Source organism: Leucopleurus acutus (assembly GCF_964270905.1).
Source record: "Leucopleurus acutus genome assembly, chromosome: 18".
Lineage (NCBI taxonomy): Eukaryota > Metazoa > Chordata > Mammalia > Artiodactyla > Delphinidae > Leucopleurus > Leucopleurus acutus.
The window spans coordinates 78,370,398-78,439,220 of NC_139160.1; the positions used below are offsets into that span (position 1 = coordinate 78,370,398).

At 59.7% G+C, this 68,823-nt stretch overlaps 2 protein-coding genes across 4 annotated transcripts in view; one reads left to right on the forward strand and one right to left on the reverse strand.

Annotated features, from left to right (window-relative positions):
* Positions 1-4,823: 4,823 nt before the first annotated feature.
* On the forward strand, positions 4,824-35,410 carry TMEM255B (transmembrane protein 255B; the record flags this gene model as incomplete). Of its 2 annotated transcripts, none has more annotated exons than XM_082859394.1 (9): positions 4,824-4,881; positions 11,077-11,219; positions 13,777-13,839; positions 20,446-20,535; positions 23,677-23,757; positions 25,464-25,549; positions 26,548-26,707; positions 29,789-29,932; positions 35,243-35,410. In XM_082859394.1, 9 exons carry the CDS (start codon positions 4,827-4,829, stop codon positions 35,408-35,410), a joined length of 990 nt encoding a protein of 329 aa, XP_082715520.1. The 2 variants fall into 2 exon arrangements, with proteins under 2 accessions (XP_082715520.1, XP_082715519.1); XM_082859393.1 differs by having other exon boundaries at positions 4,827-4,881; positions 11,080-11,219.
* An 11,618-nt stretch (positions 35,411-47,028) lies between these two features.
* GAS6 (growth arrest specific 6) overlaps positions 47,029-68,823 on the reverse strand; it is a 32,718-nt gene continuing 10,923 nt past the window's right edge. For both annotated transcript variants that reach the window (XM_082859584.1, XM_082859585.1), the window contains exons 3-15: positions 67,232-67,256; positions 65,796-65,858; positions 61,453-61,575; positions 60,586-60,708; positions 58,233-58,355; positions 57,560-57,681; positions 56,811-56,929; positions 56,347-56,536; positions 54,325-54,489; positions 53,151-53,319; positions 49,724-49,896; positions 48,337-48,565; positions 47,029-47,464 (exon numbers count right to left, since the gene is read on the reverse strand). In XM_082859584.1, coding sequence (XP_082715710.1) covers positions 47,313-47,464; positions 48,337-48,565; positions 49,724-49,896; positions 53,151-53,319; positions 54,325-54,489; positions 56,347-56,536; positions 56,811-56,929; positions 57,560-57,681; positions 58,233-58,355; positions 60,586-60,708; positions 61,453-61,575; positions 65,796-65,858; positions 67,232-67,256 — 1,776 coding nt within the window. In that variant the 3' untranslated portion in view covers positions 47,029-47,312. The remainder of the gene's footprint in view (positions 47,465-48,336; positions 48,566-49,723; positions 49,897-53,150; positions 53,320-54,324; positions 54,490-56,346; positions 56,537-56,810; positions 56,930-57,559; positions 57,682-58,232; positions 58,356-60,585; positions 60,709-61,452; positions 61,576-65,795; positions 65,859-67,231; positions 67,257-68,823) is intronic.

Sequence of the window (68,823 nt, forward strand, 5' to 3'; positions counted from 1 at the left end):
CTCCCTCTCCCCCGTTCCAGCTGGAGCCTGTGAGATTCATACTCGGAGGAGGGAGGCCGGGCAGGGTGGATGGGCGGAAATCCCTGGGGCACTTCCCATCTCTGCTTTCTCCGAAGCCTAAGCCAGGCAACTGGGAGGCAGCGACCGGAGGGTGAGGGGAGGTGGGCCGGCACCCGGCCAGCCTTGGCCGCCAGCCACCAAAGGCCATCTGAGCTTGGCGGGAGGCCCCCGGGGGCAGGCCGTAAGGACCGACGGCCAGACGTGCCCACACCCTCACCTGCCACTGTGACAGAGTGGAGCCCCGACGGGAGCAGGGGGCCAGCCAGGTGTGTGTGCACCTGTGCCGTGCGGGACCTGCGAGGACGTCAGGCTGATGGGGCCTGTGGGAAGATGAGTCCCTCTTCTCGCAGTGTGGGGCCGAGCCAGCCCCTCCCGTCAGCTCCTCCGTGCTGGACGGGTCTCCAGGGGCAGCTGGGGTCACGCTGGACCTCGTGCTGGGAAGGGTCCCTCCCTGCCCGGGCGTGAGGAGGATGCAGGGAGACCCCACAGCGCAGAATCCTCAGGTTCACGTGATTGCTTGCCCTCCCGCCAGCCCTGCTCCTGGGCCCCTGAAAGCCTGCCCCCCACTTAGCTACCCCCGCAGGCAGCCGGACACAACACCGTGCGCACCGCCCCCCCAGCATCCCCTCGGCCTGAAAGCCTGCTTCCCATTCCTGTTGCTCAGGGACCACCTGGGCACCTCAGACGTTCATTTCCCTCCAGAGGCCCTGGTTCGAGTGTCCAGGCCCCAGGATTATTAATGGCCCCTAGGGGGTCCCGATGCAAGGCAGGGTCACCGAGCAGGTCACCGGGGAGGCCTGGATCTCCGCAGGGGCCGCGTCACGTCCCTGGGATCCCTGCTCCTTCTCTAGCACGGTGACTGCTCTCACCGATGCTACTGTCACCATCTGCTTTATAACACAGTAGTATGTTTTATTTCTCCTGCTTCGCACTTTTAAAGCCCTTGAAGGGCAGGTCTGTATGACTTATCTTCACGGCTCTCCTCGTATCTTGCATATAGAGGAAATTCAACAGATGTTGACTGCACGGACGAGAGATTAAATTAAACGTCCATAGTGAAGTAAATACATGCTTTCCCACTTGGAGGATGCGATTACGCCTTGATATTGAACTGACCTGGTTCGTATCTTATCTCAGCCACTGACCAGCTACTTCAATTCAGAAAAATTATTTAAATTCTCAGTGCCTCAGTTTCCTCATCTGTGAAATGGGTAGAACATTGTACCGATTAACAAAGGCAGACATGAGCAGCGGTGATCACAGGGAGAGGCGTCTGATAGGTGTTCGACCAGTGTCAGCCCCGATCTCCACCTGCCCCGCCCATCTGAAGGGTGAATCCAGGTCAACTCAGGACCTCTGGGTGAGACCCTCTGAGGGGATGCAGCTGTTTCTGGGGGCAGTGGGGACTTGAGTTCAGGTGAGGGAAGTGGAGGCAGGGGACTTAGGATACTTCAAACATATTACACTGAGCAGGAAGGAACTTGGCACTAGGGTTCATAACTGTTTTAATCAATTATCTTCTTAACGTCAGTAATAATTGGTCCAGACCCTCTGCCTGTCCTCAGACCAATAGAAGACAGATTTCCTCATCGTCTCATAATTGCCTTTGCAAGAGCTAAATTACATTACGTTTTAAAAATACCCTGATCCCCGACTGTGGCTCCCTGCAGAGCTGGGCTGGATGCAGGCGTCCTCAGGCCTCCGCGGGGGGATCAGGTGTCAGTCGGTGTCATCAGCCTCAGAGCCAGTGCCTCCTACACTGTGGTTGTGCTGCTCGGTCTCCTGGCGGGGGTGCCTGGGGGTGAATCCTAAAAACGTCCGTGCCAGGTCCACATGCAGGCTTTGGAGGAGGCCCGGGTCTGCTCTAGTCACGTCGGGTAGCCTCCTGGGCCTGTTTCCTCACCTGGGCAGGGGGAGCTTGTGGGGGGGGCACACTAACGCCTGCCATGCTTTTCTCACGATCCCCTGCTCACGGAGCCCTGAAAGGATTCCCAAAAACCTGCCCAGCTCCAGTTGGCATCTAAAATCTCCTGCGGTAAACGTATTAGTTGGAAAAAGGTATCATTTCTAGCAACACATGCACATTTTTTAAGGATATTTTCAGCGCACCTTTGGAACGACACACAGGTCCAGCCCACCCAGCTGCCCTCGGGGTGCGGCCGCGAGCTCGGCCACGCACGGCCACGGCCGGTGACCCTGCTGAGCGGCCGGGCTGGCAGGGCCGAGTGTGGACAGAGCACTTGGACCCCATGGGGCTCCTTCCCAACACACACGGGGCTCTGGTCGGCAGAGTCGGGCCTGGTTTTCAAAGCAGCCAACCGAATCAGACTTGCTTGCTGTCAGATGTTATGAGCTACCCTTCACTTCCGGCAAGTGGGCGAACAGATGCCTCCACGTCAACCGCTCGCTGCGCGATTGTCGATTGTCGTCTACACCCTCCTGGGCGATGTGCGATGGGCGGGTCTCCTGTGAGCTCGCAGAGGTGTTTCCTACTGCTGCTGCTCTCCGGTCGTGGTTTCTGTCATCGCTTCTGTTTGGGCCCCGGAGGGTCATCCGCACTGGGAACTGCACCCCTGGGGGCCTCGTGGGGGAGGGGAGTGATGTTCCCTCCACCCTGAGTTCTCGGCTCAGACCCCAACACAGAAGGCAGAGTAACAAGAGGAAGGCAGCTTAGCACACAGCTTGGGGAGCGACTCCCGGAAAACGGCGGATTCAGACACACAGGGCAGGGGAGCAGGTGCGGCTTCCAAGGGCATCGGGTACGCGAGGGAAGGCACGGGGTGAGGCCCGCAGATGCCGCTGGGCCGTCTCTCGGCCGGTGAGAGTCGGTCTCGGTAAAGGAGAATTTATTTCCTGTTTTTAGGCAGAAGGGGGAACTTTTCCTGCTCCTTCAGAGCCTTCAGCTTCAAATAATTTTTATGTCAAAGACGCACGTACTTCGGGGCGACGTGTTCTGGTTTCCTTCAGCCTTTCCTGTTGAAGGTGGGCTGGGGAAGGAGATGCCGCAGCCCCGAGGCCTGTTCTCAGCGGAATCTGCTTATTCCCCCTCCCCGCAGCCCAGGTCCCTCCACCCCCGCCCCCCGGACGGAGGCTCTGGGTTAGAGCCCTTAAGCCTCACACGTACCACTGTGTATTGTGCTTAAAACAACACAACTTATTCTCGTGCAATTCTGGGGCCAGAAGTCCAAATCAGGCTCGCCGGGCTACAGTCAAGGTGTTTAGGGGGCACCCGCTGTGTGTCTGCACGGTATGGGGTTGGCGTGACCACGTCTCACCGCCCGCTCTACACCACGGTCACTTCTCCCTGGACCCTAACCGCCTTTCTGGCCTCCTGGCTCCCATCCTGCTGCGCTACAACCCCTCTCAGTGACCCTTCTGACGTGGGCTCCCCTGGGGCCCTGGCGCCGCAGGTAAGACCTCCTGCCGCCCACTGCATGCCAGGCCCGCCCCTGCTCTGCCCAGGGGCTCCTTCCCAGACGGCCGAGCGGCCCCACCACACGCCCTCTGGGTGGGCGGGACGTCTCCTCTGATGACAGTGACCCGAGCCCTCCTCTCCGAGTTGCACTCTCCCTCCTGCCGCAGCAGGTGTGGCCGTCTCAGGCCCCCCGACCTCCTGCATTTTCCTCGGTGATTGTATTTATTGGCCACTGTCTCGTCTCCGAAGGGTGCCCGCTGCACCGGGACCTCTGTCCATCGGCCCTTCCCGAGTGCGGGGCACGGTGTCTAGCATGTGGGGTGGGTGCCCAGTGCAGCCCGCGGAGGGGCCGCTGTGAGCGAACGGTACCGCTTTCCACGCCTGAAACCTGTACACAGGTGGTGTTATACTCACCTCGACACCACGAACCGCGGTTTTGCTCCACGCTGTGTTTGAGTTTTTCCTGCTGGTGCGGGAAGCCTCACCACGTAGTGAACCACTGGATACGTAAATCTATCCCTCGTCCTGGTGCTCGTTGTTTGCCGTTACACACAGAGCTGTGTAGCATATTTTGTGTGCAAACCTCACACGCCAGGCTTTTCCTGCCTTCAGAATTTCCCTTCAGAATGACTGGGGCTCCTAACAATTACTTCACTGCCAGACATTCTGATTGGACCCGTCTGGGTTGGCTCAGGACTGCAGTAACTTTTATTTATTTATTTATTTATTTATTTATTTTTCTTTGCGGTACGCGGGCCTCTCACTGTTGTGGCCTCTCCCGTTGCGGAGCACAGGCTCCGGACGCGCAGGCTCAGCGGCCATGGCTCACGGGCCCAGCCGCTCCGCGGCATGTGGGATCTTCCGGACCGGGGCAAGGGCAGCCTGGGCCTGGAACCACAGGTCTTGGGCTTGTCTTTAAGCAGGGAATTGCTGGCTTGTAGGGACCCATCTTTGACTTTCCTAAACACTGCTGTCAAAGTGGTCACAGCGGGCGTAACCCCACCAGCAGCGCACGCGGGTTCCTTTCCCCAGATTCTCAATACTATTACCGTCCCAGCTTTAAAGGTTTGCCTGTGCCAAGTCCGGGGCGGGGCGGGGGTGGTGGTGGTGGGTGGGAACTGGCTCTCAGTCCCCGGCCGCATCGCCTTCCCTTCCCTGGTGCTTTGCGCTCCGGGAAAACCGGGAGGGGGCAGGGGGCGGGGCGAGGGGCGGGGCGCAGGTGGGAGGCGAGCGGACAGACGCTGACCGGAGGGGCGGTGCTCGGGCATCTGGTCCTCGCGGCCACCGCGCCCCACGGTCGCTGTCGCAGCGGGAGAACAAGCAGCCCCTCCCCCCCGGAGCAGCCCCCGGGATGCAGCCGCTCCCGCCGCCGGTGCCCGGGCCCCTGGCCCTGCTGGACACGACAGGTGAGCGCACAGGTGAGCCAGGCTCCGGTCTTCCGGCGCCCGAGCTCCGCCGGGGCCCCTGGGCGCGGGCACAGGCCCTCTCCCTCTGCTTTTTCCTGAGTGTCCAGACTTTGCGCCTGTCTCTCCCCGTCTCGTTCTCCGCTGTCCTTTACTACGAACAATAGACGACGATCCGTATAAACCTTACAACGCACTCCTTTGCCATCTCTTCCACCCCATTTCAGGCTCCAAAAATTTCTAAGAAAAGGTCATTTCGTGGGGCCAGGTGGCTTCTTCCTGCTTGAAAGTGACCAAGGCCCTTAGGGCATTCTTGGCGCGTCTGTCCGCCTCATCCGCGCCCTCCCCAGGCTTCTCCCCCGTAAATTCACGGAATCTCGAATTCGCGGATTTCCCACCAAGCCCGATGCAGCCCAAGCCAGGCGGCGGGACACAGGAAGCCGGAGCCTTTGTCTCCCTACCGGGAAGTGGCCGGGAGGGGAGTAATGGGGGTGTTTTCCTGACGGGGAGGCCGGGAAGCCTTCAAGAAAAGAGGAGGTAGTTCCACGGCGAGCGGGGCTCTGACGGACGGGCGGAGGGGTGGTGATGCCTCGGGGTCCGGCTGCCGCTTCACAGGGGTCCAGTGGAGAGCGCAGGGGTGTACCTCCCAGCCCTGTGTGCAGTGGCTTTGCAAAGTCTCTTTTAAAAGACCAGATTAGTGACGTTGCTTGATTTTTAAATGATAATCAAGGCTTCTGGCTTCTTCCTAAAAGAAACAATTCTATACCCACCGCTCTCTAAAGCCAAATGCTCTGTGACGGACTGACCTACACGTGTTCCATCCTCCTGGAAAACAATTACTTACTATAATGACAACTAGTTGTTATGACTAGTTATTAACTACTTACAATTATTACCATTATTATATTAGAATGACTTGATTTCAAAAATAGCATTTTTGACTTAGAATTTTCTTCTGAGGAGGAACTTTAAATTTAAAAAATACTGAGAGTTGGTTTTTTATTTAAAAATACTAAACAGGAGTGTAGCTGGGATGGGATTATGGGTATTTTCTACCTTACATGTCTGCACTCATGCCCTTGGGGGATGTGTTCTGTGTAAAAGAAAAATAAAAGGGAAACTGTTGGCTGAGGGCACGTCCTTGTGCCTTTAGCTGTTTCCCTGGGACGGTTGCTTAGCCCCCATGGCTGCTGTCGAGATGAAATGATTAAATGAGCTCATTCTTCCTTCTGGGAGGCCCGGCCCTCCTGGCAAGGAGAGGGTGACGAGGTGACTGCCCCCACCCTGGTCTTTGTGACACCCTCTTCCCGGCTCCACTAAGTGGAGAAGGTGCGGAGGGGGACAGCCCCTAGGTCTGCTCCATCCTTGCACCTGGTCGTGGAGCCACAGAGGCTGGGAGGAGGCTGGGAGGGGAGGCTGGGAGGGGAGGCTGGGGGGAGGTTGGGAGGGGGCTGGGAGGAGGCTGGGAGGGGAGGCTGGGAGGAGGCTGGGAGGGGAGGCTGGGGGGAGCCTGGGAGGGGAGGCTGGGGGGAGGCTGGGAGGGGAGGCTGGGAGGAGGCTGGGAGGGGAGGCTGGGAGGAGGCTGGGGGGAGGCTAGGAGGGGAGGCTGGGAGGGGAGGCTGAGGGGAAGCTGGGGGGAGGTTGGGAAGAGGCTGGGAGGAGGCTGGAAGGGGAGGCTGGGAGGAGGCTGGGGGGAGGCTGGGAGGAGGCTGGGAGGGGAGGCTGGGAGGAGGCTGGGGGAAGGCTGGGGGGAGGTTGGGAAGAGGCTGGGAGGAGGCTGGGAGGGGAGGCTGGGGGGAAGCTGGGAGGGGAGGCTGGGAGGAGGCTGGGGGGAGGCTAGGAGGGGAGGCTGGGAGGGGAGGCGGCAGGTGCAGGGAGCTGGCGGGGCTCCTGGGGAGCGACATTCTGCACAGGCTGGAGTCAGGAGAACAGTGAGCAGGCAGGTGAGATGCAGGTTTGGCCTCAGCCCCACAGCCCCAGACGCCCCCCCTCCACTCCCAGGTGGAGAGCAGCGGGTAGGAGTAAGTGCTGATTCACCTTGACGTTAGCACCACCCACGACCACATGTCCATCATGCGCATAGACACGCATCTGGAATTTCACGGATGTTCCCTCACTGCATCCTTATCACAGTGAAGAGGCAGGCAGCCAGGGGGTTGTCATACCCCCACCCCCACCCCCCGCTTTGCAGATCAGGAAACCGCAGTTCCCTCATTCATTCAGCATGAGGAGATACAGGCTCGGGACCGGCATCAAGCAAGGTCCGCACGGCCCCTGCTCTCAGGGTCCTCCCTCTGCAGCGCTCGGAGAGGGCGGGGGGCCGTGCGCAATCACTCAGCAGGTCTGGCAGCCCCACAACAGCTCGGGCAGCGTTCGTGTAAGTTGCCACCAGTGCTATAAGCCTAACAGTAGAGATTTTAACTAGGAGTCAGGGCACCGCCTTAAGGATGCTTCAGTTGTAACAACACACACAGTAGGACTCCTGCTAATGGGACAGGAAGGTCGAGGGAACAATTCAGGGAATTCGGTTTTTTTCCTTCAGTGTGGACCCCCTTTTCTCCGAAACTTGACCTAAAAATGCATATATCTTATGGCGATTAGAAAGATACCCTACCTCCTTTTCTCGAGGTTATTTCTCGTTGTCTTATTTTTTATGCAAACCCCTCTATTTATAAAGACTGTGGAAGGTTGGGACTCTTCCTTTGTCATCCCTGTTGTACCTGGAATCAAAATATTCCAGTCTGTGTCATTGGGATGAGGTCGCTCAGAAGCATCCCTTTCCCACCTGCCTGTCTCTCCAGACCTCACGGTTAACTCGGAACCCGCAGTACGAATCGTGACAAGGAGGACAGCCTGCATCCTGTGATCTTTGTCACGGAGAAGTTTCAGAGGGAAAGTCATGCAGGGAAAGCCTGGTGAAGCCATACTGAAAGTGGCTCCTAGGAAGCTTTACACGGTCCCAAAGGAGATGTTTGACGTGACCTGTCAGAATGTCACTAACGGACTTGACAAGGTCCCAGCAAAGCTGTTTGCCTGGTGGGGCCCCTCAGGTCCCCACTCATCACGCGACCGCCCTAAAGGGACAAGTCAAAGCGGAGCCAAGAACCTTCGGAACCAGAATATCCCCGCAGGGGGTCTTCCAGACGGGCCCACAGGAGCTAAGAGACGAGGCCCAGGGGCCGGAACTGTGGCTTGAAGCAGGTGCTGAGGCCTCAGTTAGTCATTCTGAGCAGAAATAGACACGTAACGCATTCAATTAGGGAAAACAGCAAGACATCCTCTGAGGAGGAGGGCATTTGATAACTTTCTCAAATACTTAGTCCCAGAAAGTTTAGTTTCAAGAGGCTTCTTGTTCTTAAAAGACGTTTTACAGCAGAGATGGGGACGGAACCTCGGGAAGAACAGTTGAGGAGATCTGATGAGGAGGCGGTGCTGCCCTGGGTCCATCCGCAGGGGCTCGGGGGCTGGCGGGGCGGGTAGCGCACGGGAGGGGTGACGGCTAGGGCCGGGTGGGCGAGCGGAGGCTGCAGTGCCACCCCCCACGACTGCTGGGCGGCCCTGGCGTGAATGTCTCACCAACTTCCATGGTAGCAGCTTCACTAACTTCCAAAACATAGAAGAAGGTGGTTTTCAACTTTTGTGTCCATTTTTTCCCAACGTACCTGCCTTTCTAAAGTTAATCACCCAGAGCAGAATGTCGCCCGAGGGGAGCCTTCTTTTTTCCTCTCACGCACTCATTTTCCAAGTGGCTGTGCCGTTTCTGTCCTGTTTCCCTGCAGACACCCCAGATCGGCTGTAACCACTGATCTTTCTGACCCTGGGGCAAACCAACTTGTACTTATATCCTCGGTTTCAGGCTCTAGATACATGCAAGGAAAAATAAGTGACTGCTGTCTGCATGCACACGACTTGCAAGTAAGATGCCGTGAATAATAGTGAACAAGAGAAAAGCCCACCAAGGGGGCCCCAGGGCCGCTGGGTCCCAAAGGTGTAAGTCGTCTCCCAGCACTTGTGGCTGTGCTTCTGTAGACTCTCCCACAGATGGTTCACCCTCAACAGTTCTTACATATTTGCAGTAAAAAGTACGAGAAAACAGCAGTGAAAGAGCAGGTGAAGGGAGGTGAGGGCCTCGCAGGAAATGAAGTGACCTTCCTGAGACCTTCGCCCTCACCAGGCCAGTGGGTAGAAGTGGCGTTCCCGGGCTGGCCAAGTGATTCTGAGTGAGCACGTTGACCCAGAGTTGTGTGTAATCTATTTCTGAGTGCGTGACAATCCCTTTCTTGGGTGGCGTGACCTTGACCTGACATTAAACTTTGCTGACAAGACTGCGGACGGGCGTGCAAATCTTCAAAGGCACAGTCTGGGCCAGGGGCCTGGGGTCATCTGAGACAGTGGTTGAGGTCAGATGAGCAGCCGCTTCCCAACCAAACACACACACACACACACACACACACACACACACACACACACACACACGTCAATTTAAAAAACTTTGGTGTGGGAAGAAGCACCACGTTTTCCTTTCATCCTGTTTTGTTTTGGAGTCACAGGGATGAAGATGGTTAACCTTCCAACAAACGAAACACACCAGCATGGCTGTGTTCAGTGTGGAGTCTCGTCCTGCCCTCTGCCTGGCCTGTGTCTCTGCCTCCGTTGTGCGGTTGCTGATGACTACGTAGGAACAGGCGTATCTGAGATCGAATTGCTGTAATAATTATTACAATTACGGTTATTGTAAGTGAGGCTTCCCTGCCTTCCCTGAGACACACGAGAGGAAGAACGGTTCACACGAAATCCAGGAGTCAAGGCCTGAGGGAGGAAGGTGCCAGTGATGGAAGGTTTCCTTTCTGTGACAGTTAAAATTAGCTTTGGCTACAGATACCAGGACATCCACAATAGTGGTTTATGGTCCAGAGATTTAATTCTGTTACCTAATCAAAGTTTGGAGGTGGACAACCCAGGGCTGTCTTTCTGCTCTGCCTCTCTTTGTGTGTGACTTCTATTGTCAACGTTCCCTCATGGTGCAAAATGGCTGCAGGGGCTCCACCTTTATGTTCACATTCCAGGCCGTGGGAAGGATGAAGGGGAGAAAGGCAAAGGGACTGGCTCCTTTAAGAGATTTCCTGTAGGTCCCACCCAACATTCCTTGTTGAGATGGAGGTTATTTGCTGAGAATGTAATCACCCAGCTGGAGCAGAGGCTGGAAAATGCCATCTTTCAGCTGGCGTGTTTCCACCTCCAATAATTGGGGCCTGTTGACAAGGGGAGAGGGTAATGGACATGCAGGTGGGCAGCGGCAGGCCCTGCACAATTTTATACTTTCTTTCCACCCCTTCCCATTTGATCACTCACGTGTTTGGCGCTGAGCCAGGTGTAGGAGTGGAAGAACACAGGATGCCTGCCCCCCAGGGAACGGCTCGGTGTGGACACGGGGGCACACGTGCACCCATGGAGCAGCGTGGACGTGCTGGCCATCCCAGAGGGACGCACGCCCCCTCTCTGTGTGGGACCTGCTCGGCCTGGTCCAGGGCAGTGTGCAGAGGTCCTCTGCAGTCTTGGAGTAGGGCAGGGTCCAGGGTCACGGACTTGGCAAGGCCCAGGGGTGCCTGTTAATGCAGGTAAAGTGCTCAGTAAGACCAGGCGCGGAGCAGATGCGCCATAAGCGGCCGGCGTGACTGCTGCCATGTGGGGTGAAGCCGGGACGGAGGCCGTCGGGGGACTTGGAACCCGGGGAGGGCCCAGCCGCCCCCTGACGTTTCCTGAGAAGCTGCTGTGCGCGGGCACTGTCTCAGGTGGCAGGGACGCAGCTGGGAACGAGGCAGGGCCCCCGCCCACCCTCATGGGGCTCGTCGTCCGGACGTGTGGGTGGTGACAGTGCCTGGAAACCCCTGGGTGCGGTGGGGGCCACAGGGGAGGGCGGCCGTGCAGGGGTACCGGCGGGGTCTGGGTGCCCTGTAGGAGACGACGGTGAGTCCTCAGGGCGGGCGGAGGGGTGGCGAGGGGTCCCGCTCTGAGCACGGGGATGGGCGGGGAAGAAGCAGGCGGTGGTGGTCCCTGGGGAGCGCGTCCCAGGCTCCTGCCAGCGAGCAGCAGGGCTGCAGCAGAGAGCCAGGCTGACCCGGGATGCGCTCGAGGTCCTGGGCCCCCCGCCCCAAGCCCAGCCCCTTACCAGCTGGCTCCTTGTTTGTGTTCCCCCAGAAGGGTTTGCGAGAAGAAAGAAGACGTCCCTGTGGTTTGTGGGGTCTCTGCTGGTGGTGTCCACCTCCATCCTGACCGTCGGCCTCGCTGCCACCACCAGGACGGAGAACGTGACCATGGGCGGCTACTACCCTGGGATCATTGTGAGTGTCGTGGTCCCTGGGGTCTGCCGGTCGGGGGGCCTGGGGGCCACGGGGACACAGATGTCTGTGTGCTGCAGACACGCTCCACCCCAGTCCCCCGAGGTGGAGGTTTAGGGCAATTATCCTGCATGCTCAGGTGGCCCCGTGGGGCACAGGGTCCTGAGAGGTGGGGGAGGGGAAGGGGAGGGGTCGGAGGCAAGAGGTACGACAGGCCCTGGCCCAGAGTCTCCCCAGAGTGCCCGGGGAGAACCAGCCCTGTGACGCCTGGACTTTAGCCCCATGAGACCAAGCTGAGCAAAGCACCCCTCGGAAACTGGACTCAGAGCTTTAAAAGATGCCACGGAACCTGGATAGAAGGTGCGTTCGTGGGACCGCATGGGATCAGCAGGAAAACGAGCTGACGTGGTCCTCACCTCCGCTTCTGGGCAATAACCCCACGAGGTAAACCCACAGCCCAGCCAGACCTGGCAACAGCGGCCCCCAAATCCAGAATCCTCCAGACTTCTGAACTGTGGAATTGTGTCCATTTGTTGGCAGTAAAATTTGCTCCAAGCGTCTGCATCGCACTCAGGGAGCGTCTGTGAAATTGCTTTTTATCAGATATGATGCCCTGCAAATGCACCAGAGCGCTGAGGGGCTGTGTCACAAGTGCTAAACCAGGATTTTAAAAAACGAAGCTTATTCAATCTCATTACTCTCACTAGAGGTATTATGCAGATTAGTCACGATGTTGATAACATTTTAACAAGGATGAAAATACTTCACAAATATCATTCATTTTCTCTTTGTATTTTTCTTTATTTTTAGATTTTATCTGTGCTTTATAAATCTACATTATCTTCCTGTGTACACTTTCTGAGTAAACCTACATAAATAGTGTCTGTGCAGGTAGTATTCTCAGTGAACTCCCACGAGACTCTGCTTCCCGGCCCGTGTCCTGGACGGAGGGGAGCCAGGGGTGTGGAGGCTGGCGGCTGTGGAGACGCGTCCCCCAGGTGACCGGCAGAGAAGGTCAATCTTGAGTAGGACTTTGCAGTGTTCTCTACGCGTCACTGGTTCAGGATCTCACCTGGAGGTCACCTTCAGAACATCCTGGGTGTGTTCAGAGCCTCGCTCTGCAGAGAACCTGACTCCTGGGCGAGAACCAGAGTGCAACTGGCTTCAGCTCAGCGGTTCTGAAAGCAAACAGTGGACACAACAGATGAGGTTTGCTCAAAGAAAATGTGGATAAAAGTCACTTCTGTGGACGCACGGCATCCGACCTTGAGACTTATAGCAAGGGCGGGTCTCAGGAAGAAACTGGGTGAGAAGGTGCAAACACCTCAACATTTTGGAAAGAGGAATTTTTTCAAATCCAAAAAAATGCAACTTAGCGAGAATTAATAGATATATTTTAATACATTTATGTTGGAATGGAATTGTGATATTTTGAAGAAAATGCTCATCTTTCCTCACTCCTTGAGAATTCTTAAATTATTGGTGAAAACTACATCTGTGCATTCACGTCCGTCTCCATAGATATAATCCTTGCAGGCAAAGACATCCTTGGACATAAATAGGTCTCATTTTTAGTGCATTAGATCTGGCACCATGGGTAGAGATGCCATAGCTGTGTGGGTCAGTCGCACGGCTGTCCCCAGGCTGCTGCCTCTGCCTCGCACGGTCACTCAGAATCCGACGGGCCAGGCAGAGCTGAGGGTCACCCACTGGGTGGGCTCCAGTGCGGGGTCTCGGGGCGGCCCTGTGCCTCTGGGAGGGGCTTGTCACCGGCTGCTTTGAGCGCTGCCCCCCCTGGCGTTGCTGGAGCTCTGTTCTTCAGGCTGAGGGAAAGCTTAGGAATTCTTCCCAGGCGGGTGTTGGGGGTTGAGGCCACCGGCGCCCCTGGGCACACTCGGGTGATGCGAGATGAGCACAGTCGTGGTGCTTCTCCAATGTCCCAGCGTCACCTGCGCCCAGGCCGAGAGCTGAGGCCGAGGAACAAGCGGACGGGTTCCCAGGAGCCCCTGGGTGCCCTTCCTGCCCCAAGATTACCTGTTTGCCTGCTCACCTGAGTCAAAAGCTCATCTCTAAGGGGTGTCAGCCGTGTGCGTGTCAGAAACACCCTTGGTTCCAGCTTCCTATGATACTCCCTGAGGGGTCAGCCGTCCTCCCACGACGGCCCAGGAGAAGCTCTCAGACGGGCCTCTCCCTGACCACCAGGCGTGGAGGATGGGTCACCATGAGGAAGTTCTCCTGTCTGGGTGGGGGGCACGTGGCACTCATTTCCCGGACTCGAGAGTTAAACTGACGTAGGAGTTAAAACACTTGAACACGGGAGATGAGGCAGGCCTGTTTCAGCAGCTTCTATCCCGGTCGCTGGCTTCGACGGCTCCTGAGAAGCCCACCCCAATGGGCACGAACCTGCCTGCCGCGTAATGCTTCGGGCTGTGTGAGGGGGGCTGGCTGGCCTCGCTTCCCGATAGGGTGTCCTGAGGCGGGTGGGCACTGTTCCCTGTGGGCACTAGGCTGCCAGGCGTGTAACCCGAGCGCTTTCTCCCTTGTTTTCTTCTGGTGTCAGCTGGGCTTCGGATCCTTCTTAGGAATTATTGGCATCAACCTGGTGGAGAATAGAAAGCAAATGGTAAGAATGTGCATTGGTTCTTTCAACTGTGGTTCGTGGGGCTGTACCCGGGGTGGGGGGGAGTGCTGCCCCTCTAGCTGTGGTGTTCCTGGGAAGGCCCCTGCCCCAATCCAGCACCCCCAGGGTCAGTGCCCAGCTTCCCAGGCTGTGGACTGTACACCCCAGGACTCAGGGTTGAGTGGGTGCCGTTCACATCTTAGGCTAAGTGAGCATCGCCCCTGGGATTGTAGGGTACATTCTACAACCTCACGTGGTGTCTTAGCAGCTAAGGTTGGGCCACGGGATGGGGTGGGCTGGGAATGTTGGCAATTAGTTTAAATCATGGTGTACAAGGTTCAGGCAAAAACACGCGTGTATGAACGTCTGTCCTTGAGTCAGGGAGCCTGGCATCTCCTCCTACGTCTGGGGTGTGACGACGGCTCTCCCAGACTGAGGAGGGAGAAGAGGTCAGTGGAAAACCAGGAGAACCGTGGTTCAGAGGTCTTTGCAGAGGGCGTGTCTACAACTGTTTGGCTGTGGGACGTATGAGGGCCAACCGTGATCAGTCAGGTTACAAACCTGACTTTTATTGATCATCTCAATTTGGAGTCTGTCGTGTTGCTGCAGTGCTTTGGGGAAGAGCGCTATAAGAATAGTGAATTCCTGGTGAATTCAAAACAGTTAATTTCGCCAAATCATTGTGCCGGCCAGTGCTGACTTTTGAGAGGGTTCAGGGAGGATGCGGTTGGACCATACGCTGTTTCTGTCTCATCTCCAAATCATCGTAACTGACTGTGCGGGCGTTTCCGCCTCCACCTGCACCGGCCATCATCCTGAGGTATCACCAGGATCCCAGTGGCTGCCCTGGGCTTTCACGGGTGTGTGAGGGTGTGGAGAAGGTGGAGACTTGCACACAGCGGGCGGGAGTGTGAAGTGACGCAGCCACTGTGAAAAACAGCGTGGCAGCTCCTCACAGTGTTTCGCGTAGACTTACCGTAGAGGAAAGCGTGTGCTGTCGTCTGCTGCTCGTCTGGCCCTTCTGTTGGGTGTGAAGTGGGGTCTCCTCGTGGATCTGTGTTTCCTCGACGACTAATGATGTCGAGCCTCTGTACATGTGCTGACTGGCTTTTTGTGTATCTGTTTCCGGTTGTCGTTGAGAAATGTCTATTCAAGTCCTTTGCCCATTTTAAAATTGGGTTACTTGTCTGTTTATTGTTGAGTCGTCAGAGTCCTTTATATATTCTAGATTCAAGTTCCTTATCTGATACATGATTTTCCAGGATTTTAGCCCATGTGGGTTGTCTTTTCACCTTCTTGGTGGTGTCCTTTGAGGCACAAAAGTGTTCAATTTTGATGAAGCCCCATTTATCTAGTTTTTCTTTTGTTGCTCGTGATTTCGGTGCCATTTCTAAGAATCTCCTGCCAACTCCAAGGTCATGAAGATTACCCTTACGTTTTCTAAGAGTTTTATCACTTACACTGAAGTCTCTGGTCCATTTTGAGTTGATTTTGTATACGGTGTGAGATAGGGGTCCACATTCAAGCTCTGGCATATGGCTCCTCAGTGGTCCTGGCACCATTCGGTGAAGAGACTGTCCTTTCTCCGTTGGATGGTCTTGGGACCCTAATTGATAATCAGTTGGCCATAGATGTGTGTGTTTAGTTTTAGACTCTCAAGTCTGTTCTGTGATCTGTGAGCTTCTGATAGAAATTGTGTTGAATCTGTAGATCAGTTGAGGGAGTGTCGCCCCATGAACTTGGGGATGTTTTCCATCTCTTTAGATCTTCTTTCAACAATGTTTTGTCGTTTTAAGAGTTGAAGTTTTGCACTTCTTTTGTTAAATTTATTCCTAAGTGTTTTATCCTTTTGGAGGCTATTGTGAATGGAATTGTTTTCTTAATTTCATTTTTGGATTGTTCATTGCAAATGTATAAAAATACAATTGAGGGGCTTCCCTGGTGGCGCAGTGGCTGAGAGTCCGCCTGCCGAGGCAGGGGACACGGCTTCGTGCCCCGGTCCGGGAGGATCCCACGTGCCGCGGAGCGGCTGGGCCCGTGAGCCATGGCCGCTGAGCCTGCGCGTCCGGAGCCTGTGCTCCGCGGCGGGAGAGGCCGCAGCGGTGAGAGGCCCGCGTACCGGAAAAAAAAAAAAAAAAATTGATTTTTACATGTTGCTCTTACATCCTGCAACCCTGTTGGTCTCACTCATTAGTTCTAATAGTTTTTTCGTGGATTCCTGAGGATTGTCCGTCTATGAGGTCATTTCACCTACAAATAGAGATAGTGTAACTTCTTCCTTTCCAAAATAGTTGCTGGACTTCTATTTCTTTGGCTTTGGCAAAAGAAATGTGGGCCTTGGAGTGGGAGGATAAAAATCCAGAACTGACCCTAGCCCCCAGACAGGGTCCAGCCTCCCTGGAAGCCACCCTGAACCCCAGGCGAGACGGGGCCACCAGGTTCCATAGACCAGGGCTTTCTGCCTGAGGTTGCGTGTGTTGCCTGCAGAATCTCATTTCAGCCCTTTCAGGAACGCGTCCCCCAGCATCACCTTGTACGATAAACACGGGTTTCACTGTCTAACATTTAAGCTAATATTCGTGAGAGCCGAAACCTGCGTCGACCATTAGTCTGTCGCCATCTCGACTGTCGTGAGCCTCAGTTTCTCCACATCAGGGCCTTCTCCTCGGTGTGTGTTCACAGCTCTCACTTTCCCTCGGCCCTGGTTTAGCCGCGTCGCCTCTTGCCTGGACCCTGTGGTCGGGGCTAACTGCTCCGGTCTCCACTTTCTACCGTTTATCTGGCTCCAGGCAGCCTCCTTCGTATCACATCCTTATCTGTTTGGTGTTTGTTTTTGAAAATCACTTTCCCCTGCTGGAATGTAGTAAACTCTGTGGGCCCAGCGGAGATTTGAAGATGACCTTCCCCCACTGAGTAACAGCTGCCCTTCTCCCAGAAGAGACCCTGACAGGACAAGGAGACACAGTCCCAACCCTAATCTAGTGCCTTCCTTAGTTGCTAGAGTCACAGACAGACCCTGTCTGCAACATCTGCCGGGCCCGGCAGCCCTCGTGTTAGAGAGGGGCCTTCGGGGCACGAGCGGGTCCTTGTGCTATAACGTTGTTAAGCCCCTAGGCTGCTCGAGGGGCAGCGAGGCCTGGAGAGGACGTGGCGGCTGTGACCGAAACCAGGACACGCAGGCCTCGGCCAAGGGGCAGCTGCTCGTCCTGGCCGGTTTCCTATCTCCAGCCCGAAGCGCTGGAGGAGAGAACTTCCAACGTCTTTCCCAGCGCCGTCAACTGGACCCTGGTGGTTCCCGGGCTGGAGCACGCGTGCGGTCGCCCCAGAGCCGAGTTTGCCACGTGTGAGGCGGTGCTATAGCTCTGGCTTTTCCTTTCCTGGGGCAGTGGGGGGGGGGCAGCCGAGCAGAGTCCCCTGAAGGTTGCTGAGGACGTTCGCGTCGTGGGGACATGTGCAAACAGGGCATGTTTACACACCCAGCTGTGGGCAGCCCTGCGTGCTAGGAGACGCTTTGCAGGTCGTGTGCTGTCTGTGGAGACCTGGATGAAAGCCGGTGGAGGTGTGATGTGAGCGACTCTCGGCCGAGACTGTGACCGAGCCACAGTTGGGGCGGAGCCGGCCACTGGCCAGCGTGGAGCAGGGCGTCCTCTGAGGCGTTGAGGTGGTGCGTGGAAGACTCACCAGGGCAGCGGGTCCGACGATGGCTTTGCTCACCCGCTGGTGCTGAGAGAAGCAACAGGGCCTCAGGGGCCACTTCTGGGAGCGTCTCAGGCGACTGTAGTGCTTAGTGGACTTCCTGAACCAGCACCCGTGCTGGAGCACACGGGGCTGGGCAGACACCCACTTCTGATGAGGTCCCGGTGACCAGGCTAGCCGCAGACCCACTGGTCCTAGGAGACCCGTCGCTGGGGACAGCTCCACTCCTTAGGGACACTGGCAGTGGCCCTGGGGGAGGTGGGGAGGGGGAACGGTGCTGTCCCAGGGGTGTCAGGCCGCAGGCTGCGTGGCTCTCTGCAGGAGCAGGTATCCCGGACCGAGTGCACGGCTGGACCCAGTGCCAGCCCGGCGTCTGGGACAAAGCAGGTGCTGGGGAACACTTGCTGGCGGAGCAGTTTGTCCCTCCCATTGCCTTTGTGCCAGAAAGTCGTCCTCCTTTCCTGAGGTCACAACTACCTGGGGGTCTGGGAGGGGCCAGGGCTGCGTCTGAACTTGACGGTAGCTGTGGCCTCTCTGTAAGGCTGGGGTGGGAGTTCCAGGTCAGAACCGGTGCTTTCCCTCCCTACGCGGCTGGGGTGTCAGGATGAGATGGGTGCCCCGTGCTGAAGGACTTGGGGCTCCAAAGCGATGTTGTTCAGGTCGCGTCTCTGTGTTGGGCCCCTCTGGCCGGAAGCTCTGCCCAGCAGGAACCGCGTCCTTCCTGTCGGGCTACGGCATCCAGGGGCCTCGCGGTCAGTCACAGGAGCTGCCCTGCTCTCCGGCCGATGCTAAGACGAGACGGGGCGGCCTCGCGCTCCAGCCTCTACGAAGCATGAACCGTGGACTGAGCGTCTCTGTGCGAAGGGCGCGAGCCCGGGGCGGCTGGAAGGTCCGGGGAGGAAGCGCGAGGACGCGGCAGGCAGAGCAGACGCAGGCCTTTCATTCGCTGGAGACACGGGCCTGCCTGGCTCCCGGGACAGCGGAAAAGTGCCTTCTGAGTCCTTTCTGTGTTTTCCTGTAGTTTGTCACAAGGCAGTACAAGCCTGGGAAGGCTCGGTTCGGTGTGGTTCCTGCAGCGATTTTTCCCACCACTCTTTAGCCAGCCGCGCTGCATTTGTGTGCAGTAACTTCACGGGAAGGGACCACGCGGTCTTCCTCCCCCCATATGAGGGAGGGTCTGCCCCTGGCCTCCCTGCTCGGCGTCGAGGCCCTGCTGGGATGAGACCCCGCCTCGTGTCTCAGGGCAGCTCCTGCCTCGTAGACCTAGAGCACCTGGGCGGAACGTGGGTCTGACCGGGGCTCCGCAGAGCCCCAAGGCGAGGTCGCTGCCGTTGTTCAGATGCAGGCAGGGTTCTGTGCATGGCTCCCCGCAGGGGGTCCCCAAGGTCCCTTCCGTTCAATTCTCCATTACTGTCACAAGTGTCACGTGGGGGGAAGGGCCCGCGGCAGCAGCCGGGCTTGTCACACCTGCATCCACACAGCACCTGCAGGGCGTGGATCCGGCGCATGGAGAGGTCAGCCGCACGGCTCCTTCTCCGGATGGGGACACAGGACCAAAGGGGTCAGCAGGGCAGAGACCCCCGCAAGGCTGGGCGACGGCTCTGACGTGCGGTGTCAGGGGACAGGTTTCACTTGGAAGCAACATGTGGGGCTGGGCCTCAGGCCTGTGGGCTGCGAGGAGGGAGCCCGGCCACCCTTCCCCTTGGGACAGCCTTGTGTGGCCCTCCCGCCCATTCCGTCCCTTGAGTAGCCACTGGGAGCCTCACGTCAAAACGGAAATCAAAGTTGCAGTCTGTCAAACCAGCCCACGTTTCATGCCAATCCCTGTGCTTTGTTGAAGAAACAAATCTCTCAGGCTGACGAGGGTGGGAGGGTGAAGCCGTGCAGGTCAGTAACCCCAGAGCCTGACTCGGCCACGGGGAAAGAGGCAACCGAGGAACGCGGGTGGCGGGAGGCAGCTTCTGGCCGTGTTCTCCAGGCTGGAGGCAGACGACCTGCGCGCACGCATCGTGCTCTAGCTCGCAGCTTGTTGTTCACAAGGTCTGGGCTGGAGATCCCGGTTACTTTACACGCCCTCTAGGACGGAGTGAATGCACTGACGCCGTGGCTCGTGGCTGCCACGGGGGTCCTGCCGTGGTTGGCAGGGTGGACATTCGGTGTCACCAGCGGCAGGACGTACAGGAATTTTGGTGCCACTTTTGCTGTCTGTTTTGGTAAACCTGAAATTGTTCCCCGAGAGAGAGAAAAAGATTTAGAGAAACGGCCAACAGACGTCAGGACAGGTTCTCAGCCTCGGTAATGACAGAGAGACGCACGTGGAGAGGCAGCGAGGCTTTTCCTGCCGTCAGATGGCAGAGCCGAGAATCGGGCAGCGAGCCCTGTGTCCTTTGGGACATCAGGGGGTGGGTGTCTGGCCGTGGGGCGTGGGAGCGAAACACATGCCCCCTCGGATTCTGACGTGCAGAGACCCCCTACCTTGTCCTGTTGGCAAGCCTGGCTCCCTGTGTGTCCCAGGAGATGGTCCTGCAGGAACACGCGTGTGTGAGCCCAGACTTTTATGCAGCATGTAATTAGGGTCTTTGTAGCAGAGTCTGTAAAGCAAGAGATTGCAAACCGTTTAAATACCCTGGGAGGCCCGCCGCTACCCACAAGGCCGTGTGGGGGGGCCACACTCCCCATCCAAGAGCTCCCGCCTCCGACCCTGTGAAATAAACAAGGCCACCAGGACGGGCCTTGCTCAGTGGGATCGGGCCTGGGGCGCCGCCCCGGCCGTCGGGGAGGGTTTCTGGAGAGGCCGTGGTGGGAAGTGAGGACCCTGCGGAGCAACTCCGGGGGGCAGGGCAGGGGGCCTCGAGTGGGCGGGCGCTCGGGGAAGGTCTGATGAGACTGAGCCTCTCCCGTCTCTGCTTCCAGCTGGTGGCGGCCATCGTGTTCGTCAGCTTCGGCGTGGTGGCCGCCTTCTGCTGCGCCATCGTGGACGGCGTGTTCGCCGCGCGGCACATCGTGAGTTCTTCCCAGTCTCCCTCATTCTGTTCTCAGTTGCTCTGTGGGTTTAAGAAATCTTCAGAAGTTCAACTTCCTCTTGCAGGACGCAGCTCGGTGACCTTCACAGTCTGACGAATACAGATTGTGTTGGCCAATCGCAGTCTTTCCTCCTGTCCCTCCCCTCGTTTCCTCCCAAACTGACCCACACGCACCCCCCACCCCAGCCATCACATCATTAGAGCCAAAGTCCTCAACTTCCCACCGACACTCCTCAGGCCCCTCTTTAGTCAGTAAGAGGGGAGATGTCCCGGGGCCAGCGCCCCACGACTTGCCAGGCTTTTTTGCTCAAATACGTGTGTTGGGACCTCCTCGCTGGACGCTGTGCCCACGAGGTCCCTCTGCCTCTGTCATCCTAATGGTGGGGAAGCCGGGGGAGGACACGCCACGTCAGACACTTGTGCTTTGGAACCGTGGGGCGGTGGCCGGGACCTGCTCAGAAGGAAGGGCCGGGCGCTGCTGCTCTGTCCACCAACCCTGACCTGGCGCCCCGTCCGGGCCGGGAAGGACCCACCGGCATTTCTCTGCGGCCCCAACGGGTCCTGTGTCAGGTGGGAATGCTACACGAGCTCAGGGCTTTACGTGCGCTCGTTCACGTCGATTAACACTGAACTCTGAGTGGTTTTATGCTTGTGAAGTTTCTTAGGTTATAAAAAGTGCCGGCCCTGGTGGTAACGTTAGGCTAAGCTTTACAGTCGCTCTTCTTGGGACTATTTGGTCAGTTTGAAATTATTTCCAAATGAAAGGCTCACAAAGTGCTGGCCCTGGGAATCCTTACCGAGTCCTCCCCAGGAGAGGGGAAGGGCCGAGGAAGGCGCAGTTTCACCCTCGCAGTCAGGTTTCACAACTAAGGAGGCAGGTACGGTTGATTCCCGCAGCTCCCTCGAGCCTCAGGTGTGACGAGCACCCCCTGGCCGGGGTGTAGGGTGTGGAGCTCAGTCCCCACGTCCCTGCGCTTTTCTTTCTTTCTTCCTTAGATGGGTTTTCAGCTTCGTCTAGCTGCATGTGGCCAGTGTGCCCAGGATCGGCCGTCCCGCCAAAGCTGGCCTGCCAGTCAGGGACTTGGATGTGAACAGAGGGGCTGAGTTTCCAGGTTGAAAATACATAGCCTGAAGCTGCAGGGAGATGGCTGTGTTTGAACTATGGAGAATCAATTAAAAATGCCCTTTTCTGGGCTTCCCTGGTGGCGCAGTGGTTGGGAGTCTGCCTGCCGATGCAGGGGACGCGGGTTCGTGCCCCGGTCCGGGAGGATCCCACATGCCGCGGAGCGGCTGGGCCCATGAGCCATGGCCGCTGAGCCTGCGCGTCTGGAGCCTGTGCTCCGCAATGGGAGAGGCCACAACAGTGAGAGGCCCGCGTACCACAAAAAAAAAAAAAAAGCCCTTTTCTGCAGCTTGTAACTGGCTATCGGCACTTCCTGAGATTACAGCTTTAAGATGCCAACAGCTGGGGTAGAAAAATGTGTGGAGGACGACCCCCACGTCGTCCTCACCCCCAGGGCAGGCGAGCTGGCATCCAGCCCACTGTGGACGTGTCGGGTGTGATGGGGTCCAGCAGGCTGGCACCCACGGGGCCCGGGAAGACTTCATGAACAACCACGACGACCCCGATCCTCAGGGCCCTGTGAGCCTGTGCCCGCCGGCGTGTTGCCCTTCTGGTCGATCCCAGCCTCTGGGCTCAGCCTCTGTCTGGACCAGGCCCTCCTTTCTGCCTGTAACCAACCAAGCAGAGGGGGATGAGGGCGCGCGTCTGGGAGGCAGCCTCAGGGAGCCCCACATTCCTGAGGGCAACAGAGGTGGGGTCTCGGCCGTGCGGGCGGCTTTCTCAGGCCTCAGCACCCTGAGCCCTCCCTTCAAACGCACTGGCTTCCCAGTGGAAGAGCCTCCCCGGCCCTCTGTAGGAGCGAGACCGGCCCTGCCTTGTTTCAGGGCTGCACAGGACACCTGGAGTGGCACCCCTGCAGGCGAGGGCTCACAGCCTGCAGGTGCCCCCTTCCCAGCTCCAGAGCCAGGAGGCCCTCCCGGGTGCCCTTATGGTTTGGCACCATCTGCCCTGTGAATGTCGGGGACAGACTCACGGATAGATAGTTGGATGGGCACATAGGTGAATGTACGCTCCTGTGGCTGGTGAGTGGATGGGTGCATGGAGGGAGGGGGATGGATGGACGTGGGTGGATGGATAGAAGGATGGGTGCATGGAGGGAGGGACGGGTGGATGGACGTGGGTGGATGGATAGAAGGATGGAAGGATGGATGGAGGGATGGGTGGATGGACGTGGGTGGATGGATAGAAGGATGGAAGGATGGATGGAGGGAGGGGGATGGATGGACGTGGGTGGATGGATAGAAGGATGGAAGGATGGATGGAGGGAGGGGGATGGATGGACGTGGGTGGATGGATAGAAGGATGGAAGGATGGATGGAGGGATGGGTGGATGGACGTGGGTGGCTGGATAGAAGGATGGAAGGATGGATGGAGGGATGGGTGGATGGACGTGGGTGGATGGATAGAAGGATGGAAGGATGGATGGAGGGATGGGTGGATGGACGTGGGTGGCTGGATAGAAGGATGGAAGGATGGATGGAGGGATGGGTGGATGGACGTGGGTGGATGGATAGAAGGATGGAAGGATGGATGGAGGGATGGGTGGATGGATAGAAGGATGGATACACAGATGAGTAAGTGATTGGGTGGCTGGTTGGCTGGTTGGATGGATGAGTGGATTAGGCTGAAACCCACCTTGCTCCCTCCCTCGTGGAAAAATTGCTGTGCTTTGAGGGAAAGAGGCAGGAGCCAGGGGGTCTCCTTGTTGAGACTTGTACGGGAGCACGACCACCTCCCTCAGCTGCCCTGTGTTGACCGATGGGGGGAGCTGTGCCCCTGGCCGGCAGGGTTGGGGTGCCTGCTTCCTGGCTGCAGGAGCCCAGCTGCTCTGGGATGAGCCCTGGTACTTCCTTTCTTTGTACTCCTGGGAGGGGTCCGTTGGCCTTGGCCTCTCTCCTTTGGGCTCAGAGCCTGCGGCGACAGGTCTGAAATCACCTCCGGTCCCTCCTGGTATGGGGGTAAAGCCGTCCCATTCCATCTGTGGTTCTTGGTCTCTAGGAGCCCAGGCCCCTCACCGCAGGAAGGTGCCAGTTTTACTCCAGTGGGGTCGGCTACCTGCACGACGTCTACCAGACGGAGGTGAGTGCAGTGCTGGTCCCGCTCGTTAACCTGGCCCAGATCCGACGTTCTGTCCCCAGCACGCCCTCACGTCGTGCTCACCGCGCCCGGTGAGGTGCTTCGCTCCGGAGTCACAGCTGCCGACTGCCTGTGGTGCAGCCCCGAGGCCACCGGCCCCGTCTGTGCGGCGTTCACGATGAGCCTTTTATTGACGTAATTAGTGCACTAAAATCTAGGATGCTACGTTTGCACTGGCCCCAAACTCGCCGGCTGTCCCTGGGCCGAGGATGTCTGATGGGCGTTTCTAAGGGTGGCCGGCGTCTCCTCTTGGGCCGTCCCCGGTGGCTGCGTGGCTCCCCCTGTCCTGCCGTCTCACTCAGCTCTGTGTAGATTTCTCGGTTTAACTAAACATGGCCTCTGACACTGTGCACAAATGTCAGGAAGGAGGCGCGCAGGGCGGGCAGCAGACGCCGTGGCTGAGGCCGCGTGGCTGGCGGCGGGGAGAAGGGGCCTCTGCTACTGCCCCTCAACAGGGGGCGGCACACGTCTTCTCCAAAGGCCCGGCCTGTGCCGCTGGAGGGGGCCCTGGGGACTCGTCCTCTTCAGCGGGGGTCACTGGGCCCCCCACGCCCTCGTGCTGCTCTGTCCTTCCTTCCTGCTCACCGCAGTGTGTTCCGAGCGGTACTGGGGTCACAGAGGTGACACCTCGCAGGAGGGAGGGACGCCTCCCAGCAGGGGGCACCTCGGGTCAGGATCAGGGTTAGGCCTCGCGACCTCCAGCTCGCCGTCCTGTTGCTCCGACCTTCCCGTGTGCTGGCTGCCAGGCTCAGAGCCCGGCGGTGCCCTGACTGCTCCCCTGCTCCCCTCGCTGAGCCCCGGTTCTCACCTGTCGGGCCGTCCGCCCAGCCCCCTTGCAGGCCTGAGTCACACGGGCTCACTTCCATGGCTCCCAGCAGCCTGTCTCTGGTCTCCGCCCCGTCGGGACTGTTTTTCCAGATTAATCTTTCTAGGACCCCTGCTCAAGCCCTCCCACTCCTGATGTGGGTGGCTTTCGGGAGTTACCCACAGAACCCTGAAAGAAAGGCTACATGCCCAAGGGTGGCTTGAGGTGCTGCTATAGGGGCCGGGGCCAAGGACCTCTGGGGTCAGGCCCTGCCCCCGACCTGCCCCCTGACCTGCCCCGGGCGCTTGGCCTCTCAGGCGACCCCAAGCCTGCTCGAATGTCTGTCCTCACTCATGCACGGCCCTCCCTCCAAGTCCTTCTCCCCAGGGTCCCCGTCCTCTCTCTGCAGCTGGGTGGTCTCTGCCCCACTTACCTTCCACATGGGGGTGGTTACAAAGCGCCGGGGGAAGGAGGGGAAGCCTCCGTGTGACCTGGGGAAGGGCTGGCTTGGTCAGACTGGGCGACCGGGAGCTGTCCTCTGGGAGGTCAGGAAGGGGCTCCCACCTGAGGGGTCCCCACCTGCAGGCTCCTGGGGACCCCCTGCCCCTCACCTCGTCCAGCAAGCTTTGGCCTGGTCCTCTACCTCTCCCTTCAGGGGGTCCCTGTGGCCCCCCAGCCCTGCTGCACCTGGACTGGGTGGAGGAAGGGGCAGGTCAAGAAACGTGGGCTCAGGGGAGGCAGCTGCCTGGCTCATGGGGCAGAGGGGTGGGTCCTTACGCCCAGGGAGGCCCCTGCCCGCTGCGGCCTGAGGACAGGGGCACCTGACCGGACTCTCTGCTCACAGGTGACCTGCCACTCCCTGAACGGTAGATGCCAGCTGAAGGTGAAGAGTAACACCTGCTACTGCTGCGACCTCTACGACTGCCACAGGTGAGCGGTGGGAGCCCGACAGCCGCGAACCCCATGTCCCCGGACTTACCCAGCCCGCTCTGCATCCCCGTCCTTGCACGCTGCACCCACATCTCATTCAGCCCTCACACATCCTGTGAGGCCGGGCATGGGCTCCGTTCCACAGATGAGAAGGCTCAGGGCTGCCGGGAGGTGGGGGGCAGGGGAGGCCTCCCGGGGAGCCCTGTTCTGCTGTGGGCTGTGACCGGCACAGGTGACCCGTTTCTTCCTCCCCGGAAGGCCGGGACCCTGTCTCTGCCTGCTGGTCTCTCCGGTCTGGGGACGGGGGCGGCGGTTTGCCCTGTGTCCTACCCCGTCCCATGGGGCCCAGAAGCGCTGCTCTATTCAGTCTGTCCAGCTTCTCACCTGTCGTCTGGACCAGTGCAAGGTCCCAGCTCCGTGGGAAGCAGAACCCTCCCCACACCGTCTTTTAAATTTTCTGTTAATAGCTTGAATACCTACATTAAAGCCAACAGGGAGTTTACTGTTGCTTCTTGGAGACCCTCCCTGAACTGTTGAAAACCCCAGGGGTGTAGGCTGCAACACCCTTCCCCCAGAGCAGGAATTCACCCCATTTCCAACCCGAGGCTGCGGTCCAGAGCCTGCACAGACCGCGACCACGGGGCCCAGGCCACGGGCCAAGACGAACCCCCTCCGAGGCTCACCCCTCTGGGCTCCCTGCCAGGGCGGCCAGCAGCCGCTAAGCCCTGCTGGCTCCGAGGGTGACCGGGCTGGGGCTCTGCCTGCCGGGGCCCTGTTTGGGGCAGGCTGTCCTGCTCAGAGACCTGGGCCCCCTCCCAGGTGGATTCTGGGCTCCCTGGGACAGCCCTGCCCCCAGGGCCTCCCTCCGCCACCTGAGGGCCTGGGCCCTCCCAGCAGAGCCCCCGGCCCATCAGTACGCGGAGCGTCTGCCCCGCTGGCTCAGGCGGCGAGGGGGCCCCCCTGCGGCCGTGGGTGACGCTGAGCCCCTCCCCGCACAGCACCGAGCACCCGCCCACCTACTACGAGTTCGTGGGCGTCCGCGGCTGCCAGGACGTGCTCCACCTCTATCGGCTGCTCTGGGCCTCGGCAGCGCTGAACGTCCTAGGCCTGTTCCTGGGCGTCGTCACCGCGGCCGTCCTGGGGGCCTTCAAGGACATGGTGAGTAGCGCCCGCCGCACACTGGGCAGACTCAGCGATGGGGACGTGGGCTCGTGGAGCCGGCAGCCGTGCTGACCGCAGCCTGGGGACACTTCAGTCCCTCCTCCCCGAGGCTCGCGCCACCTGAGCCGGTCCAGGGAGCGCGAGTTTAGCGGCGGAGAGGGGCACCGAGCCTGGTGCCTGACGGCCGCGTCCATCCCTTGGTGGCCCGCTGAGCACGGAACCCCAGCGCCTCCGATCCCGGTAGATCTGGGGCTCAGGCCCGTGCTTCCCGAAGTCAGGTGACTCCAAAGTGAGCCCCCGAGAACGTGCTGCAGCATCTGGGCGGCCCTGGGCAGGGACCGCACTGCAGGGCCCGGGCCTGAGGCCACCCTGCAAGTCTCTCCACGGGCAGCGTCCTCTCCAGGGGACCGGCTGTTCCAAGCCGTGTTCTCGCGCGGGGCCCAGATGGTCCCTCCCGCGACCTGACACTTCATCCGTGGAGGTGCCGCACGGGAGGCCACAGGCGCCAGGAAGAGCTCACAGCCTCCCACAGACCAGCAGCCACCCGCCCATCGCCCGGCTTTAACGAGGAGGAAGTGCAAATGCACGTGCAAACACCCCCTGCAGGCCAGACCCCATCCACAGCCCACACTGCCGAGGGGAAGCTTGTTACCTCTGCCCCAGAGACTGTGGCCCTTGGCCGCATTTCTCAGCCTCACCTGGAGCCTCCCGAGATCAGTGACATGTTTCTTGGAGGTTTCCTGACCCCAGACAAAGCCCGAGATACCACGGGAGACCCCCACGGGTGACCCCCCCCCCCACTCCCACTCTGTGTGGTGCAGACGCCAGGCCCAGCTCCCGCTCGGTCGCAAGGTGTCTTTCCGTGCGCGCACAACAACATCCTGTCCTTCAAGGACGAGGGCCGCCTGCCCCCGGGACGCCTGGGGTCTGCAGGGCCCACAGTGCGGTCTGGGGGTCCCTCGGTGGGGCTTTTCCTGCTGTGACCAGGTCGGAGTTTTCTCTCTCGGCAGATCCTCAAGGAGAGTGAGGTTAGACTCGATGGCTACACAGAGTGTCTTGTTCGGGTCCTGCCCCTGGGAGCCCGGGTGGAGGCTGCTGGCTGTCCCCAGGGATGGCCGTCAGCTCGGTGGCTTTTCCAGAAGAGGGCCCTGTGCTCATGAGTTTATAATAAAACTGCTGGAGCTTCTCTCGGGAACGTAGCAACGCCCCAGAAAGGCCGCTTGTCACGTGGGACACAGAGTTACGTGTCAGCCCCGCTCTGGACAGTTTCCTCTCTCACACCCAGAGCTCAGGGGTGTTGTAAGAAGCAAGCAAAGTGATTCCTTAAAATTTTACACCTACGAGTAGATGCTCTTGTAAGTTAATGGAGCTTATAATTTAAGAATTATCTTAAGGAACAACACGTCACAAGCCACCCGAAGCTCTGGGCGCTCAGGGCTCCGTCCCACGGGGTGCTGGGTGGGCGGGCGGGCAGAGCGTGGAGTCTCGGGGCTACAGAGGGTCTCCCGAGGTGGGGTTGCCCTGGCAACGTGGCCACGCTTACAGCCCAGCCTGGCTGAGGAAGGGTCTGCGCTGGCCTCAGGTATGAGAGCTGCAGGTGGACAGTCCTCCTGGCCCAGCTGGGGTCTCCTTGCCGTCATGGGAGGCTCGGAGGTGAGAGGGTGCACGAGGGGTCAGGGCAAGACCAGGCAGTGCAGGCGCCTAGCGTCCCCCGCAGAGTGGCCGTAGTTCCCAGAGTGAGGCCGCCTCTGGGAGACCCCTACACCTCCACCCCATCCTCCCCAGGCCCCGAAATGATGAGCCAGGCCAGGCAGCTCCTCTCCAGCCCATGACACCCTCTGGACCCTCGAGCCACAACCCTCACCAGCCCCCTCGGCCCGGATCCCCTTAGCCAGGCCTCAGGCCCGAAACGCTCTCCGCAGCCCTGGGGCCCAACTCTGGTGGTACCGGGCCACGTCGGGGCGCACAGAGTCGGCCCTCAGCTATGCTTGTTCGTGAATAAGTCATCAAAGCATCGAGGTGGCTGCACTTGGGCCCCGTCTTGAGTGTTCTGTCCTCTCTCCCTGCTTTCAAGCTGCCTGTTCACTCCTCGGAGTTTAACTGACTCGCCGCGCAGACCAGAGCTCCTGGTAGGAGAGGACGGAGCACTGAGCCTGCGGCATGAAGGAAGCGCGACGGGCCTCCTCCTTCCTGGGCTGCCTGCGTCCCGAGGGCAGGGGCGGCGAGGCAGCTCTGGGGGGCTTGCTGCCCCCCGCCCCCAGGACCCTGCTCTGGCACCTCCAGGGCTTTTGATGAGTTTTCAGATGCTCCGTCTGTGCTGCTGCCTGTGCTGTCGCAGCCCCTCCCGGCTCTGCAGGGCCTGCCCCGTGGGTGTCAGGCGGGATCCAGGTTCTGGGCTCTTAGGGAAGGATGCACCTCTGGTCTGGGAACCCGCGAGCCCCCCATCGGGAGCGGCTGGCCTGCCTCTGGAGAGGGGTCCGTCCTACGGCCCGTCCTTTCTGGGGGCGGGTGAGAGGTCAAGAATTAGGGCCCACATTCTGTTTTCCTCTGGGGAATCAGAGCCTCCCATGAGCTAAGGAAGCCGGAGTTGGAGGAGTTTGGGAAGCTCTGGTCTTGGCTGTGCTGCTCTAGAAATCCCTGCGGCCAGAGCCCTACCCCGGCCTGTGCCACCCAGAGCCCTACCCCAGCCTGTGCCACCCAGAGCCCTACCCCGGCCTGTGCCACCCAGAGCCCCTGTGGGGAGAGGGCCCTGCTGACTAGAGCCGGGGGCATCTTTGGAATCAGTGCACCTCGGGGATGCCCGTGACACACGCTCCTGGAGCAGACAGGTGGGGTTTCCTCACTTTTCCAAAAAAACCCAAGAGAGCCTGGGCCTAGCTGGGCCTCTCAGCGGATCCCGGGACAAACAGGAAAAGGAAAAGCAAGAAGAGACCCAGCTTTGGGGCTTTAGTTCTGGTCGGAGAGAGGCTGGTGAGAGGACTCAGAATCTCTCCCTTGGGGACTCCGCCTTCCTGAGCGGCTGCCGGACGGGGCTCCCCAGAGCAGGGCTCGGCTGACACGTCTCCATCCTTTGTGCAGGTCCCGCTGTCCCAGCTGGCCTATGGCCCGTCCACAGCGCCTCAGGCCCTCTACAACCCCGCCCAGCAGATCCTGGCCTCCACGGGCTTCGGCCCGGTGCCCCCGGCTGTCCCCACCTGCTCATCGTACCCGCTGCCCCTCCAGGTAGGCCGAGCGTCCCCGGGCCAGACGGTGCTCACGTCCCAGGCAGCTGTCACCCAGGGAGTGCGGCTCGGGTGGGACACGGGGGTGGGGGGCTTGGGTTGAAGGAAAAGGGGGGGTCTGTGGCTCCCCCTCCCGACCTAGACAGTGGGGTGATGCAGCTGGTGTGGACCAGCAAAGGGGGTGGGACGACCGAGGGACGTGGCGGGTGACCCCAGGCCCCGCGCAGGACGCGCGGCATGCCCGGGGGCACCTGGGGCATCCTTGCTCCGTGTGGCCCTGGTGACCCAGCCCGCCACGTCTTCCGAGGCCTTGAGGTTTTCTGGCCCCTGACCTGGTCCCACACGAGTTGCCTGCAGTTTCCTGGCCCTGTGCCAGCTGCTGGGCCCCTGCGACAGGGCAGCGTCGCTGAGTAGAGCCAAGGGCTTGCCGGTGCTCACGAAAGCGGCAGGTGCACAGGCCTCACCCTAGTACAACTCTGGTGGCCTTGGGGCTGCTGTGGAAGGGGGCACGTGGGGGTGAAGCCTGTTCATAGAGCAGCGTCCCGCCCGACCAGCTGCCACTGTGGTGACCAGGACGTCCCCAGATGTTGCCCTGTGTCCTCGGGGGGCAGAGGTGAGCACCTCTGGCCCAGACAGCCTGTCGGCCTCTGTTTTGGCGGGGGCGGGGCGGTGGCCTTGGCACGTTCTCTGGTCTGTGTCAATGACAGCAGCCCCTGAGCGGTTCTGGGAAGTTCGCGGGGTCAAGGTACCGGAGGGGCTGCGTCTGTGTGCGTGGGCAGGTGGGGTGCTGAGACCCCGGCCGTTTGCTGTGAGGTCACACATCTTCATCTGCTGCTTGGGGGCCCAGCGCTCGAGGAGTGATGTTGACGGGGCATGAGAACTTTCCAGGGCCAGAGGCTGTTTAGGGCAGGTGTGTGTATCCACCAGCTCAGGGACAGAGGCGGCGGCCAGACTTGAGGAGGGGCTGAGGGGAGCGTGGTGCCCGTCTCCGCAGCCCCTTACGACTCAGAGGAACCCGCAGACTCGGCCCGGCTGGCCGCCCGGGGCTGTGGCACAAGCCCGGCCAGCGAGGTCCACGGTGGCCTCCCCAGGCCCGACAGCTCGTGGGGCTGGAAGCGGGTGTGGGGTCTCTGGGCCCCGGGGCGCAGCAGGTGTGGCGAGCTGAGAAAGCCTGCAGCCTCGTCCTGCCCGGGGCAGGCCCGCTGGGCGGGGAATCAGGGGCCGCTCCACCTCCCCGTGGAGGCGCAAGTCCGTCCTCTCCGCGCCTGGCTCCTTCCGCTTGCCGTGAATGTGAAGCTGGCCGCTGTGCGCCCAGGGCTCCGGGGGCCTTGGAATTCCCAGAGGAGGCTGCGCCGCGGCGGCCTGGCCTGAGGGCAGCGCCACGTCTGTCTCCGAGGAGTGGCGGCCCACGGGCTGTGCCACGGGAGGCCTCCTCCTGCCGATGAGGGGCAGCCCCTTAGCCACTCCACCAGTCCCGAGCAGGCGCCCTGGCCGCACGGGGACCCGCAGGCTGAGTCCTGAGTCAGGGAGGGGCCTGGCTCGAGAGTCCTCCCATTTCTAAGACACGGAAAGGAATTACCCAAGCGTCAGGAGGTGAGCTGGCTGCCAGTAACCCCCCGTGGCATCACTTCTCACGGCGGGTACGTCAGCTTCCCCGACACCCAGGTGGCCGTCCTTGGCGGCCCTCGTCTTCCCCGGGAGCTTCACCTGCATCCCACCTCCGGGCCATCCTCCCTGGTCCCCATCACGGGAAGGACCACGTCATCTGGGCGTGGCCTGTGTCCTGGGCTGTGCTCTGCCTCTCATCTGCTTAGTTTGCCGAACCCAGAACGTGAGACCACAGCTGGAGGGAGGGCCGGACCCATGGCTGGTTGGCCACCTGTGGTCTCAAACACCAGCTTGGAAATGCACGGACGCTGAGGAATGGGCGTGCTCCGCGGGCCGCTGTCTCCCGTCCTCCCAGCGTCCACCGCGAGGCCCCACAGTCACGCCCGCACACGGGGACTCCAGGCAGCTCTGGGGCGTGGCTAGGGGACAGAGGCGATCCCCGCAGGGCCCTTCCTCCTGGCTGAGCCCCGGCGTTTGGCTGGTATAGCACCAGCGTCCCGCAAGCTTGGCCGCAGGGAGGACGCGGGGAGGACAGCACCTCATCCGGGGCCTGCTGCTCTGGGTCCTGACCTGAGGCACCGGCAGGTGTCCTGCTTCTGTTCCCCCAGGAGACAGGGCTGCAGGGTGCGGGCACGGTCTCCCCTCCTTACCGCTGGTGCTGGAGAACACATGGCTCTCTTCCGGTGTCGTACTCCAGCCTCATCCACCTTCGGGCCTCTGGCTCGTCACAAACAGCAGATGCTCCCAATTCTCCCTCCCAGGGGAGGCCTGGGCTCCCTCTACAAGGGCCTAATCAGCTTTTATCACCGGCACATGTAGGAGCGTAATTACATACGCGTCAATAATCAGATTTCGAGGAGATGGCAAATCAGTGATGCTGTGTGTCTCGTCAGGAGGGAAACGACAGATTGATGTTTCTGACTCTGTTCCCATCGGAGGAGGAAAGGGATATTGCAAGTGTCCTGTCCAGTCAGTAGCAGCGGAAAACACTCCTGCATAATAGAGGGAGTGAGCAGCTCTTGGGGCTGTTTGGAGCAGCTGGTCAAACGAAAAATCGCCTTTGGGCTTCCCTGGTGGCGCAGTGGTTGAGAGCCCGCCTGCCGACACAGGGGACATGGGTTCGTGCCCCGGTCCAGGAAGATCCCACATGCCGTGGAGCAGCTGGGCCTGTGAGCCATGGCTGCTGAGCCTGCGCGTCCGGAGCCTGTGCTCCGCAACGGGAGAGGCCACGACAGTGAGAGGCCCGCGTACCGCAAAAAAAAAAAAAAAAAAAAAAAAAGAACACTCGCCTTCGAAGAAAACCCACCTTCCTTATTCCCGGGGCCACCTGGTCAGGAAGTGCAGGAACAAGGACACGCCAAGGATTAACTCACATCCTGTAACTAAGGACCTCGCATCCTGTAACTAAGAGGCTTTTTGTCTGCTCCCCGATGGGATTGCCTGTGTGGACAGAGCCTAGTTTCCTCTGTGGTTCCTGGTGGTTTACCCTGTGGTTCCTGGTTGTTTACTCCGTGGTTCCTGGTGGTTTTCTCTGTGGTTCCTGGTGGTTTTCTCTGTGGTCTGTGGTGGTTTACTCCGTGGTTCCTGGTGGTTTGCTCTGTGGTTCCTGGTGGTTTGCTCTGTGGTTCCTGGTGGTTTACTCCGTGGTTCCTGGTGGTTTACTCTGTGGTTCCTGGTGGTTTGCTCTGTGGTTCCTCGTGGTTTTCTCTGTGGTTCCTGGTGGTTTTCTCCGTGGTTCCTGGTGGTTTTCTCCGTGGTTCCTGGTGGTTTGCTCCGTGGTTCCTGGTGGTTTACTCCGTGGTTCCTGGTGGTTTACTCCGTGGTTCCTGGTGGTTTGCTCCGTGGTTCCTGGTGGTTTCCTCCGTGGTTCCTGGTGGTTTACTCCGTGGTTCCTGGTTGTTTGCTCTGTGGTTCCTGGTTGTTTGCTCTGTGATCTCTGGTGGTTTTCTCTGTGGTTCCTGGTGGTTTGCTCTGTGGTTCCTGGTGGTTTACTCCGTGGTTCCTGGTGGTTTGCTCTGTGGTTCCTGGTGGTTTGCTCTGTGGTCCGTGGTGGTTTGCTCTGTGGTCCGTGGTGGTTTGCTCTGTGGTCTGTGGTGGTTTACTCCGTGGTTCTTGGGGGTTTTCTCTGTGGTCTGTGGTGGTTTACTCCGTGGTTCCTGGTGGTTTGCTCTGTGGTTCCTGGTGGTTTGCTCTGTGGTCTGTGGTGGTTTACTCCGTGGTTCCTGGTGGTTTGCTCCGTGGTTCCTGGTGGTTTGCTCCGTGGTTCCTGGTGGTTTACTCTGTAATCCTTGCTGGTTTGCCATGTATTTCCAGCTGGCTCCTCTGTGGTTCCCACTGGTTTATTCCATGGTCAGTGTGGTTTACTCCCTGGTTCTCTCAGCTGCTCTCTTCTGGTAAAGAACTGACAACACACATGCCTGGTGGGAGCTGGGGACCCGCAGATCTGAGGGATGTTCTCTAGAGGTTTCATTTGTCCCCTGAGGTCAGAAAGAAGTGTGAGTTTGAGAGAAAGAAAGCAGTGGAGGTGGGCAGGGGCCCAGGGCCCTTGGATCCCTAGAGCCCTGGCCTGTGAGGAAATTCTCTCTCAAAGCCCGAGGTCTGGGGTTCCTCCAGGGGGAGGGGCAGGCAGGCCAGCATCCCTGGGCCCTGGACACCTGCTGAGCAGAGAGCAAGGAACCACCTGGCCCCCCCGAAGACGAGAGCCTGCACACACGCGCCTGTGTCCCATCACAGAAGGGGTCGCTTGCTTTATTTAATGTTGGTTTTAAGCAGGCGTTTTTAACCTCTAGAAGTTAAAAAAAAAAAAAAAAGAAATTTAAGAGGTTGTTGGCGGGTGGAGGAAAACTGGCAATTTTATTAATTTGAAGTCTGTGGCATGCCCCAACATTCTCTTTGCAGAATCACCTTCTGCATCTATGTGGGTTAGTGTGGGTTCTCCAGAGAAACAGAACCAATAGCATGTGTGCACGTAGGAGACACAGGTAGAGATATATTTATAGGAAGAGATGATACAGATATAGATATATAGAGGGAGAGAGCCCAAAATCTGCAGTGCGGTCCACAGGCTAGAGGTCCCAGGAAGACAGATTTTGCAGTTTGCGTCTGGTCAGTCTGGAGGCAGAATTCCCTCTCCCTCGGGAACCTCCGTCTTTTCCTCTTCAACTGATTGGACGAGGCCCACCCACACCAGAGAGGGTGATCTGCTGGTCTACATGTTTATCACAGCTACCAAACACCCTCAAAATGACATCCAGACAGTTTGAGCAAACATCTGGGCACCGTAGTCTAGCCAAGTTGATGCATAAAATTCACCATCACACTATGTGGAAAATGTTGATGTTCTTGTTTTTTTCTGTAAAATATGAAGTGTTGAGTAAACCCAGGGCCCCAGATGAGCTGGGCAGCCTCTTCCTTAGACAGCGTTTGCATGTCCGTGCATCCCAGTGTCAGGTGGTCACCAGCCACCCTCCTGAATGTCAAGACCTGGATGTCAATGTGCCCACAGGCGAGAAGGGGGCCCAGTGGGGCTGAATCGGGGCCTCCCTGCGGCCCCCTGGGAATGCACGCTGTTCAGGGAGCGGTTCCCACCAGGAGGGCCTGGGTCTGGGGGTTCGGGCCAGGGTGGGCTCTGAGGGGCGCCAGTGGCGCTGGGCATGTCCCCGGGCTCCCGTCAGCTGAGGAGGCTTTTTCTGTTTGGTTGCAGCCCCCTGGTGGCTTCCCGGCCTCACCTGGCTCCGACCTCTCTCTGTCCGAGGATGTGCAGCCTCCGTCCCAGCCCGGCTCCAGCTGCCGGCCCCCCCCGAATGCCCCCCCCATCTTCGCCCTCACCCACTTCCTCCCCGGGGAGAAGCCTCCCCCCTACGCACCGTGATGCAGAGGGTGGAGACTGAAAACGAGTTTTTGTCTTGTTAGAAAACAGAGCAGCTTCTACGAACCCTGCTTCTGTGGCCAACCTCCTGGAGATGCCGAGCCCTCCTCCCCTCCCTGGGCACATCCGGGCAAGGAGAGGCCGGACCTGCCCTGGCGGGCGGGGAGCCCTGGTGGCTAAGGCCACCTCACCCTGTGTGAAGCCACACACGATGCCGTGCTAAAATGCCCGCCGGAGCCGCCTTGCTCTGGTGGCGTCACTTACAAAACAGTTTCATTTTCCTCCTAATTCGTTAGCACTATTATGATCAAGGGGACTGCGGCAGGTGCCCCCGTGTGAGGACCACTTTCGAGGAAACGCGCTGTGTTTGTATTTATATGTGTGTCCCCGGTGAGGGCAGGGTCACCACCCTCAGCACTGCACTCCTGGTCCCCACGCACTCGAGTGAAAACTTGTCCCAGCTCAAATATAAGCGCTGTTTCCAAGGCCTGCAGTGGTCTGAGGTCTGCGTGTGCTCTGTTCCAATCGCGTCCCGCAGCTGCGTGTGTCCTGTGTACGGGGTCCAGGCCCCCTTAGGGGCCCCCGACTGTCAGCCTTCGTGGAGAATCCAGGGAGCCTGGTCTGTTCTGTGGGACACCCTGTGTGGGCCCCCGCCCGCAGAACGGGTGCCCCTAAGATGCAGCCTCTCTGCTGAGAGACCCCTGGAGGGGGGTGGCCTCTGGGCCCTGGTTGAAGCCGTGCCCAGAACAGACCAATGGCTACCGACCAGGGCCCCACATGCACCTGCCCACTGCCAGACACACCTGAGGAAGCAGGTGAGCGTGGCCTTGGAGCCAATCAAATCCTGGTCGAGAGACAGACCAGAGTCTGTCTCAGAGTTACAGAGTTACAGTCATGGATGTTTGGGGAAAAGAGATGGCGGAGGAGGGACAGGAGGGAGGAGAGGTGAGGGGAAGGGAGAAGGGAGGAAGGAGAGAGGGAGGGAGGCAAGTGGTTGAGTCTAAACAAGGCGTGGCCTCCTCTCCCGCTGCTGGCTGGGAACGCAATTGTGTCCAACAGACAGAATACTCCCAGCCCTCACATCCAGAAACACTTCTCACTACATTTTCTGAGCATGTGGACCGTTTCCTTAGAGAGGAGGACACGCGTGGATGCGTCTGGCCCCTTGGCCTAGGGAAGGCTATTTGTCACAGACGAGGCAGGAAGGACCTGGTCACTGGTCAGAGCATGTAGATTGTTTTGGTCCCTGCAGCGCCCCCCCGCCCCCCGCCAGTACCGCAACGAGGGGAGTCACAGAATTCTTGGCTTCCCGGCACATGAAAGCGATGTTTACACCATCCTGCAGTCTGTTGCCAGTAGCATATGGCTAAAGAAACAACCCACGACCTTAAGTAAAAACACTTCCTCCCTAAAAAATACCAAAACAGTAGGGGCTTCCCTGGTGGCGCAGTGGTTGAGAGTCTGCCTGCCGATGCAGGGGACACGGGTTCGTGCCCCGGTCCGGGAAGATCCCACATGCCGCAGACTGGCTGGGCCCGTGAGCCATGGCTGCTGAGCCTGCGCGTCCGGAGCCTGTGCTCTGCAACGGGAGAGGCCACAACAGTGAGAGGCCCGCATACCGCAAAAAAACCCCAAAAAAACCCAAAACAGTGACAAGAGTAACATCAAAGACCACTGGTCACGAATCACCATGCAAATATAATAATAATGAAAGAGTCTGAAATATCATGAGAATTATGAAAATGTGACACAGAGACACGCAGTGAGCATACACTCCTGGGAAAATGTGCTAACAGACTTGTTTCGCACAGGGCTGCCCCAGACCTTAATTTGTAAAAAAAAAAGCAGTATTTGTAAAGCGAGATGTGACTGTGTTTTGTTAAACGTGGGCTTGCAAGCCCCGTGTTTCCAGGCTGGCCTGATCCGATGGGCCCAGCGCAGCCCTGGCCTCTGTGGCCTCCATGGCCAGGACGTGGCCCCACCTCCTGTTGTCCCGGAACTTCAGCTCCAAAAGCCACGAGCACAGCGAGGTCACTCCTCGTCGATTTGGAATTTTAGCTCAAACTCTTAAGTGGCCAATCCTCCCTAATTGTTTGACTTGCTTTGGGCATATCGTAAAAAATAACAAAACTAGCAGAATTTAGGAGGAGTAATTCCTTTGGCTGAGATGCAGCCCGTGGCCACACCGAGAAGCAGCGTGAAGTTAGTTTTTGAAGCATCCTTTGTCTCCCTTTTAGCCTGATTTTGACCCGACGGGCTTGCTGTCCCTCCACCTGTCTGCCCCGTCACCAGACTCACTAGTCTGGGTCCCAGCTCCTCACGGCTTTGCTTGGTAGCCTCTGCGGCTAAGGTCTCCCTTTCGGGGCTTCGCCGTCACAGTGGCAGGCATTTGGGGCCTGGGGGGGTACCTAGTGTGACCACAGGACCAGTGTCCCTGTGCCCAAAGCCAGCTCTTGCAGGACGAGTCCCACTCAGCTGTGCGACTTGGGGAGACCATCTTTCACCAAAGAAACCTAGTTTGAATGTCACGTAAAACAATGGTGTATGAAAGGAGAATTCACGCGACTGACTGTGCTCCCTGCCGGGATCGTGCGGAGAACAGGGAAGACGGTTCTTACTGCTGAGGCTCGTTAGACCCAGACGGGTCTTGTTCTGCATAAGGAGGATGATCTCTTTCCTCCGGAGGCCCCTCTACAGCCCACTCGAGACCTCAGCTCTGCTAGAGGCCCAGCAGGCATCCCTGCGGCCTGGGTGTCAGGCAGGGGCAGGAAGGGGCCCCCCGGGCGGCAGCTGGAGCCGGGTGACGGGACGAGCTCCTGCACACTCCCCCCCAAACATAGGCGGTCCTCTTCACAAAGGCAAACTCGTTACTTTACAAAAGTTATGTGTATCAATGTAGGGACTGTCCATAAAACCTAAGAACTTAAGAGTCACTGAGATGTTTACTTATGCTGAGAATTATGTTAGGATATTAGCGCACAGGTCACAAACCATCAGGGACCAGGGTGGGGTGAGACCAGATCCCGGCTCCCCCCTTCCAGCCTGCCTGCCGGTGCGGCAAAGCCTGGGCCTGGCTTCAGGCCCATCCAGGTGAAATCCACCAAGAGCTCCCTGTGTGGGCGCTCGACGCCAAACCTGCCTCTTCCCAGCCTCATCACATCATCATCTGTTCATTTTGCTGCATCCGATAAGGTCCTGCCAGCCCCGTCTCTCCCTCGCGGCGTCTGTTGGGAGATGCGAGCTCACTGGCACAGATGTTGTCAACATTTATTGGGGACACCTGCGTAGACCCTACAGGCACTTAGGGTTCCGCGTGTGAGGCGCCCAGCCCGGCCTGGTCGGGGCCAGCGCCTGCCCATCTGGCCGCCCTTCCCTGCATGCCCACCCCGAGTGCGTCAAAAGATGACACGAGCCAAGCCGCACAGTATTGGATGGACAAGCGTCCCTTCCAGCCAGGGAAACCTCAGCCTAGTCTGATGGGTTCTAGGAGGGATTCTTCCTTCTCCGGGTGACTTTCCAGTGGATCCTTGGTTTTATGTTCTTGGTGTTTTCGGTTCAGTGGGCAAAGACACGTGACACTGAAATGCCCGCAGCTGTGTTGCTTGGGAACGACCTCTGGCAGCAGGGCCGTGGTTCTGACCGTGGGCTTTGCCCTCCGCCCGCAGCCAGGTCAGCCCCCCTATCGCAGCATGGAAACACCTTCACTTGTTTTATTCTTTCCACCTTTGTTGCTCCTGGAAATGTCGGTCAAGGTGGAGATGCTGTCTGATCACAGGAGCCTCTGCGGCCCCTGGGCTGGAGCCTCTGGGGGAGGACGTGCCCTCCCCGTGTCCGTGCCGGCTCTGCTGCTGCCCCGTGGGGCTTCGGCGTCCTGCCCTTCGGGGGCGTTTAACCCAGTGCAAACCGTACCAGGCAAAAGCAGGCGAGGAGAAAGGAACTGGGGCTGGGACTTGAACGGGGCGTAGGGGCTGAGCCCCAGAGCTGCTCGTGTGGGCACGCGGCTCGGAGCTACCAGCGGGAGGGGGCTCCACGCTTGACCAGAACCCCCGCCTCCACAAGGCTGGACCGTGCTCAGGAACAAGGAGGAAACCCTCTTTCCTCCACGTCTCTGGCGCCCCCTACGGTTTCTGCACTCAGATGCGAGCCCCGGGACGGGGGCGTCCTGGAGACAGAAGCCCCTTGTCCAGCAAAGGCTGGAGGTGCCCGGCCTCCGCTTTCCTCACGTGACGGCAGGGCTCGAGGCTGCTGTCCGCTCGGTCCAAGGAGGGGAAACCAGACGCGGCCAGCAGGCATGAAGGGCCGACTGCACGCCCAACCCGCACCCCGGCCCACTGACCCGCCTGGGGTCCTGCAGCAAGTCCCTCTTCTGCCCAGAGTTTAAGAACCGTAGCGTCCAACCGAGCCAGGGGTCTGTGGTCCGAGACGTCGATCCCCTCGGTGGCTCCGCACCCACGAGCGCCCGGGTGGGGGGGACCTTGGCTCCGGGCTGCAGGGAGTGAAGCCGCAGTCCCTGGGCCCAGCAGGCCCGTGGCTGCCTTTGGAGCAAGTGGCAGGGAAGCCGGTCGCGGGCCTGGACGCGGGATGACCTTCGACCTCCGAGCACAACCCAGGGTGGGGTCTGCAGGGCCTCAGGGTTTCCCCGGACCGTCCACACCCGCGTGGCCCAACCCAGACTGTCTGCCCTGCCAGGTCGTCTCATCTCGCTGAGAGCCGGGAGTTGATAAAAAATGTTAGACTCCAAGGCCAACAATTTTGCTCTTGCGCACAAAAATGTCTTTATCCCTCAGCCCAGCCACAAAGAATGTGAACGATTCAATTCCCAGACTGGTGGTGGCTTCCAGGCACCCCCATCCCCAGGACCCCCCAAGTCCGGCTGGCCTCAGTGTGCTCTGGGCGCCGTTCCCTGGGGACCCCTCTCGGTCATGCCCTCCCCACGGCAGAACCCGGCCAGGCTCCGCCTGCGTCCTGACGTGTGTGAGACCCGGCCCTGCAGCTCTGACGGGCACCACCAAGGGGTGGGGCTTGGTGGGGCCTCTCCCCTGGCCCCTCCCCCTGCTGAGCGGCCCCGCCTCTTCCTCAATCACAGACTGAGGCTGGTTGGGCGGAGGGGGTCAGGGAGGCTGCTGATGGGAACGGGGCTCCCTGCTGCCGTGGTGGAATGTTCTGGAACTGACAGTGGTGATGTCGCACAGCCCTGTGAAGGTGCTGAAACCCGCTGAGCTGCACACCGTTAGGGGGTGAACGTTATGGTATGTTACTGGATCTCATTGGAAAAGCACTCAGGGCAGGGCCGGGCGATAGTACGCGCTTGGTTAACAAGCACGACCTTCAGCAGCAGTCTGGTCCGGTCCGCGCAGCCTGCGGCCACCCGCACTGCCCCCCCCCCCCATCCTGGCTTCTCAGTCCTTCTGCATCCAATTCCGCCACCTCTGGGTGTAGGGAGAGGACACAAAGCCGGTGGGAGCACAGGCGCCTCCTGGATGAAGGGGACGTGCCCAGCCGAGCGTCGTCCAGCCCAGACGACAGGAGCAGGGCCAGGCCTCGCACTGCCAGCGGCTCGTGGGTGGCACCATTACATGCCTACTTCCGTTTCCCATTTGCTAAAACTTTTTAGTTATGAAATTTAATACACCTGCAGAAAGCCTGCTGGAGACCAAGGTGTAACGTGGTGACTATTTGCAAAGCGAGGCAGTCACCTGGCCCCGGGGCTGGCCTTCCCTCCGCCCGGGGCCCACTCTCCCACTGTTCTGTCCTCTGTAGGGACAGGTGCCCAGCCTCCGCTGAGCTTCCTGCTTGCGAGATGCACGTGTGGGGCTCTGCCGCCGAGCCCAGGACCCGTGATGGCCCTTTGGCTGTGGGCGGGCCTCGGCTGATCTCGGGGTCCCTGTGTGTATGCGGGGCTCCTGGCTTGGATTTGGGGCACATGGCAGACTTTGACTTTGGAGGATGACGCCCGGCCAGTGTCCGTGGGGTTGGCCCAGCGCGGTCTCAGCTGCGGACCTGGCGTCCTGACCCACCGAGATCTGGTCCTGCGCCATCCGGGAACCTTTCGCAGCTGTGGGTGCGGGGGACACTCCTTGTAAGTTTCCTCTCGCGGTGTCTGTGACCCCATTTCCTCCTTGTTAATGAAGCGGGGCCCTTTGGACAGACAAACTGACCGCTGCTGTTTCCTGTTCTGTGCAGCACCCGCCTGGTCTTCTGCCCGTTCTTCTGTTGGGTCGTTACTCTCTCTCACTGATTTGCAGGAAGAACTCGCTCTCCCTTCTGGGTTAGCCCACGTTAGCGGGTTCACGTGGTTCCCAGTATCTTCTGTTCTGAGCTGGTCTCGTCACCCTCTTTATGGTACTTGGTGAACAGATGTTCTTGATGTATCTACTGACGGATATGCTTGTTTATTTTTAATAGACTTTACTTTTTATAGCAGGTTTAGATTCACAGCAAAATGGAGAGGAAGGGCCACAGAGTTCCCACAGGCCCCCTGCCCCACGCAGGCGCAGCCTCCCCCACCATCACCATCCCCCACCCGAGGGGCCGGCCGTTACCATCCGTCCCCGTCACCCAGAGTCCGTCGTCTCTATTCGGGGTCACTCAGTGTTGTACATTGTGTGGATCTGGACAAATGTTTAACGTCCCGTGTCCGCCATTACCGTCTCATGTGGAGCACCTTCACTGCCCTAAAAACCCCCCATGCTCCGCACTCTCACGCCTCCTCCCCTAACCCTCGTTAACCGCTGGTCTTTTTATTGTACTATCTCCATAGTTTTGTCTTTGCCAGAGTGTCACATAGCTGGAATCATACACTACGTAGCCTTTTCAGATTGGCTTCTTTCACTGAGCAAATATGCATTTAAGTTTCTTCTATGTCTTTTCATGACTGGATAGCTCATTCTTTTTATCACTGACTAATGGTCCGTCGTCTGAGTGTAACACAGTTTGTTTATCCATTCACCTACTGAAGGGCATCTTAGTTGCTTCCAAGTTTTGGTAATTATGAATAAAGTTGCTATAAACATTTGTGTGTACATTTTTATGTGGACATTAGTTTTCAGTGCCTTTGGGGAAGTACCCTGGAGCACGATTGCTGGATCACGTGGCGAGAGTATGTTTAGTTTTGTAAGAAACTGTCTCCCATGGTGGCTACACCATCCTGCGTTCCCACCAGCAGTGCTGAGAGTTCCTGCCGTCCCACGTCCTCACCAGCACTTGGTGTTGTCTGTGTTCAGGATTCTGGCTGTTCTAATAGGTGTGCCGTGGCATCTTACTATTGTTTTAATTTGTGTTCGCCCTGATGACATATGACATATGAGCACGTTTTCATGTGCTTATTTGCTATCTGTGTATCTTTGGCGAGATGTCTGTTAAGGTCTTTGATCCATTTTTTAATTAAGTTGTTTATTTTCTTATAGTTGAGTTTTAAGAGTTCTTTGTATATTTGGGGTAACAGTGCTTCATCAGATATGTCTTCTGCAAATTTCTTCTTCATCTGTGGCTTGTTTTTTCATCCCCTTGATGGTGTCTTTGCAGAGCAGAAAGTTTTCATTTTAATGAAGCCCAACTTATCCATTATTTCTTTCATGGATTTTGCCTTTGGTGTTGTATCTAAAAGGTTATCCCAAATCCAAGGCCATTTAGATTTTCTCCTGTGCCGTCTTCTAGTTTTATAGTTTTGTGTTTTACTTTAGATCTGTGATCCATTTTGAGTTGACTTTGTGAAGGGTGTGAGGTCTGTGTCTAGACTCGTTTATTTGCACGTGGAGTCCAGGTGTTCCAGCCTTATTTGTGAGGAGACTGTCTTTGCTCCATTGTGTTACCTTTGATCCTTTGTTGAAGATCAGGTGACTCTATTTTTGTGGGTCTGTTTCTGGGCTCTCTGTTCTGTTCATTTATCTCTTTGTTTCTTCTTTTGGCAACACCAGGCTGTACTGACCGCTGGAGCTTCATAGCAAGACTTGAAGTTGGGTAGCTTCCTCCAACTTTGTTTTCTTGAAGTTCTTAATTTTAATGCAGCCCAATTTTAAAATATTTTTCTTTATCATGAGAGCATTTTGTTTTATTTTCTATTTTAAAGCAATATTTCTTTACCCTAGTTCATGAAAATACTCTTCTATCACAGGGGTCAGCAAAGTTTCTCTGTGAAGGAACAGATAGTACATGGTTCAGGTTTTGAGGGTCCGTAGCTGTGAAGCTACCGCTCAGCCCTGCCGTTGTAGCAGGAGAGAAGCTGTAGAGAATCATAAGTTAACGGGTGTGACCGTGTGTCAATAAAGCTTTATTAACAAGAACAGGGGTGCATCACCTTAGGTCCACAGCCTACAGTTTTACATTATCTTCTAAATGCTTTATAGATTACCTTTAGATTTAAATATATGCTCTACATAGAGTTAATTTTTTCTGTCATATGAGCTGGGGTCAAATTTCCTATTTCTTTAATGCAGAGATTTCAACAGGGATGATTTGCTCCAGGGGACGTGTGACAGTGTCTGAAGATGTTTTGACTGTCTCAAGTGTGTGTGTCTATGTGTGTGTATTTGGGGGAGTACTGGCAGCAAGGACGGAGGTTGCAGGCATGCCGCCAAATACCCTAAGGGCACAGAACGGCCCTTCACACAAAAAGCCGTTATCAATCAATCGATAGTATCTGAAAAACAAACAAAAGAATGAAATACAAACAAATATTACAGCTCTTCTATTTAAAACAAAAAAAGCAAAACTCTGAGATCAATGCAGACCACAAGTGTCAGCAGCATAATCCACCTGAGTTCCTCCGTCCTGGCGCACAGTCAGACCCATCCCAGCTCCATCTCCATGGCGCACAGTCAGACCCATCCCGGCTCCATGTCCATGGCGCACAGTCAGATCCATCCCGGCTCCACGTCCATGGCGCACAGTCAGATCCATCCCGGCTCCACGTCCATGGCGCACAGTCAGACCCATCCCGGCTCCACCTCCATGGCGCACAGTCAGACCCATCCCGGCTCCACCTCCATGGCGCACAGTCAGACCCATCCCGGCTCCACCTCCATGGCGCACAGTCAGACCCATCCCGGCTCCATCTCCATGGCGCACAGTCAGACCCATCCCGGCTCCATCTCCATGGCGCACAGTCAGACCCATCCCGGCTCCATCTCCATGGCGCACAGTCAGACCCATCCCGGCTCCATCTCCATGGTGCACAGTCAGACCCATCCCGGCTCCATCTCCATGGCGCACAGTCAGACCCATCCCGGCTCCATCTCCATCTCCATGGCACATAGTCAGAAGACATGCAACTCTCTGTCTGCCCCAGCCTCGTGTGCAGTCTGGCCCAGACTGGGTAGCAGCAAGGACGCCAATCTGGCCAGTACAGCTGGGGAATGTCTTGCAGATTTTGGCTCTCCACTGGCCATAAACTTTTTCTTGGCAGTAGTTAGAATAACCCCTGGCGCCCAGTGGAAGTCTATGGAAACCTCAGTAGGAAACAGATGTGACCCTCGCTCTCCCCGGAGAGAAGATGAACCCAAGGTGGTCAGAAAGCCCCTGAGAGCTGGCCTCGGCTCCGTGTGTCTGTGAGGCCAGAGTTTCCAGTCCCAGAGCTCAGCATGTGTCTTATCTGCTCTCTGGCCATCCTGGCCTTTGTGAGCGGGTGGGGGCTGGCCTGGGGAGCATTCCGTAAGAACATTCCAGAGCTGCCTCCGGAGTGGACAAAAACCAGAGAGGATGGCGGGAATGCTGTGGTGACTGGGCTGAGAGCAGGCCCCAGGGTGGCTTTGGGCTCCTGAGGCCACATGGGGCCAGAGGGTGGGCAGCAGGGGGTCTCCTGGGGTCGTGGGCGGGACTGCATGCCCCCATTTCTCAGAGTGGTGCTCAGCGGCTCTGGGAGACCACGGGCGGCAGGTGAGACCCCTGCTCCCTGAGCTGATGGCAACCGTGCCTGGTCCTCCTGGTCAACATCAGAGTCCCCAGGAACTGGGCTCTCAAGCCCCCAACGGACAGTGTGAGGCACGTCCTACAGCTGCAGGCCACAGCCTGACCAGTTCAGCCCACCAGACCAGCCCCCAACCCGGAGCTGGCACAGGGGCCTGGGCTGGGGTCCACTTAGGCTGTGAGCCAGACCACACGTCCACTCCGGTCACGGATGGAGGAGGGGGCTCCACGGTGCTCTGGGAAGAGGCTGGCTGGAGGTGGACTTTGCACGAGGACCAGGGCTCGCCGAGTCCCCTGACTGACCTCCCTGCCAGCCCTCTGTGCAAATCACTTGAAGAACTCTCGGGCTAGTTTCCTGAAGTCCTGAGTCAGCAGAACTCTCACCCACAGCCCAGTGAGGTTCAGGGACGCCTGAAGGAGTGCACCGTGCCCACGGCTGGCCTGGCAGAGGAGGGGCCCAGACACATACATGCACGCTCATGCACACACACACACACACACACACACACAGTCACACACACACACAGAGACACACACACACACAGAGACACGGTTTGAGGCAGGCCGGGGAGCAGACAAGTGGGTTCAGGCTGGCAGGAGGACATGGGTGGCCCTGGGAGGGGCTGACCCCGGCTGCACGTGCCGGCCCTGCTGGGCCCTGGGGCCCGAGCGCCTCTGCCTCTGGGGTCCTGGCCGTCACCTTGTACCTTCGGGCCTCAGTCTGGTCGTCTTAGGTGAGCTTGGCCCACGGGTCCCGCCTGATGGGCATCTGTGGTTGCCAACCCCTCCCCTGTGTCATGGAGACCCCGTCCCTTCCAGGGCACGCCAGCTGCCTCTGCCCACGGTCCCCGGGGTCACTCCACTTGCCAGTCCCGCCAGCCAGGATCGAGAGGGAGCTTCTCCTCCTGAGGTGCCGCGGCCACTCTGCGTCCCACGGGCTCCGCACGCGGCTGGGCTGGGGTCTTCGGCCCCCGCCCCTCCTTCCGCCCCTGCTTGTCTCTGGGTCAGGTTGTGACTGTAAACTCACGTTCAGCAGCGGGGTGGGGGGGAGGCGGGCGGGTGCAGAGACCCCGAAGCCGCTTTGAGGGATTAGAGCCATGAAGCTGAAATGGGGCCGTGGGACCCTGGGCTGCCTGCCTGAGAACACACTTCAGGGTTTAGTATTTGAAAAGATAGAATCTCAGTCTTGGGGTGGAGGGAAGCCCCACCGGCTGCCGGAAACTCCCCTGGGACCCTCTGCTGCGACAGCGCCCGCAGCCCCGGACGTGTCCGCAGCAGCTGCAAATGCCGGGCTTTTGCTCTCCCCCGTGACCTGGGCTGGCGTTGTGGTGTCGTTACTGCCCCCCATGCTCCTGAAGCCAGAGCGAAAGGCCCGTGTGCTCGACCCCCGGCAGACCCGGCTCGCTCGACAACGAGCAGGTGCCTTCCGGCACCGCGCACGGCCTCCCGAAATGAGAAGGTGGCAGAACCGAGGCTGCGGGTTTGCACGGGGAGCCGGCGGCGCTGACCTGTGGCGCCTGCCCGTGGCCGCGCAGGCAGGCGACCGGCACTGCCGCCTCCCGGAAAGCGGCTCATCCCTGTCTCGGGGACGCCGGCGGCAGGCGGAAGGGATGCCGCCTGGAGTTAAAGCCGATGGGCCTGGCGGACCGCTCTCGGCCTCGGACCCCATGACGGCTGCGCCGCTCAGTGCCAAGGGGCAGAAAGCGCTGACTCAGAGCTCGGGAGGTTCCGTAAACGTTTTATTTTTCCATAGTTTTAGGTCAGAGAGAAGCATCTGGTAATAAAAATAACAGAATTCTCTTCCCGGGTCCGCTCGGGTGGTGCTGAGGTGAGTCCGCTATTTACACATATGTTACACACGGGCAGGGAGGCCGTGAGGGGAGCTGGCGGGCGGGGGATCAGTGTCTCGGGCAGGGGTGCGGGGGCCTCCCGCCGTCCTTCCTGGTCTGGGAAGAAAGCTAAGGCGCACGTGGCTGTGCGGGTGTCCGGCGGCAGCAGAAGCCTAGGCGGCCGGCTCAGCTGGGGGGCAGGAGTGGGCCGTGATGTCGCTGTGCTTGTAGATGGCCTCGTCCAGGTCCAGAACCTTCCGGTTGACCTCCAGCGTCATGCAGCCGCGGTAGAAGGCTGTGACCGGGGCCGAGGTCACTGGCACATCTGGGCCGCGGGGGAAGAACAAACACGTCTCAGGGGGCGAGATGCCTGGCGTCTGGGGCCCGGGCTCCCCGCTCTGCGTCTCCAGCTGCCTCGAGGGCACGGTTTCCCATCCCTGCAGAACCCCTCCGTCTGGCTCGGGCACACGCCCTAGGCAGGTGGTGAACCGCTGCCGCCAGGCTTGACGCTGCACCCCGGCCCCCAGGAGCGCACACAGATAGTCAGATCAATTAAATATTATCTTCTCGGCCCGAATGAGTCATGCCCAGGGCTTCCAGGCTTTCTCTCGTCCTCTTCAAAGCTCTGCTTATTAAAACCAAATGCACTCTGAGTCTGCCAGCCAAGACAGAGATGCCGCCGTCTGTGGCAAGTGGACACCCACCCTGAGGGGTGGGAGCGGACAGGGGCTTACGTGAGGCCCTGGCCTCGTCCTCCTGCCACCACTTCGCCCCGATTCCTGGCTCCACCTGACCAGACCTGAGCCCCGGACGCAGGAGGGGCCGGGGTCACTCTGCCTGCTGCCATGGCAACTGGACACCAGGCCTCAGGGGCGAGGCTGGCTGGGGCGCTGGGGCACCCAGCCCCCAGCGTGGCCCAGTGGGCTGAACCCTCCTCACTAGCCTTGGCCGGAGCCACCGTCTGATGCCCACGGTTGGGGGAGGGGCTCCTGGAGGGTGCGGGAGCCGGGCGGGGGGGAAGCTTCAGGCTGCCGCTTGGGCCTGCAAGCGTGTTCTCAGCCGGAACGCCACACACAATGGCAGGCCGGGGCCGACACCCAGCGAGCACCCGATGCAGCCACGGGCCGGCTGCTTCCCTCCTCCTTTAGTACAGAGCAGCCCAGTTCTGCTTGGGGCGAGCAAGTTGGGGCACCCTACCTGGCAGCCCCCCGACGAAGGTGAGCACGGAGCCCTGCAGGTGCCTCCCGAGGACGGCCAGCCTCTCCTGCAGCCCTGCTGGGCTCACTTCACTCTGGCCCTTCGTGCCGTCCACCTCCAGGGTGGCCTCGTCCTTGTTCACAGAAACGGTCACAACGTGCTCCTGGCCGTCACAGACCTTGATCTCCATCAGGACCAGGGTGACGCTCTCCACGGCCAGGACGACCAGCTGTGGGGAGAAGCATGCCTGAGCAGGGGCAGGGCAGGTGGGGTGGCGGCCAAGTGCCCGCGGGCCCTGTTGTCCTGCCCTGTCCTGCGGGCCTCCTGCGGGCAGGGTCGCCTGCGGCCGGGGTATGACAGGGACTCAGTCTCTATTCGGGTGAAGGAGGGGGCCACCTGGACCCTGTCCAACGTGATGGAGGACGAACAAATAAAGCCACACACCCTCGGGCGGGAGCTGGGGGGAAACACGCTCCAGAAACGGGAATGCACATGCATTGGCCTGGGCAGAGGTGACCCCAGTCACCAGCGTGTCCACAGGCGGGACACAGGATAGGGCTGCCCCTCCACGTGGAGCTGCCACGAAGCAGCACAGAGGGGCCCGGGCAGCAAATGCACACGCCAGGCAGAACACGCCTCTGACAACACAGGGCAGAGGCGCGTGATGACCGATGGCCCTCCCCTCCCTCCCTCTCCCCGCCCAGGGAGGTGGTCTCAGCTGGGTGGGCCTCGGGGCCGTTTGTCCCAAGTACCGGGACGGGGGAAAGCCGGCCTGGGCAGGGCGCGAATCTGCGCCCATCAGCTTGCAGACCCGCTAAGAGGGGAGCTGGGTGGCCCCCGCGGGCAGGCTGACTTGGTGAACACACCCCTCTTAGGACAGAGGTGAGAAAATAAACCTATTTCCGCCACCTCTTAGCTGTTCTCTGAGAAAACAGTAAGTCCAGTCAGCATGGTGTTGGCGTGGTGTGGGGAGAGTCGGGAGAGGGGGGCTGCGTGGAGGTGACGGGCAGCGTGTCCAGGGGCGTGTGCCCAGAGCTCCGCCTGCGTCCCCAGGGGGCCGCGTGACAAGGGTCTGGGGCACGTTTGCGCATCTTTTTCAAAAGGAAGATCTGATCTGTGAGCAAAGTCCTTTGGCTTACATACGAGCAATTAATTCAAACTGCTACACCACCGAGCGGGTGGGAAAGTCTCCCCACCGCACAACGGGCTTCGGGAACGCAACATTGTCCCCGAGCCACGCGTGGCTGCTCTGGCCCTGGAGAGAGACGGGGAGGGTGGGCTGGAACCTCGAGGGGCATGGTGCGGGCCACAGCCTGGCTGGGCACTGGGCGCTGGGGCAGCAGTGCGTCCTCAGGGGTCGGGGGTGGGGTGGGGCAGTGAGTGGTACCTGCTTTTTGAGCTTCTTGGTGGAGTGGTAGTCGACCAGGGCCACGGAGAGGGCCACGGCCTGGTCATCGCCCACCAGCGCAAGCAGCATCCCCGTGTCGGCGGCGGGGCGGATCCGAGCCACGGCCTCTACTTCCCAGGTGGTCTCGGTCCCGACGTCCGGCGATGTCCGAGCTGCAATGAAGGCGGCACATCACAGGGCGATCCAGACCCGAGAGGCGGGGAGCGAGACGCGGCGAGCTCAGCTCCCCCGCGGCCCCAGGCAGCAGAGGACGCCGGGCGGCGGAGGAGGTGGGAAGCCGGTAACAGCCTCCCAGAACCCGCGGTTCGCGCCAACAGCTGGGAAGTGACGGGGGCCGGGCTCTGGACTCAGGTCTGGGCCGCAGTCCAGAGGCCCCAGGCCGCCTGAGGATGGCCATGCCGCCCGCTCCCCCGAGCGCCCCTTCGCGTGACCACCGGGCCACCTAGTCCCGCCGGGACCTCAGACGCGCCACTCGGGCCGTGCTCAGCCCCCGGGCGCCCCCGACTCCCTCCCCGCAGGTCAGTTGAATGGGGCGGGCGTCTCAGCCTTCGACCCTCTGCACCTCACCTGCGGCCTTGTGCAGCCCTGCAAGCTGAAGGACTTTGAAAAGTTAAAGACGCGAAGAAAATGGAAGCTTCCACGAGCCCCACTCAACAGCACATACGATCTTAAATCCTGAGCTGCGCTTTTCTACCGTCACAGTCGACGCGTCCGCGGGTGAGGTTTTGTTCGGGTGTGTTAGACGGGCCGCAGTAGGTACCGCGTGTGGATTATAAACCATACGGTGCGTGTCACGCATACGACGCATTGGAATGAGTACACATGGTGCACGCCTCTTGCACAAACTGCTCCAAAGCACTTGTGGTAGCAGGGCTGCATTCCGGTTCTCGGAGGGCGAACGCCACCTCACGTTTCTTCCCCACGTGTGATCACCTGCTGCTGAAGGGGCCAGACAACCTCCGCCCTCTTGGTTTTTAAGTGTTTCTACCTCGTGAGGATGTCAGGCAGGGGCTGCTTCGGCAGAAGGATGCTGAGGCCACGTCTGCGAACATCTGGGCTCGGACCTCGCCGCGGGCCGGTCTCTCCCCCCAGTGGACTGTGTGCCCCTCAAATCGTGTGTGCGTCCGCATCCCAGAGGGGCCTGTTACGGCCAGTTCCCATAATTGTTCATCGAATCGAACGCACACAGAATTGGAAAAAGGAACCGACCCAGCCTTCTCCTCTGCTGCCGAGCTCCCCCTGCACCCCTGCGGCAGGGGGAGTATGTTCCCTGCTGAGTCCCCGGACAGATGAGGCCCGCGGCCTGGTTGCCAGCAGTGTGCTTAAGGCACCGACGCCTCGGCTCCCCTGGGGGAGTTTTCTCGGGTGCACAGTGGGGTCAACCACATGCCCCTCACCGAGGGCTTCTCAGGCTTTGAGACCCAGTGAGTCCAGATCCACTGGGACCTGCTGCTGAGGACAGTATCTGTCATTTCCTAATGTGTCCTTTCTGTGTTGTAACGTGAGAACGTTGACGGTATAGTTCAAGACACATTAAAAATGCATAGAGTTCTAACTACCAGTTGGCCTTTGTTGTCACAGAACTTGAAGATCAAAACCATGCAGCAAAACGGCGAGCAGACCACAGCAGGCACGGTGACGGGCACAGGGACAGCACTGCAGCCAGTGGAGACCGTGCCTGCGGTGTCTGTGTTACCACAGTGTTAGTGAAAAAGGAATGAAACATTTATGCTCCATGATGTGATATTAAACATCACAGGATGCTCTAGGGTTGCACGTACAAAAACAAAGACTGAAAGAGTGACGTGTTTTGTGTGAGGTGGTGCGATTAGGGGTCAATGGTTCTTTTCTAAAAATCCTTCAGTGACGTGGTGATGCTTTTGACAATTAAAGACAGAAAGGGGACAGTGACACAAGGTCTTGAGAGGATGGCCCGACTTGCTAAGGAGGAGGGAGCAGGCCCCACGTCCTCCGAGCTGGACGGGCCCTCCTTGAACTTGCAGGCCACCGGGGCAGTGAGGTCTGAAGGAGGCAGCAGGCCACCTGCCCTCCTGGGCTGACAAGCAGGGCCGGGGTGGGGTGGGGGGTCACGTGTGCACCTTCAACCCCGAAAGGCTCAGAGTCTAGGAACAGAGAGGGGTGGGGGTACCCCGGGGACTCTCTCAGGGTGAGAGTGTGGAGGGGGGAGCAGAGCCGGGAGCGGGGGCCTTCGCAGCAATGCCAGGAGCCTGGCAGGAGGAGTGGGCTGCGGAGAAGGGGAGGGGGGCGACCCTGGAGCCTCCCTGGACCAGGTGTCCACCTGGGACTGCCGGGCAGCCCGGGCTCTGGATGCCTTCCCGACCCTCGGAAAGAGGCGCACGGTTCTGTGCGAGCTGTCCCTGGGCCGGGACCCAGGGCTCTCCCAACATCCTCAACTTGGAAGTCACTAAGGCCCGTGAGCCCAGGCACGGTGACACCTCGGGGCTGCAGCTGGTGCCCCCTGGGAAACAGAGGCTAACTTCAACCCTGTCAGAGGGGAAGTCGGGGAAATCCTGGGTCCAGACTCAAATGGAGCCGCCACCGTCCCCGCCCCCGACCCCGACGTCCGCACCGTCCGGGGTGGCGTCCCCAGAGCAGAGGCGGCGTCCCCAGAGCAGAGGCGGCAACGGCGCCGCCGGGATTTGGAACACTCACTCATTTCACATAAAGCTGGCATCTGAGTGCTCGCTTATCAGCACGGGAGGATTATTTGTCTTTACTGTAAAAGTTGTCACTGATGGATAATAAAAGGGCAGAGATAGTTGTGGTTTGTTCCAGGAATGAAGGGCCCTGCTTCACAGAAGCCGGAGGGACTCTGGGCCGACCCTGTGTCCCCTGCGGCAGCACGCTGGCCCCCAGCGGCCCACCCCGCCCGCTACGAGGCCTGCTCCTGTCTCCCCGGGTGTGAAGGAGAAGCTCCTTTGCTGCCTCCATAGCGGCTGGAAAAGCCCGGCTCCTTGGGGCCTCTCTCCTTCTCGTCCTTCTGAAGCTCGAGCTCAGGGACTCCTTGAGCCGTTGCCCCCTCCCCACGGCCCACGGCGCTGTGACTGCAGTGCTGGGCGTTCCCGAGTGGCTCCGTCTACATCTACGTGGATGAGCCTGAGCCTGTCTTGTCTCAGAACCTTCTGGGAAGCTCCCCTTAGAGCCCTGCATCCGCCTGCCCGTCTCGGCCACCAAGCACCGGCACCCTCCTCCGTCCCTTTTTTCCCAGCCCTGCGCCCTGGGAGTGGGCCTGTGCCCCGCCCGTAGCCCGGGGGCCGTGAGGCCGTCCCTTCTGCCGTCTTCCCGGTAGGAAACTGCTTCCTGCTTCTCTGGTTTTTAGTGTATTTCGGCGTATTTTGGCTGCAAGGACAAGCACAGCCATCCCGATGCAGGAGCCAGGACTCACCATAATCCAGGCTGTAGGAGGCAAACCCTCTCCCAGGGAAGAAGGAGCCTCTCTCGGTCAAGGAGAAGCACTGCATGTTCACGTTCGCCTTGACCGTCTCCTGGACGGTGGTGTCCTCACCGTCCAGCCAGTGCCAACTCCTCAGGCAGCCGTCCAGACGGGGGTTCATCTGGAAAGACAGAGACCCCCGGTGGCTTCCTGGTGCCGCCCGCTCCCACAGTGCCCTCCCGGCGCAGGCACGTGGAAATCCACCACTAACGTGGATGAATCCTGCGGGGGGAGGTGTTTCCACTACAGGCTCCGCGCTCACAGAGGGATTCGCTGCCTGACTCCAGGTACACGGCACACGCAGCAGCACACATGGCACGTCCGCGCCCCACCCGTCCTCCTCTGCCTGCACCCGGTCCCCACTCATCTAACAGACACAGGGCGCTGACCACCACCTGGAAGGACGAGGGCGAGGGGTCCCTTCCACAGCAGCTGTGCCTGCGCTCCTGCCAGGCGCCCAAAGCACCTGGGGTGTGTAGGGCGGGGGCTGGGGACCCGCAGCTGTGCACTTGCCACATGACTCTGCGCACATCAGGTCGCCCCAGCCTTTGTCTGTAAAACGAGGAGGCATGAGGCACACGGATGGGACTCTGGGGTGTGGGCCAGCCCTCTGGAGGGAAGGCGCTGCCGCCGCCACCCTCTACTCAGAACCTCAGCGTGCTGGACTCACGTCTCGTGTTCAGTGTGGAAATCAGACCCGGAACACCAGGGATTCTGGCCGTGGACATCGGCACACCGGGGGAGTGGGGTGATGAGATGGGACAGGACTTTGGGAAATGACCAACGCCAACCTCCCGTTAGGTCTTGTTTCCCCTGTGGGAATCCCGGCAGGGTTTACAACCCAAATGTACTTGGGAACTGCCCAAAAAAGTGAGTGTTCTTTTTGTTAAAGGATAGTTTCTTTGTGATTTATCTCCTCTGCAAAATAGATATTTTTATCATGAATTTAGACGAGGACGCGAATGAGTTTCGTAGAGAGATGGTGCGGTGCGTGATGCAGCCGCACTGCGGCTTGTTAGGGTCTAGAGATGCCTGCCTCCCTCCGGTCCTCTCCCAGGGCCCTCAGGGTTAAACCCTGCGCTCAGCCACCTGGGCTCCGACCTCAGGGGCTAAGGACAGTACTTACAGGCTGGACGAGGTCTTTCTCCTTGAAGGGAACGCCTCCCACGGTCAGGTTCAGATGGTATAGTCCTCTGTCCAGCTGGAACAGGTCACCGGCCACGGCGATCTTCATGACAGCATCCTTGTTCACCTTGATCACCAGGTTCCGTTCGAGCTCCTCAACAGAGATCTGAAGAGCACAAGTGCTGTGAGGGTGGATGTGCACCTTCTGAAGGGGCGCCAAGCCTTGGGTACCAATTCCCATCACCACCCAGGGCCAAGAGACCCCCAGCCTCGGGGGGGCCACGTTCCCATCACCACCCAGGGCCGAGAGACCCCCAGCCTCGGGGGGGCCACGTTCCCATCACCACCCAGGGCCAAGAGACCCCCAGCCTCGGGGGGTCCATGCTCATCACCTGTACTGCTTCCCTGGCATCTATGGTGTGGCTCCGACCCTGCCGGTTTTGGTTTCCCTCCCAATGCTACTCCCTCCCCCTGGCCCCCCCTCCTCCTGCAGGTGAGCCCACCTGGAGCCCCTTCCCCATCTCTGGACCCTAAATTAAGCCTCAGTCAGGGAGCTGCCTTCCGGGGGCCTGAGGTCACTGCCCCCTTGGGTCAGCCCTGACACCTCTGGCCCTTAGCTTCTCCCACCCCTCACTGGGCACTTTGAATACAAGAGGACATATGTTACCTTGGGATCTCCAGCAATAGTGCCTGGCACGGACTGAATGCTGACTGAACGTATGAATTCTTTCTAAAACTTGGCACTCTTTCCTGCTTTCCTTGTAGGAAAATTAAAAAATCTGTCACTCTATACACGATGCATCTTCCTAATGACCCAGAAGCCCCTCAATTTCCTTTCTGGCTCAGGTGGAGAAACATTTAGGTACTGGGTCTGAATTTGGTCAGGAGACAGCAGTGTGCACATGTGGGGAGCCTCAGGGGCAGGGAGAGTGGGCAGAGGTCGTTGTGGAACTGGCCCTGCACCTCAAGGACCAGTTTGTGCCTTGGGTGGGCTGGCAGCCACGTGCATCCACTGGTCATGCCTCCTCTAGCCCCTTCCCCTCGGGCAGTGTCCCAGCCCCGCTTGGGACCCTCCTGCCCTCAACCGCGGGGCAGCGGGTTCCCACGTGTGGAGCTCCCTCAACCCCGAGACGGCTTCCCTCTAGATCGACTGTTTTATCTGTAACTTTGCGGAAGGCATCCCTCCTGCTGCTTTGGAGATGCTCGTACTTTAAGAGTCCAGGAAAGGAGGAGCTAGACGCCACCGACAGGATGGAAATATTAGCAAACGTCTACACTGTTTTTATTCGCAGAGACCAGGGCAAATTTTTCCATTTAATCTTCACTTCTAGAGGAAAAAAGAATGCTTTTCCCATTTCTCTTTCAAGCACTTACTTCTACAAGCCCAGTTCCAACTAAGGTTGCCTCCAAGTTTGGGGAGGGAGCCTGCGTGTCACAGGCTGCTTTGCGCCAGGCATCATGGTGGAGGACAGAGCGGCAGCTCCAAAGCCACCAGCTGCAGTTCAGGCTCTGGGCGGTCACGGCACCTCCCTCGAGAGGCTGGAGGTCAGCGTGAACGGAGCAGGCCAGGGGGGCAGAGCCTGGGACGGCGTCACGAGTCACGTCTGACCCTGCCCCACACCGAGAGCCGGGCCCCGGGACCTTGGCCGGTTCTCAGCCTCGACGCGACTGGCAGTCTGAACCGGCGGGTCCTCGAGGTGGGGAGTCCCGAGCCCCCCTGGCCTCAATCCAGCTGCCAGGGGACCCCCATGCCCCCTCACAGCTGTGATAAGCAGAAGTGTCTCCAGACACAGCCAGGTGTCCTCAGAGGAGTCACCCACTGAGAATCACGGCCGCTGCGGTGGAAGCCCTGCTCTGCTTCTGTGAGGACATAATGCCCATCTGAGCGCAGGCTTTCTGGCGCGGGGCCGTCCTGCCACGGCTGCACCCACTAACTGCTGAGTGGGCGAGTGCAAGTAGATGCTGGGTCCTCGGCCCAGGAGCCCCGGGCCGGCCCAGGCAGCGCAGAGGGGGCCACGCTCACCGTCTGCCACGAGCCGTGGTTGATGATGGGTCCGCTGCTGGTGATGCGGCCCACGCCCTGGTAGCGGAGTTGCAGCTCCAGTCGGCCGGCCCGCAGGCCCAGGACGATCCAGGTGCTGTCCCGATGGCCTCCGGCGAAAAACAGGACGCCCTCAGGATCGAAGGTCCTGAAGTCGAACTCAGCCACCAGTCTGAGCGCCGGCAGAAACGAGTGGGTTACACGCGGGTCGTGGTGCATGACCCCTCCCGGCGGGGCTCGCCTGGCCTCGGGAAGAGCCCAGGTGAGCGGGCCGAATGCCGCCCGCACCCCAACACCAGCAGCGAGTCCCCGGGGAGGCGTACAGCTGGCACCAGCCCTGAGGCCCACGCGGCTGTGCTGGACTGCGGGCTCCCCGGCCGGGACGCGAGCACGGGGCTGACTTTGCCCCCCGCCGCCAGGCCCAGACGCTCGGGCCGTCCTCTCACCTCGTGGGCTGCAGCCGTTTGAAGCGCAACCTGATCACGGGCGTCCCGCTGAACATGCGGCCCAGGTACAGCGACTTCACACTCTTGGCCACGTTGAAGGGCACACAGGGCAGGATGTCCTGTCAGGAGCGGGGAGCTGGCCTCAGGTGGGGGCCCTCGGCCGGGCTCCCACTGGAACCCCCAGGGACCCTGCTGCCCCCAGCCCAGCCCATCATGGGGGCTCCCAGGGGAGGCTGGTCTCCGATGTTTTCAGAGGCCCCCGCTCCCTGCTGGCAGCTTCTCCAGCACCATCCTTCCCTGTGCATTTCCCTTCTGCTTTCATATTTTAATTATGGAATATTTCAAACGTACGGAGAATAATAAAAACAACTATAAAATGTTGTAAAAGAAGCAAAAAATGGAGACCTTGAAGTTGTTTCTAGAATGTTCCCTGCTCTACGATGCGGCTTCTCCACTACCTGGAGGGCCACACGGTGGGAGCCCCGGGGGGGGGTCACAGGGCAGCCAGGGCGGGCCTGCCCTCACGGTCAGGGGGCGCCTTGCTGCCCACGCATCGCAGAGCCCGGGCGGGGGCTGCGGTCACGCGTGTGTGAGTGAGTCACACTAGGAGGAGCTGAGGTGCCACAACCACACATCGGGTGGCACGGCCACGCCTCCCACCCCGCCTCTCCCCACGGGGCCCGAGGACGCGCTCCCAGCCAGCCCCACGCGGGGCCACAGCGCAGCCGAGAGGCCGGGCCAGGCGCTACCTCGCAGGTGTTCATGTCCCGGGACAGCTTGAGGCCCCCGCGCCCGTCACAGTGGCAGGTGTAGCTCCCAGGGGAGTTGACGCAGGCCTGCTCGCAGCGCCCCTCCGCACACTCGTCCACATCTGCCAGCCACAAGGAAGCGCCTGAGCCCACTGACGCCACCACGCACCCTGCTGCCCCATCACACCGCCACGGACGTGAGTCCCCAGCCCGAGACCCGGGAGCTCCAGGCCCGTGGCTCCCGCCCAGCTGGCCGGCTCCTTCCTGGGGATGCGGGACGGAGGCTGTCAGCATGGCCACGTCAGCATGGGGCACAGGGACAGCCTGGTGGGCGGGCAGGGCCAGGACTACCCCATCCCCTCCCTGGTGGAGGGGCAGCCGCTGGCCCCAGGCAGGAAGGCGGTGGGAGGGAGCATGGCTCTCGGCGCCCCCGGACTCGGCTGGGCTAGGCTGCACCGAGGGCAGGAGAGAAGCCCGTTGCCCAGAAGCACAGGGGCCCCGCCTGGTCGGTCTCCCGGTGTCTCTGGGGAAGAGGCCCAGGTGCACAAGGGGCACGCGCCATGTCGCAGGTGTGCAGGACCCACACGAGCGCTCAAGCACGCTGTGCTCCTGGGAGAGCAGTGCCCTGCGCACGCGTGTGTGTGCGTGTCCTGTGTGGTGTCGGGGCGGGTACCTCGGCAGGACTTCTCCTGGGAGCTGAACGCGTAGCCCTCGTCGCAGAGGCAGGAGTAGGAGCCCGGCAGGTTCTGGCACTGAGCCTCCCCGCAGGCGCCTGCGTCCGCACATTCATCCAAGTCTGCAGGAAAAACCAGCTGTGTTTCGGGTCCACCAGGCCTGCTGGCAGCCGGCCCGAAATGAGACGCCGCCAGCCAGGCTGGGAACCGCCGCTGAGAGGCATCCAGCTCTGCAGAGTGAGCACAGCCTGGCCTGGCGGTGTCATCACTGCACCCTGGGCAACGCAGCCCTCCTCCCCTCCCCTCCCCCATTCCCTCTCCCCTCCCTCCCCTCCTCCCCTCCTCCCCCTCCCTTCTCTCCCCTCCTCTCCCCCTCCCCTCCCCACTCCTCTCCAGCCTCCTCCCTTCCTTCCATCCACTGGGCTTTCCAGCCCCAACCCAGGAGCAGGGGTTGGGTGGGGGGGCACTGCTGATCAGGGGCCTGGTTGAGAAGGCTGATTCCAGACGGTGTACAGGGCACCACCTGGCCGGGCTGCACACAATTGGTGCTTAATTGCAATGACTGCAGTCCAGGAAGGTAAAAAAGTAACTCCTGGGCCCTTTGACTAGAAGTCCCAGCCTGCGCCCTGGAGCCCTGAGCTGACCGCGGAGCCCACCACTGCCTGCCAGGCCTCACTCAGGCTCCCTGGTTCCAACCCCCTCCCCTCGCACCGGCGGCTGCCCGTGGGAAGCCAACGCCACAGTCGCTGTAACTGACAATCAAGGGTCAGTCCTGAGGTTCCATCCCCTCCGCCCCTCTGGCAAACAAGTACAGAAAGCCTGCAGTTAAGAACTGGTTCCTAAAGTGACAGAGGGGCTTTCTAGAAAGCGCAACCGTTACTTCAAATAACATCGATTCCTCAGAAGGCCCACAGGACCGCACGCCGCAAAGACTCACGACCTCGTTACAAGGGCAGCTGAGCAAACACAGGCTTTCAGATGTGGAAACTAAGACTTCTCCCCGCGATCAGTCGATCAGTCGTGGGAAGGAGACAACACAAAGGGCACCTGCTCCCCGCGGGGAGCCTGTAAACCTACACGGTTCCACATCGTCAGGACCCACCTGCACAAGGACCAGACTGCAGCCGTGACGCGGGCTGCTCCGTCCTGAGCAGAACTGAATCTCTAACTTCACGATTCCAAGAACTGGCCTCACGAGAATGGGGTTAACACTGTTGCTCATAATAACCTATATGTTTGTGGGCATCAAAATAATTGTAGCTGGCTCTGCCCCTATATGTAAGCGGACAACTAAAACCGTCAGCAGAGAAACGCTACAGACCCACGTCAACGTCGTCCACCCTGAGAATACGGCGTCTATGTCAGCACGAAGAAGACAGAAGACGGACCTTCACCCCTAACCCCACAGAAGTGGAATGATGTCTGACGGGGGGATTCGTAAGCAGCTCTCTACAGGGAACTGCCCTCAGGAAGCCCCCTTCCTTGTCACTTTAGCAAAGCCACATTGCAGCTGGCTTTCGGCCAGGCACCCCCATGCTCTACTCATCTCCAGCCCAGGCACACCTCTCAGATCTCTTGATCACACAATACCTCGCCTAACCTGTCTCTTCTTTCTGTAGATCAAAGGAGTAGAAATGAACAGATGACCAGATCTCCCCCCAGCTTCCCCTCCAGTAATCTCCCGAACGAACCGTGTGACCAAGATCGCATCTAGAGGGAGGCCGTGAGGAGTCGACACGCCCGCACACAGTGGGGGACGGCAAGGACTCTGACCCCCCATCTCAGGGATTAACTCAGATCCCTTCTCTGTCTCCCTTTAGAAGCTTTCAGGGCCGGGCAGAATCTTCGGAGGTGGTTTCTGGGGGACTCTGAGGACGCCATCTCCCCAGATCGCTGGCCTTTTCTGCCGGTTGTGAGCGCTGGTTCTGTAAGCAGTGAGCAGTGGGAACCTGGGCTCCCTGCCCACCCCCCCACCCCCGCCCCAGGCGTCCTGGGCCCCGACTGGCACAGAAGCCTCTGCTGGCTCTGTGGCCTGGAAGGAGGCCTGGCAGCCGCCTCCCGTCCTGGAGCAGTAGGCACGGCCTCCCCAGCTGGGCCGGCCCTGTCCACAGGTCCTGGTGCCTCAGCCCGTGTGGAGGTGCTGGGGCAGCTCCCCGTGGCCGCGGACATGCCCGGGCATGTGCTGTGTCTGCAGGACGCCCACAGCCTCCAGAGCCTGAGGGACCAGCCACGGCCTGCAGCCTCTCGCAGAGGAGCAAAGCGACTGTGGCTTCAGCCAACCGGCAACTTGGCAATCGCAGAAGAAAATGGGGGAGGAGGAGAGAGGACGGCAACCAGGACCCAGGGCCTCACCGTGGCAGGTCCGGCCGTCCAGGGAGAGTGCGTAGCCGCTGTAGCAGCCACACTGGAAGCTGCCCGGCTTGTTGTAGCAAATCTGGCTGCAGATCCCGCTCTCCTGGCTGCACTCATTGACATCTGGGAACAGGACACAGGGACGGAGAGAGCCAGAGGTGACCCACAACCCGCCTGGAGCACGTCGCAGAGCCTGCATCTCCGACCCCATGGGATCCACTCTCAGATCCTGGGTGGGAGGGCACAGGGGCCCAGGGCTCCCACTGCAGCCAGGGGGCCGCCTGAGGGTTCTAACCACATCCTGGGGGTTTTCTGCAGCTTCTCCGCTGACCCTGCGCACTGCAGACTCAGAGAGTCTCTTGACTCCTTTCTGACAGCTGGGGGGCCGCGCCGGGCGGGGCAGCTACAGGGCACTCTTACTGCCCTGCTCTCAGGAGGGGTCATCGCCCTCCCCGCCCCCCCCCCCCCACCAGGAGGTGGCCTGGCTCGAGCACAGTTCAGGGCTCAGCACGGTGGGGTTTCAAGCTGGGTGGCTCCCCGCCCGGGGGGTAGAGGCAAGACCTCCTGCGCTGTGCAAACATTCGCGCTCTTGGGAGGACCCCGCCCGCCCATCTTCTCCCGGGAGCTGGGAGGGGGCCGGCCAGCGAGGGGCCTGGACCCCCGGCCTGCCGCCCTCCCGCTTCTCCTCTCTCTGCTCTCAGCCAGACGGGCCGGTGCGGCTGTGTCCCCGGCGGGGTGGCAGGTGGCCCGGCGGGGAGAGGCGGAAGAGAGAAGGACTCAGGGCCCCACCAGCCCGGGGCCCTCGGGTGGCCCTGCAGGGAGGGCCTGACGCCTATGCCCAGGCCCGCCCCCAGGCCGTGGCCTTACCTCTGTTGCAGAGCCGTCCCGCCCAGCCGTCTCTGCACTGGCAGTAGAAGGTGCCCATGAGGTCCTGGCAGACCTGGGTCCCCCCCTTATCACAGGGGTCTGGGTAGCACTGATCCGGCAGCTCTGAGTTGGAAGGAAGGAGAAGGCGGCCCTGAGCTGTTCCTGGTCGGCTGGGAGGAAACCGAGGCAGGTCTGGGGCACTAACGTCCCCTCCACTGGCCCCGGCAGGCCGCACAGGACACCCACCTCTGGGAGGGAGGGGGTCACAGACCAGGCTGGCCGGGCCCCGCCGATCCCAGGAAACCCAGGTCAGCTCGGAGGGAGTGGCCGCCCACCCCCTGGGCCCGAGGTCAGGGCCGCGGCCCCGGGGCAGCGGAGGAGAGGAGTGGGCCTGGCTGGGCCCCGGGAGCTTGGACCTCCCAGGGAGCAGGTCCACAGGGCCCTGGCCGGTCCACGGGCCAGCCCGACAGACACAGAACATTCCCCTCCCCTGGCGGCCGTGTCCACCCTGCCAGGCCAGGACCCCGGCCTGTGGGGTCCAGTTCGCACAGAGGGCGCCCACAGCCTCCCCGCCCGCCCCTCGGGTGGGCCTGCTGCCTCTGCCTCCGCTTGGACACGGTCCAGGCCATCTGGGCCCCGGGCTCCGCTGCTCCCCTTTCTCTCTGACACGCGCCGGCCCCACAGCCTGTCGGCTTCAGCGGTGCCGGTGACCAACGGCCACCCTGCTTCTCTGATCGTCCTGCTTTCAGTGGAGGGGAACGGGGCACATTTCCCGGGGCCCTGGAGACGGCAGGGCAGCCACCCGCCAGGCTCAGCCCTGCGACGCCGCCTGTCTGTGTGCCAGCGGCCACTACCTTCTCATACGCGGGCGTCCACCTGCAGCACCTGAGCCAGGCACTGTCGTGCGTCTATTCGCCGAGCGACGGGCCCGTCTGAGCACTGGGAGGCCCACGACAGGTGGCCACGGTGCTTCCGCCCTCCCTCTGCCCCCGCCCCGTGTGGAGCTGAGGTCACCACTCACTCCGCAGCCTGGTCACCAGGAACAGGCCAAGCCAGCACGCGACCATCGAGAGCGCCAGGCGGGCACTCAGCCCGCCTCTTCACGTCTTTCTCAGGACGCTGGCGTCTCCAGCCGGACGCCGGTCTGGGGACAGTGTTTCCACCGTGGGCTTGCTCCTGGTCCCAGGAGGGCAGGGGCCCCTGTGTCCCCCGGCTCAGCAGGCCTCACGCCAGCCCCTGTCCTTGGCATGGACCCAAACCGTGCTTTGTGCCACTGCGCCCCTGTGGGTCTGGGGCCCGGTCACCGGGGACCCCCTCAGGGAGGGCCCAGCATAACCGTTTGTGTACGCAACCCTGGAAGCCACGTCTCTCACTGGGCGCTTCTTGTGACCTTTCCACGGGACCCCTCAAAGTTTGCTTGTTCTGCACAATTACAGCCAACAAAACACTTGCAAGTGTGCCCCGAACACAGCACCTCCGGGTATTTTGGAGACCCATGCACAGCTGTCCTCGGTGGACTCAGTGAGTGCCTTCCGCCCCTAAGCAAGTAGGAACTGGGTCTGGCGCGCAGAGAGTGAGGAAGGGGGGTCCAGCGGTCAGCCCTGTGGCCCCCATGCCGCTGTAACGGGGGCTCCCCCGGGGCACAGGAAGGCCGGGGCGGCGGGGGTCAAGCCCAGTGCCAGGGCTGAGATGACGGACGGGTCTGCTTCCTGACACTGTCTCCGCAGGACGGGGCTCTGAGGGGGCAGGGAGACCGGGGCGGTCGGGGGGACGTGTGCTGGGGCCCGGGACAGCACCCGAGTCGAGGGTCCGGCTGTTCCCCTAGCAGCACTTGGCACGTCAGAGGCCCTGCAGGAGGGACGGGGAAGATGGGGTGCATCTCCACTCGACATATTTGGTGAAAGACTTAAAGTTATTTCAGAAGGACACACCTGGCCTCGTTACCTTTGTCTGGAATTTGCCTAGAATGCCTACCCGCCACCCCCCCACCTTTAAAAATCAACCTCCCCTGGGGTGGGACAGCCCCAGGAGATCCCCACAGGGAACCAGCTGGAGAGCGGCTTTTATCTGTTGCCCTGTTGGGAAGCTTATCTGTAGGGCAGAGGAAGGAGAGTGTTTGCAGGTGCCCCTGAGCTTCTAGGAATTCGGTGGACGCAGGCAGCCTGCAGAGGGGCTCGGGGCTGAGTCAGACCTGAGCCCCAACCCGGGCCCCCGACAGGCGGGAGGCGAGGGCCACGATGGCTGAGAGAGGATGGAGGGAGAAGCGGCTGCTATGTGGACAGGGCTGTGAGGCACCTGCTGAGGCCAGCAGAGGCCTGTCTCAGTGGCTTTTGCTCCCACTTCCAGAAATGTGTGGGTGTGACGAGTTATAAGCTGGGAAATACATGCAAATGCGGGCCGTCGTCCTCGCGGAGGAGAAAGGGCACCGAGACCCTTCCTCGTGGAGACAGTTGGCCAGGACTCCGCAGACGGCATCGCCCAAACCCTCTGGGACCCAAAGGCAGAGCCTCAGAAACCGATCCCGGACCCCCGGGGGAGGCACATCTCGAATAAATGACCTCCTCACTGCATCAGAGACGCCGAGGCAGGTTATAAGCTTAAACATGAAATATCAGACAACTTCTTACAGTCTCAGGAAAAGGACAGCCTGAAACCCAGGAAGTAAAACAAACTCATCAGTTTGAACACGTAATTTAAAAAGAAGGAACGGGTATGGCAAGTTGACAGCACCAAAAATCTGCTACAAGTGAAGCGTAATGACAGGAAGCTGAACTGCTGTGATGCTCCCATGTCTGCCTAGGGCCGGCGAGGTCCCACTCAGCCTGGGGGGCCGAGGGGCGGGCTTTGCTCACGTCAGCCGGGGTGTGTGGGCGCGGGCTCTGTTCCTTGAGTGCACACTGGCCTCTGCCCCTCACCTGCTCTTGGGAGGCTGCTGAAGGGTCCGTGGGGAGCCCGGGCCTCACAGCAGGGCCCCTGCCCTCGTTCAGTCTCTCACTTCCTTTGTGCGCCTGGGCCGGGTCGGGGTCTGTGACCCGGGGCGAGACAGGCAAGGCCAGCGGCTGGTACGTGGGCGGCTGGGTGACGGGTCACAGCCGCCGAGCCCTGCCCACCAGGCCCTGGTGCCAGTCCCAGTCTTCCACCCGCCCTGGGCGACCCCGCAGTGCAGGCCCGCGTGCAGCGCAGGGCTCCCTGCGCAGGGCTGGCTGTGCGCTCAGAGCCCGTCTCCTCACCGGTGGAGCCGGTGCAATAAAGCAGCTGACAGCCGGGCCCGGCGGGGACGAAGCGGTCACATCACAGAGCTCTCCGGCCACAGCCGGGCCTGGAGTCAGGCTCGGCTGAGACGGGCCTGGGGGTCTACGTGTGGATTAAAGTTCGTGCAAAGCGTCAGTGTTACGTATGATAATTTAAAAGAATAATGAAGACGCATGATGAGCTGAGGAAAAATTTTGCTATCTTTACTACAAATGGCTAATTTGCAAAATATATCAAGAGCTCCTACAAATTGAGGCAAGTAGGCAAAGACTCTGAACAAACTACCCACAGAAAAAGAAACCCAAGGTTCCTCAACGTATGAAGCTCAGCTTTACTCACGAGTAAGAAAAAAAGAAACTGAATTGACTGGGGGTCTTTTTTCACTTTTTCTACTGAAAGATATAAAAAAGTAAGAAGCAATACACTGGGCTGGTGCAGGTACTGGGAGAGGCACTCCCGCCCTCCACCGGGGTCGGGGGTAACGGGGCCGGGTCTGCAGCAGAACTGCAAAAGAACACAGCTTTCCCTCTGCAAGTCCACTCTATTCTGCAGATATATTCAGACAAGGAGGTCACTCTGGCTTTGCTTGTTACAGTATAAAAACGGGAACGGCCCAGGTGTCCGCCAGTGCACACTGGTTAACAAGCACGCTGCCCACCAAGCGCAAGTGTGGACGCAGCCCCACGTGCTGGCCGTGCTCGTGCTGACACAGGAAGCGCCTGCGAACCGTGGAGGGGAAAGGGCGGTGAGGTCATGGGTTCAGGGAGCTGCCACCTGTGTGGAAATAAGAGACTCCGAGTACATTCCTACGGGTCTGAGAATATTCTTAGAACCGGTGGCCGTGGCGAAAGGGCCCCTGACTGACCAGGAGGCAGGGCCGGATGCACCTTCTCTCCACCTGTGAAAGGTTTACACTTCATACCGTGCGAATTTCCTGCCTGTTCGAAAAGCCAACACGTACTCGCTTAGAAAAGGAAGTTCAGGGCAAAGGAGAGGACCTCAGGCAGGTGCCGTGGCTCCAAAGACAATGGAAATATAGCAAAGCCCCAGGACCCCAAACGCAGGGGCTTCGAGGAAGGAGACAGACTTACTTTGCACGCAGGTGATGAAATCTGTGTTCTTTTTGTACGGAGATCCATGTTTACTGATGCATTCTGCAAAACAGAGAGGGCAGGGCGTCACCTTCCGGCACGGGGCCAGCAGACGTGACACTCTGGAGGGAGACCAGTCACGCTGACACGGAACATGGAACACCGTCAGACGAGAAGACGTCTCCGCCCATGGGCAGAGCTCTGTCTCCAAGGAGCCTTGGGCCCCTGCAGCCTCCTGGTGGGGTTCTTTCTGTCGTACAGAAGGCTCTCCAGTGGCACTCAGGAAGCTTCTGACCGTGGTCAGAGAGCTGGCCTCCATTTCAACCTGACCCCCGCTTGGAAACAGTACCCTTGGTTTGGTGGTCAATCTCTTTGGCGAATTAGCCCCCTCCTCCTCTGTGCTGTCTGACCGCGTGCTCCACACGGAGGCCAGGGGTGGGAGGGACCACAGCATCCGGATGATCTGAACTTGAGCTTGGGCATAATGGGTGTTGGTTGAGCCACTTCACTGGCCCTTTGGTGGGTCGCTGCTGCCCATCCGCGCCTCGGGGGACGTGGGCACAGGCAATGGATAGCATTGGAGGTGGCCCGGGGGCCACTGTCGCCTTTGCCTCAGGATACAAAGCCATGCACCCGGGAGCAAGGCCGGCAGGGAGCCCGGATGGGGCTTCTCAAGGCCAATCGCAGGTCCACTACGCTTGTTGCCAGATACACACCCACAGAAGGTACCTCTACGAGGCTATAAGGCCAATGGAAAATTTACCAAAATGCGCTTCACACAATTAAAGAGGAAAGCCCTGGAATACTTCTCTCTCATTATAAGTAGAGACATAAAAGAACCCTTGAAACAGTGTCGATTAAGGAACAGTTCGCAGGGGAACTTTCAGCTCTTCCTGAAAACACGGGACCGCCTTCGCCTTTTTCCTCTCGTTCTCCCCCAGTCCAGGCGCCCCCGCCTCCACACACAGACATGACTGGCGCTCGGGGAGTGCCATGACTGCTCGACGGCCAAGGCTGTTAGCCTGCCCGTCCCTGTTGTCCAAGTTAAACAAAAGCATGTTGTAATGTCCCCAGCTTTAACTAATAACATGGTGTCAACAACCAGAGTCCGCGTAAGCAAAAGCTCCTTGGGGTCCTCAGTGATTTCACAAGGGCAGGGTCCTGAGACCAAACAGCCCGAGAACCACGAAAGCAACCATATTTCCAGTTAACGAGCTGAGCCTGGAATCAGAGTGGGGCAGAGGTCTGCAAACGATGGCATCGGCTGGAGGCGACACTAACGCGGTCACTATGGTATAAGAGACACAAAGTAGGGCTTTGTCCCGTGAGCCCTGGAGAGCTCCCAACTCACTGTGCGATTAAGCAGGTCCTTCCGGGAACAACTCGGTGATGAGGTGTGAGGCCCCAAACAAAAGGAGGAAATGAGTCCAACTTACCTAAGTACCTTGGATAAAAGTACTCCTGCGGAAAAAGAAAAAGAAAAGGCAGCGGTTAACCGGCAGAGTGCCCGGCGTCTGGGCACCACCCCCTGGCGGCTGGTCCACCAAACCTCACCCCTCTCCTCCAACAGGAACGGCCAGGCCCGGGAGGCAGGTGCTTGAGGGAGGACGGCTGCCCAGAAAGCCACTTTCTGCCCTTGAGAGGGCTGGGGGAGGGGACGGAGGGAGGGGGCGTCCCTGGGGCCACGCAGCTTCTGCAGAGTGATGTCTGCACACTGACACCAGACCTGCGGTAACCAGCAATGCTGTGCGGGTGAAGCATCTTTCAGGAAGACAGGAAACATGCCAAGAAAAAGGCAAGCCTTGGACCCCGGTGGCCGCAGGGGCCCCTCGGGAGGTGGGAGGCCTCTGTGGGACCCCCAGCAGCTACGGTACTTGTAAAACAAACAGCTGGATGAGGGATGGAGGGTGTAGACGGGGAGTGCTTTTATCCATGACTGCAAACTAAGAGATGGGCGCTGGGCAGTGAACGTCGGGTGAGAGAACACCTGCCTGTGCCCATCCGGCAGCAGCTCCGGGACGCACACGCTCTGACGCCCCGCTCGGGCCGGTCACGGAGCAGTTTGGCCCTGCGTCCCCTCCCTGACAGAACCAATGCTGGGTGTCACCTGCTTGCTCACGGCCACCCCCCAGGAGGGTCTTGCTAATCAGCCCCATTATCACAGACGAGTAAACTGAGGCTCCAGGCCCGCCCAGGGAGGGCGGGGCGCCGGACCCCACGGGGCCCGTGCTTCACGCCCGCCGGTCCCCCACCGCCTCACTTGTCCCCTCCGCTCGTGCCTGGCCGGGGCGTCCCGCGAAGACGCGTTCAGATGTGCTTTTATAAAGTAGCGTTCTGGCAAAGATGCTTCTTGTAGAACTCAACTTGTTTAAAAGAAAAGTAAGGATCAGAGCAAGCTGGGGACTCGTGCAACACCTGCGAAGGTGACATTCACGCGAATGTGACAGAGGCAGGCAGGAGGCGACTGCCCTCCTCTGCGCTGCCGGGCCCCCGACAAGGCTGGCTGCGCTTCGTTCTCCTGCTTTCAGTCCCACACCGGCTGGCGCTGGGGACGGAGAGACAGGCAAGTCTGGGGCCCTGTGACGAGAGCTCTCAGGGTCCCGGGGCTTGTGGCCTCTTTCGGGGTTAGAGGGAGAACAGAGGCCACTGGGCTTTGCAAAGGGAGGGAGTTTGGTTCTGAAATAAGATTCAGGATGGAGCAGGAAGTGTCCGCTCAGGCTTAGGAAGCCGAGGGTTAGACCAGGGTTGAACGTGGTGAAGAACTGCGGGGCTAGCACCCGGTCACACACACGGTTACACGCTGCAGCCTTCCGGAAAGGCAGGTTCCATTCTTCAAGATCGTGACTAGTTAACAGTAACGTGTAATATGTTTTAATACTGAGCCCTGCTGTTGTGAAAGCTCAGGCTCCGCAGCCCTCCGTGCCGCCCTGCTTCCCGCAGGCCTGTGCACGGGAACGTGTGGCCCGAAGCTCCTTCAGGGAGCTGCGCCCAAGGGCAGCTGCGTCCACCGGGGTCTACAGTGAGGCTG